The 70,141-nt window shown below is 47.7% G+C and overlaps 2 protein-coding genes and 1 long non-coding RNA gene across 10 annotated transcripts in view; 2 read left to right on the top strand and 1 right to left on the bottom strand.

Annotated features, from left to right (window-relative positions):
- The first annotated feature begins 32,163 nt into the window (after nt 1–32,163).
- On the top strand, nt 32,164–59,586 carry LOC139155903 (centrosomal protein of 164 kDa-like). 7 transcript variants are annotated; one of them, XR_011557132.1, is made up of 24 exons: nt 32,164–32,315; nt 32,399–32,510; nt 32,891–33,104; nt 33,617–35,083; nt 36,146–36,253; nt 40,642–40,736; nt 42,165–42,350; nt 45,967–46,183; nt 46,788–46,865; nt 47,573–47,704; nt 47,898–48,020; nt 49,063–49,206; nt 49,344–49,427; nt 49,899–49,967; nt 50,779–50,936; nt 51,166–51,295; nt 51,490–51,557; nt 51,771–51,975; nt 52,317–52,424; nt 53,062–53,204; nt 53,787–54,143; nt 55,125–55,191; nt 55,645–55,770; nt 59,413–59,586. XR_011557132.1 is itself a non-coding variant. In XM_070731267.1 (24 exons), exons 1-24 carry the CDS (start codon nt 32,234–32,236, stop codon nt 59,510–59,512), a joined length of 4,548 nt encoding a protein of 1,515 aa, XP_070587368.1. In that variant the 5' UTR covers nt 32,164–32,233; the 3' UTR covers nt 59,513–59,586. The 7 variants fall into 7 exon arrangements, 5 of the variants coding, with proteins under 5 accessions (XP_070587368.1, XP_070587370.1, XP_070587371.1 ...); XM_070731267.1 differs by having other exon boundaries at nt 53,087–53,204; XM_070731269.1 differs by lacking the exon at nt 59,413–59,586 and adding an exon at nt 58,226–59,024 and having other exon boundaries at nt 53,087–53,204.
- Nucleotides 59,587–61,750: 2,164 nt separating this feature from the next.
- Nucleotides 61,751–70,141, bottom strand: part of LOC139155905 (cell adhesion molecule DSCAML1-like) — a 22,475-nt gene continuing 14,084 nt past the window's right edge. For both annotated transcript variants that reach the window (XM_070731272.1, XM_070731274.1), the window contains exons 9-19: nt 70,053–70,141; nt 69,831–69,929; nt 68,916–69,104; nt 67,646–67,933; nt 67,384–67,539; nt 66,831–66,861; nt 66,588–66,706; nt 66,192–66,344; nt 65,302–65,496; nt 63,343–63,654; nt 61,751–62,634 (exon numbers count right to left, since the gene is read on the bottom strand). The exon at nt 70,053–70,141 is cut by the window's right edge and continues 75 nt beyond it. In XM_070731272.1, coding sequence (XP_070587373.1) covers nt 62,177–62,634; nt 63,343–63,654; nt 65,302–65,496; nt 66,192–66,344; nt 66,588–66,706; nt 66,831–66,861; nt 67,384–67,539; nt 67,646–67,933; nt 68,916–69,104; nt 69,831–69,929; nt 70,053–70,141 — 2,089 coding nt within the window. In that variant the 3' untranslated portion in view covers nt 61,751–62,176. The remainder of the gene's footprint in view (nt 62,635–63,342; nt 63,655–65,301; nt 65,497–66,191; nt 66,345–66,587; nt 66,707–66,830; nt 66,862–67,383; nt 67,540–67,645; nt 67,934–68,915; nt 69,105–69,830; nt 69,930–70,052) is intronic.
- Nucleotides 65,635–68,327, top strand: LOC139155906 (uncharacterized). The gene is made up of 3 exons (XR_011557133.1): nt 65,635–65,780; nt 66,013–66,100; nt 66,818–68,327. It is a non-coding gene; the product is annotated as an uncharacterized lncRNA (long non-coding RNA).

The following is a 70,141-nucleotide window of genomic DNA, read 5'->3' as shown; positions in this document are numbered from 1 at the left end:
TCACACGCTCTGCAGGGGTCCTTCAGCTCCCACGGCCGGTCAATTGCAGAGACATCGGCCAAGCTGCTCCGGCGCTGCTCTTAAACGTCATCAACAGCCTTCCTCACAGCTGAGAGGGAACGGGGAAGAGGGCGGGGTTTCCAAAGGGGGGGGGGCAGGAAACTGACAGGAGGTGAGCAAAGCTGCCAAAGGAAGTTGGTGAGGGATGCCAGGAGAAGAGCACACGTGAAGTCAGAGTTGGTAAGGGATGCCAGGAGAAGGGCACACAGGAAGTCGGCCATGCTTAGAAGGGCGATGCCAAAGGAAGTTGCTGGAGGATGCCAGAACAAGAGCACACACGAAGTCAGAGTTGGTCAGGGATGCCAGGAGAAGGGCACACAGGAAGTCGGCCATGCTTAGAAGGGCGATGCCAAAGGAAGTTGCTGGAGGATGCCAGAACAAGCGCACACACGAAGTCAGAGTTGGTCAGGGATGCCAGGAGAAGGGCACACAGGAAGTCGGCCATGCTTAGAAGGGCTATGCCAAAGGAAGTTGGTGAGGGAATGCCAGAAGGGCACAAAGGAACTGCGGGCTTCCCCCCCCACTCGCTATCCCTATTTGAGCCTTAATGATAGAAAACTGCCGTCCTGTGGTCAAATTCGGTATTGCAGCCACAGAAAGAAATACACTTTTTCAATTGGATTTTAACGTTATTATCCTGTATCTTTATTATCAATGCCATATTAATATTAACAGGCGATGATGCATTTTGATAAATCAAAGGAATTGGGAATAATCCTGTAAAAGCCTGAAACCCAGTTAAGAAAAGCTGTGATGGCCTAAATATGAATCATAAGTTTTTAAGAAAGAAGTTGGCAGCCATGCAGACAATTATTATTGTTATTTGTAGTAGTAGTAGTAGTAGTAGTAGTAGTAGTAGTAGTAGTAGTAGTAGTAGTAGTACTCTTATTATTATTATCAACATCATTATTTATTATTATTATTATTATTATTATTATTATTATTATTATTATATTTGTGTTCTGCCCTTCTACGAAGACTCAGAGAATTACTTAGTGAAAGGCACTGAACAAAGTGATTTTTTTATGGCATTCCCATGGTCACGTGTTCAAAATTGCGATGCTTGGCAACTAGCATGAGCAACTAACATGCTCACGTGTCCCCTTTTGGGTCTTGTCTATTGGGAAAAATGTGGAGCTCAATGGTCATAAGCCGAGGACTTAACAGTGGTGGGATTCAGCCGCTTCTCTCAGGATAGCACGAACGGCTGGGGGCTCTGCCCACCCATCCCGACGTCATGCGCACACTCGCTTTTGTGAACCGGTAGGGAAGGGAAGGGAATCCCACTTCTGGAGGACTAGCTGCGTATTGGACACGAAAACCGCCAGGGGTTTGTGAAGGTAGTACAAAAATGATAACTTTGTTATATAAAACAGGATGTTGGCTAAGTCCCCAGCTCTACCGTTTCCCTAATGAAGAAAGTCCGCACCCGCCTCTCTCCTAGCAGAATGAAATATTAAAAAGACAAAACTTTGATGGAAGGCGAATCTCCCCACGCAGATAGAAACAGAGAAACGTAGAAGCGTGAAGGCAGAAAAAGACCTCGTGGCCCATCTAGTGTGCCCTTATACTATTTTCTGTATTTTATCTTAGGATGGATATATGTTTATCCCAGGCGTGTTTAAATTCAGTTACTCTGGATTTATCTACCACGTCTGCTGGAAGTTTGTTCCAAGCATCTACTACTCTTTCGGTGAAATAATATTTTCTCACGTTGCTTTTGATCTTTCCCCCAACTAACTTCAGATGGTGTCCCCTTGTTCTTGGCTTCGCTTTCCTATTAAAAACATTTCCTCCTGAACCTTGTTTAACCCTTTAACGTATTTAAATGTTTCGATCATGTCCCCCCTTTTCCTTCTGTCCTCCAGACTATACAGATTGAGTTCGTGAAGTCTTTCCTGGTACGTTTTATGCTTATGACCTTCCACCGTTCTTTTAGCCCGTCTTTGCTCCCCCCCACCACATCTCGATAGTGGAAAGAAGCAAATTCTTCATCGGCTGGGTTGAAGCTCTTTCTCTGGCTCCTTCGTAGCGGCGTGGGCTCGCTCCGTTTGCGCTGAATCCCTGAAACACACTTCTAACGCCTTCTGAGGAAGACTCTGGACAAATGCCTTTTATCCTCATTTTAGAAAAAAAGAAACGGAAAACAAACGTTACTCTTCTACCTTTCCTACGTCAGGGGAACCACGGTGGCCTTCTCCTCTGCCTACCCCCGGGGACGGCCGATGGATGTGGGGTCAGCTGATGGATGTGGGGTCTTTCTCGTTTGCTATGACTTCAGAGGCCGCTATCTATGACGACGGACCGAGTGGCACCTGTTAAGAAATGTTATAGAAAACACCCGCTCCTTGCCTTTAAAGGCCCAGCTCTCCCCGTGCCCCGCAAAGGACGGGATGGTCATCTTGCCGGCGACACGCTAGGCGGGCTGATGTAACGTCGTCTCGGTAGGATTCCGCCTGCATCCCTCGAGTGGCCGGGTTCCAGAATTTGGGAGAAAAGAGTGTTATATGGTATTGGAACCGCCCTGTGCTTTAAAGTGGGTCTTGAATATTGGTAAGAATCAGTAGACGTGCGGCTATATAGAAACGACTTTATTCCGTTACAATTAGAAAATGCGCAACAAGAAAAAACCCAATGGCGCGGTGAAAATCCCTGGGAGGCTGTGCTCTCCTGGCTCTCGAATATCCGCTCTCCCCGGCTGTGACCGATCAAACGGTCCGGCTCTCTGCCTGGCGATTGACCGGTTCGTGCTAGGATGGGATGCCCCTCCCCGCCTGGCAGCTTTAACTCTTGAAGGATTCCTTCTCTCCCTGCTTTGCCACCCCCGGGCCTCCTGTTGCCCTAGGAATGTTATTAAGGAGTTTAATAATAAATATACAGAATAATAAACTTAAAATGCGTTAAGAGGGTTGATTCCTTTTTCTCTCCCATATTCCTTTTTTGACAATAGAATGGCAGTCTTCTGCCCCTTGGCCTCAATATTAAATCCTGAAAACGAAAACTCTGCCGTTCTGTGGTCAAAACAGATATTGCAGCCACACAAAGGAATCGACCTTTTTAATCGGATTTTAAAGTTATCCTGTATATTTTTAAAGTATTATCAATTTTAATAGGTTAATGGGAGGCGCAAGCCTTGAAACAAGTTAAAGCCTATGATGCCTATTAATACTAATGATGTTTTAATAATAAAGGATAATCGCTCTTCACACAAAAATAACACAAAACCTACACAACTGACTCTTACATAAGGTGACCAGATTTTAACATTGGTAAAGCGGGACACCATTGACTGCCGGGGGGGGGGGGGGGGTCTCTGTGTGTGTGTGAGTCTATGAAATAAAAAAATTAGTTACCGAAATGATCTGAGACGTGTATATGTCGTGGAAGAGAACCAGCCGGTACTTTTCTCTCCGCTGGGTCAATGAATTTTGATCTTACTACGTGATTTATGCAATTAATATCAATATTGGGTTTAGAACCTGTTTCTTTCTTTTATATATTATTATTATTATTATTATTATTATTATTATTATTATATTTTTATTCTGCCCTTCTCCGAAGACTTAGAGAATTATTTAGTGAAAGGCACTGAAGAAAGTGATAATTTTCTCTCGGTAGGGGTCAATGAATTTTGATGTTACTACGTGATTTATGCAATTAATATCAATATTTGGTTTGGGACCTGGTTTTTTTCTTTTATATATCATAAATAGGATGCAATAGAACAGGGGTAGGATTATTCAATCTATGATTAAGCAATTCGTAATTTAATATCTATAGAGACAGAAATAATTTAAGTGTGAGGTCTAAATAGAATATTTACCACTAGCTCTACTGATTTTAGGGAGGAAGACATCCAACAACAGACCTCACCAACAAAAAAATATTGACAAAATTGAACGGATCCAAAGACGGGCTACAAGAATGGTGGAAGGTCTTAAGTATAAAACGTATCAGGAAAGACTTAATGAACTCAATCTGTATAGTCTGGAAGACAGAAGGAAAAGGGGGGGACATGATCGAAACATTTAAATATGTTAAAGGGTTAAATAGGGTTCATGAGGGAAGTGTTTTTAACAGGAAAGTGAACACAAGAACAAGAGGACACAATCTGAAGTTAGTTGGGGGAAAGATTAAAGGGAACATGATAAAATATTATTTTACTGAAAGAGTAGTAGATCCTTGGAACAAACTTCCAGCAGACGTGGTTGGTAAATCCACAGTAACCGAATGTAAACATGCCTGGGATAAACATATATCCATTGTAAGATAAAATACAGGAAATGGCATAAGGGCAGACTAGATGGACCAGGAGGTCTTTTTCTGCCGTCAGTCTTCTATGTTTCTATGTTTCTATGTTTCTAACAGCACTAAAAATGAAAAGGCACAAGAAATAACCTTTTCCCACAGCTCTCCACCGGCGGTTCACACGCTCTGCAGGGGTCCTTCAGCTCCCACGGCCGGTCAATTGCAGAGACATCGGCCAAGCTGCTCCGGCGCTGCTCTTAAACGTCATCAACAGCCTTCCTCACAGCTGAGAGGGAATGGAGAAGAGGGCGGGGTTTCCAAAGGGGGGGGGGCAGGAAACTGACAGGAGGTGAGCAAAGCTGCCAAAGGAAGTTGGTGAGGGATGCCAGGAGAAGAGCACACGTGAAGTCAGAGTTGGTAAGGGATGCCAGGAGAAGGGCACACAGGAAGTCGGCCATGCTTAGAAGGGCGATGCCAAAGGAAGTTGCTGGAGGATGCCAGAACAAGAGCACACACGAAGTCAGAGTTGGTCAGGGATGCCAGGAGAAGGGCACACAGGAAGTCGGCCATGCTTAGAAGGGCGATGCCAAAGGAAGTTGCTGGAGGATGCCAGAACAAGCGCACACACGAAGTCAGAGTTGGTCAGGGATGCCAGGAGAAGGGCACACAGGAAGTCGGCCATGCTTAGAAGGGCTATGCCAAAGGAAGTTGGTGAGGGAATGCCAGAAGGGCACAAAGGAACTGCGGGCTTCCCCCCCCACTCGCTATCCCTATTTGAGCCTTAATGAAAACTGCCGTCCTGTGGTCAAATTCGGTATTGCAGCCACAGAAAGAAATACACTTTTTCAATTGGATTTTAACGTTATTATCCTGTATCTTTATTATCAATGCCATATTAATATTAACAGGCGATGATGCATTTTGATAAATCAAAGGAATTGGGAATAATCCTGTAAAAGCCTGAAACCCAGTTAAGAAAAGCTGTGATGGCCTAAATATGAATCATAAGTTTTTAAGAAAGAAGTTGGCAGCCATGCAGACAATTATTATTGTTATTTGTAGTAGTAGTAGTAGTAGTAGTAGTAGTAGTAGTAGTAGTAGTAGTACTCTTATTATTATTATCAACATCATTATTTATTATTATTATTATTATTATTATTATTATATTTGTGTTCTGCCCTTCTACGAAGACTCAGAGAATTACTTAGTGAAAGGCACTGAACAAAGTGATTTTTTTATGGCATTCCCATGGTCACGTGTTCAAAATTGCGATGCTTGGCAACTAGCATGAGCAACTAACATGCTCACGTGTCCCCTTTTGGGCCTTGTCTATTGGGAAAAATGTGGAGCTCAATGGTCATAAGCCGAGGACTTAACAGTGGTGGGATTCAGCCGCTTCTCTCAGGATAGCACGAACGGCTGGGGGCTCTGCCCACCCATCCCGACGTCATGCGCACACTCGCTTTTGTGAACCGGTAGGGAAGGGAAGGGAATCCCACTTCTGGAGGACTAGCTGCGTATTGGACACGAAAACCGCCAGGGGTTTGTGAAGGTAGTACAAAAATGATAACTTTGTTATATAAAACAGGATGTTGGCTAAGTCCCCAGCTCTACCGTTTCCCTAATGAAGAAAGTCCGCACCCGCCTCTCTCCTAGCAGAATGAAATATTAAAAAGACAAAACTTTGATGGAAGGCGAATCTCCCCACGCAGATAGAAACAGAGAAACGTAGAAGCGTGAAGGCAGAAAAAGACCTCGTGGCCCATCTAGTGTGCCCTTATACTATTTTCTGTATTTTATCTTAGGATGGATATATGTTTATCCCAGGCGTGTTTAAATTCAGTTACTCTGGATTTATCTACCACGTCTGCTGGAAGTTTGTTCCAAGCATCTACTACTCTTTCGGTGAAATAATATTTTCTCACGTTGCTTTTGATCTTTCCCCCAACTAACTTCAGATGGTGTCCCCTTGTTCTTGGCTTCGCTTTCCTATTAAAAACATTTCCTCCTGAACCTTGTTTAACCCTTTAACGTATTTAAATGTTTCGATCATGTCCCCCCTTTTCCTTCTGTCCTCCAGACTATACAGATTGAGTTCGTGAAGTCTTTCCTGGTACGTTTTATGCTTATGACCTTCCACCGTTCTTTTAGCCCGTCTTTGCTCCCCCCCACCACATCTCGATAGTGGAAAGAAGCAAATTCTTCATCGGCTGGGTTGAAGCTCTTTCTCTGGCTCCTTCGTAGCGGCGTGGGCTCGCTCCGTTTGCGCTGAATCCCTGAAACACACTTCTAACGCCTTCTGAGGAAGACTCTGGACAAATGCCTTTTATCCTCATTTTAGAAAAAAAGAAACGGAAAACAAACGTTACTCTTCTACCTTTCCTACGTCAGGGGAACCACGGTGGCCTTCTCCTCTGCCTACCCCCGGGGACGGCCGATGGATGTGGGGTCAGCTGATGGGTGTGGGGTCTTTCTCGTTTGCTATGACTTCAGAGGCCGCTATCTATGACGACGGACCGAGTGGCACCTGTTAAGAAATGTTATAGAAAACACCCGCTCCTTGCCTTTAAAGGCCCAGCTCTCCCCGTGCCCCGCAAAGGACGGGATGGTCATCTTGCCGGCGACACGCTAGGCGGGCTGATGTAACGTCGTCTCGGTAGGATTCCGCCTGCATCCCTCGAGTGGCCGGGTTCCAGAATTTGGGAGAAAAGAGTGTTATATGGTATTGGAACCGCCCTGTGCTTTAAAGTGGGTCTTGAATATTGGTAAGAATCAGTAGACGTGCGGCTATATAGAAACGACTTTATTCCGTTACAATTAGAAAATGCGCAACAAGAAAAAACCCAATGGCGCGGTGAAAATCCCTGGGAGGCTGTGCTCTCCTGGCTCTCGAATATCCGCTCTCCCCGGCTGTGACCGATCAAACGGTCCGGCTCTCTGCCTGGCGATTGACCGGTTCGTGCTAGGATGGGATGCCCCTCCCCGCCTGGCAGCTTTAACTCTTGAAGGATTCCTTCTCTCCCTGCTTTGCCACCCCCGGGCCTCCTGTTGCCCTAGGAATGTTATTAAGGAGTTTAATAATAAATATACAGAATAATAAACTTAAAATGCGTTAAGAGGGTTGATTCCTTTTTCTCTCCCATATTCCTTTTTTGACAATAGAATGGCAGAGTCTTCTGTCCCTTGGCGATATTCTGCCCCTTGGCCTCAATATTAAATCCTGAAAACGAAAACTCTGCCGTTCTGTGGTCAAAACAGATATTGCAGCCACACAAAGGAATCGACCTTTTTAATCGGATTTTAAAGTTATCCTGTATATTTTTAAAGTATTATCAATTTTAATAGGTTAATGGGAGGCGCAAGCCTTGAAACAAGTTAAAGCCTATGATGCCTATTAATACTAATGATGTTTTAATAATAAAGGATAATTGCTCTTCACACAAAAATAACACAAAACCTACACAAGTGACTCTTACATAAGGTGACCAGATTTTAACATTGGTAAAGCGGGACACCATTGACTGCCGGGGAGGGGGGGTCTCTGTGTGTGTGTGAGTCTATGAAATAAAAAAATTAGTTACCGAAATGATCTGAGACGTGTATATGTCGTGGAAGAGAACCAGCCGGTACTTTCCTCTCCGCTGGGTCAATGAATTTTGATCTTATTACGTGATTTATGCAATTAATATCAATATTGGGTTTAGAACCTGTTTCTTTCTTTTATATATTATTATTATTATTATTATTATTATTATTATTATTATTATTATATTTGTATTCTGCCCTTCTCCGAAGACTTAGAGAATTATTTAGTGAAAGGCACTGAAGAAAGTGATAATTTTCTCTCGGTAGGGGTCAATGAATTTTGATGTTACTACGTGATTTATGCAATTAATATCAATATTTGGTTTGGGACCTGGTTTTTTTCTTTTATATATCATAAATAGGATGCAATAGAACAGGGGTAGGATTATTCAATCTATGATTAAGCAATTCGTAATTTAATATCTATAGAGACAGAAATAATTTAAGTGTGAGGTCTAAATAGAATATTTACCACTAGCTCTACTGATTTTAGGGAGGAAGACATCCAACAACAGACCTCACCAACAAAAAAATATTGACAAAATTGAACGGATCCAAAGACGGGCTACAAGAATGGTGGAAGGTCTTAAGTATAAAACGTATCAGGAAAGACTTAATGAACTCAATCTGTATAGTCTGGAAGACAGAAGGAAAAGGGGGGACATGATCGAAACATTTAAATATGTTAAAGGGTTAAATAGGGTTCATGAGGGAAGTGTTTTTAACAGGAAAGTGAACACAAGAACAAGAGGACACAATCTGAAGTTAGTTGGGGGAAAGATTAAAGGGAACATGATAAAATATTATTTTACTGAAAGAGTAGTAGATCCTTGGAACAAACTTCCAGCAGACGTGGTTGGTAAATCCACAGTAACCGAATGTAAACATGCCTGGGATAAACATATATCCATTGTAAGATAAAATACAGGAAATGGCATAAGGGCAGACTAGATGGACCAGGAGGTCTTTTTCTGCCGTCAGTCTTCTATGTTTCTATGTTTCTAACAGCACTAAAAATGAAAAGGCACAAGAAATAACCTTTTCCCACAGCTCTCCAACGGCGGTTCACACGCTCTGCAGGGGTCCTTCAGCTCCCACGGCCGGTCAATTGCAGAGACATCGGCCAAGCTGCTCCGGCGCTGCTCTTAAACGTCATCAACAGCCTTCCTCACAGCTGAGAGGGAATGGAGAAGAGGGCGGGGTTTCCAAAGGGGGGGGGCAGGAAACTGACAGGAGGTGAGCAAAGCTGCCAAAGGAAGTTGGTGAGGGATGCCAGGAGAAGAGCACACATGAAGTCAGAGTTGGTAAGGGATGCCAGGAGAAGGGCACACAGGAAGTCGGCCATGCTTAGAAGGGCGATGCCAAAGGAAGTTGCTGCAGGATGCCAGAACAAGAGCACACACGAAGTCAGAGTTGGTCAGGGATGCCAGGAGAAGGGCACACAGGAAGTCGGCCATGCTTAGAAGGGCGATGCCAAAGGAAGTTGCTGGAGGATGCCAGAACAAGCGCACACACGAAGTCAGAGTTGGTCAGGGATGGCAGGAGAAGGGCACACAGGAAGTCGGCCATGCTTAGAAGGGCTATGCCAAAGGAAGTTGGTGAGGGAATGCCAGAAGGGCACAAAGGAACTGCGGGCTTCCCCCCCCACTCGCTATCCCTATTTGAGCCTTAATGATAGAAAACTGCCGTCCTGTGGTCATATTCGGTATTGCAGCCACAGAAAGAAATACACTTTTTCAATTGGATTTTAACGTTATTATCCTGTATCTTTATTATCAATGCCATATTAATATTAACAGGCGATGATGCATTTTGATAAATCAAAGGAATTGGGAATAATCCTGTAAAAGCCTGAAACCCAGTTAAGAAAAGCTGTGATGGCCTAAATATGAATCATAAGTTTTTAAGAAAGAAGTTGGCAGCCATGCAGACAATTATTATTGTTATTTGTAGTAGTAGTAGTAGTAGTAGTAGTAGTAGTACTCTTATTATTATTATCAACATCATTATTTATTATTATTATTATTATTATTATTATATTTGTGTTCTGCCCTTCTACGAAGACTCAGAGAATTACTTAGTGAAAGGCACTGAACAAAGTGATTTTTTTATGGCATTCCCATGGTCACGTGTTCAAAATTGCGATGCTTGGCAACTAGCATGAGCAAGTAACATGCTCACGTGTCCCCTTTTGGGTCTTGTCTATTGGGAAAAATGTGGAGCTCAATGGTCATAAGCCGAGGACTTAACAGTGGTGGGATTCAGCCGCTTCTCTCAGGATAGCACGAACGGCTGGGGGCTCTGCCCACCCATCCCGACGTCATGCGCACACTCGCTTTTGTGAACCGGTAGGGAAGGGAAGGGAATCCCACTTCTGGAGGACTAGCTGCGTATTGGACACGAAAACCGCCAGGGGTTTGTGAAGGTAGTACAAAAATGATAACTTTGTTATATAAAACAGGATGTTGGCTAAGTCCCCAGCTCTACCGTTTCCCTAATGAAGAAAGTCCGCACCCGCCTCTCTCCTAGCAGAATGAAATATTAAAAAGACAAAACTTTGATGGAAGGCGAATCTCCCCACGCAGATAGAAACAGAGAAACGTAGAAGCGTGAAGGCAGAAAAAGACCTCGTGGCCCATCTAGTGTGCCCTTATACTATTTTCTGTATTTTATCTTAGGATGGATATATGTTTATCCCAGGCGTGTTTAAATTCAGTTACTCTGGATTTATCTACCACGTCTGCTGGAAGTTTGTTCCAAGCATCTACTACTCTTTCGGTGAAATAATATTTTCTCACGTTGCTTTTGATCTTTCCCCCAACTAACTTCAGATGGTGTCCCCTTGTTCTTGGCTTCGCTTTCCTATTAAAAACACTTCCCTCCTGAACCTTGTTTAACCCTTTAACGTATTTAAATGTTTCGATCATGTCCCCCCTTTTCCTTCTGTCCTCCAGACTATACAGATTGAGTTCGTGAAGTCTTTCCTGGTACGTTTCATGCTTATGACCTTCCACCGTTCTTTTAGCCCGTCTTTGCTCCCCCCCACCACATCTCGATAGTGGAAAGAAGCAAATTCTTCATCGGCTGGGTTGAAGCTCTTTCTCTGGCTCCTTCGTAGCGGCGTGGGCTTGCTCCGTTTGCGCTGAATCCCTGAAACACACTTCTAACGCCTTCTGAGGAAGACTCTGGACAAATGCCTTTTATCCTCATTTTAGAAAAAAAGAAACGGAAAACAAACGTTATTCTTCTACTTTTCCTACGCCAGGGGAACCACGGTGGCCTTCTCCTCTGCCTACCCCCAGGGACGGCCGATGGATGTGGGGTCAGCTGATGGATGTGGGGTCTTTCTGGTTTGCTATGACTTCAGAGGCCGCTATCTATGACGACGGACCGAGTGGCACCTGTTAAGAAATGTTATAGAAAACACCCGCTCCTTGCCTTTAAAGGCCCAGCTCTCCCCGTGCCCCGCAAAGGACGGGATGGTCATCTTGCCGGCGACACGCGAGGCGGGCTGATGTAACGTCGCCTCGGTAGGATTCCGCCTGCATCTCTCGAGTGGCCGGGTTCCAGAATTTGGGAGAAAAGAGTGTTATATGGTATTGGAACCGCCCTGTGCTTTAAAGTGAGTCTTGAATATTGGTAAGAATCAGTAGACGAGCGGCTATATAGAAACGACTTTATTCCGTTACAATTAGAAAATGCGCAACAAGAAAAAACCCAATGGCGCGGTGAAAATCTCTGGGAGGCTGTGCTCTCCTGGCTCTCGAATATCCGCTCTCCCCGGCTGTGACCGATCAAACGGTCCGGCTCTCTGCCTGGCGATTGACCGGTTCGTGCTAGGACGGGATGCCCCTCCCCGCCTGGCAGCTTTAACTCTTGAAGGATTCCTTCTCTCCCTGCGTTGCCACCCCCGGACCTCCTGTTGCCCTAGGAATGTTATTAAGGAGTTTAATAATAAATATGCAGAATAATAAACTTAAAATGCGTTAAGAGGGTTGATTCCTTTTTCTCTCCCATATTCCTTTTTTGACAATAGAATGGCAGAGTCTTCTGTCCCTTGGCGATATTCTGCCCCTTGGCCTCAATATTAAATCCTGAAAACGAAAACTCTGCCGTTCTGTGGTCAAAACAGATATTGCAGCCACACAAAGGAATCGACCTTTTTAATCGGATTTTAAAGTTATCCTGTATATTTTTAAAGTATTATCAATTTTAATAGGTTAATGGGAGGCGCAAGCCTTGAAACAAGTTAAAGCCTATGATGCCTATTAATACTAATGATGTTTTAATAATAAAGGATAATCGCTCTTCACACAAAAATAACACAAAACCTACACAAGTGACTCTTACATAAGGTGACCAGATTTTAACATTGGTAAAGCGGGACACCATTGACTGCCGGGGAGGGGGGGTCTCTGTGTGTGTGTGAGTCTATGAAATAAAAAAATTAGTTACCGAAATGATCTGAGACGTGTAGATGTCGTGGAAGAGAACCAGCCGGTACTTTCCTCTCCGCTGGGTCAATGAATTTTGATCTTATTACGTGATTTATGCAATTAATATCAATATTGGGTTTAGAACCTGTTTCTTTCTTTTATATATTATTATTATTATTATTATTATTATTATTATTATTATTATTATTATTATATTTGTATTCTGCCCTTCTCCGAAGACTTAGAGAATTATTTAGTGAAAGGCACTGAAGAAAGTGATAATTTTCTCTCGGTAGGGGTCAATGAATTTTGATGTTACTACGTGATTTATGCAATTAATATCAATATTTGGTTTGGGACCTGGTTTTTTTCTTTTATATATCATAAATAGGATGCAATAGAACAGGGGTAGGATTATTCAATCTATGATTAAGCAATTCGTAATTTAATATCTATAGAGACAGAAATAATTTAAGTGTGAGGTCTAAATAGAATATTTACCACTAGCTCTACTGATTTTAGGGAGGAAGACATCCAACAACAGACCTCACCTACAAAAAAATATTGACAAAATTGAACGGATCCAAAGACGGGCTACAAGAATGGTGGAAGGTCTTAAGTATAAAACGTATCAGGAAAGACTTAATGAACTCAATCTGTATAGTCTGGAAGACAGAAGGAAAAGGGGGGACATGATCGAAACATTTAAATATGTTAAAGGGTTAAATAGGGTTCATGAGGGAAGTGTTTTTAACAGGAAAGTGAACACAAGAACAAGGGGACACAATCTGAAGTTAGTTGGGGGAAAGATTAAAGGGAACATGATAAAATATTATTTTACTGAAAGAGTAGTAGATCCTTGGAACAAACTTCCAGCAGACGTGGTTGGTAAATCCACAGTAACCGAATGTAAACATGCCTGGGATAAACATATATCCATTGTAAGATAAAATACAGGAAATAGAATAAGGGCAGACTAGATGGACCAGGAGGTCTTTTTCTGCCGTCAGTCTTCTATGTTTCTATGTTTCTATGTTTCTAACAGCACTAAAAATGAAAAGGCACAAGAAATAACCTTTTCCCACAGCTCTCCAACGGCGGTTCACACGCTCTGCAGGGGTCCTTCAGCTCCCACGGCCGGTCAATTGCAGAGACATCGGCCAAGCTGCTCCGGCGCTGCTCTTAAACGTCATCAACAGCCTTCCTCACAGCTGAGAGGGAATGGAGAAGAGGGCGGGGTTTCCAAAGGGGGGGGGCAGGAAACTGACAGGAGGTGAGCAAAGCTGCCAAAGGAAGTTGGTGAGGGATGCCAGGAGAAGAGCACACGTGAAGTCAGAGTTGGTCAAGGATGCCAAAAGAAGGGCACACAGGAAGTCGGCCATGCTTAGAAGGGCGATGCCAAAGGAAGTTGCTGGAGGATGCCAGAACAAGCGCACACACGAAGTCAGAGTTGGTCAGGGATGCCAGGAGAAGGGCACACAGGAAGTCGGCCATGCTTAGAAGGGCTATGCCAAAGGAAGTTGGTGAGGGAATGCCAGAAGGGCACAAAGGAACTGCGGGCTTCCCCCCCCACTCGCTATCCCTATTTGAGCCTTAATGATAGAAAACTGCCGTCCTGTGGTCATATTCGGTATTGCAGCCACAGAAAGAAATACACTTTTTCAATTGGATTTTAACGTTATTATCCTGTATCTTTATTATCAATGCCATATTAATATTAACAGGCGATGATGCATTTTGATAAATCAAAGGAATTGGGAATAATCCTGTAAAAGCCTGAAACCCAGTTAAGAAAAGCTGTGATGGCCTAAATATGAATCATAAGTTTTTAAGAAAGAAGTTGGCAGCCATGCAGACAATTATTATTGTTATTTGTAGTAGTAGTAGTAGTAGTAGTAGTAGTAATAGTAGTAGTAGTAGTAGTAGTACTCTTATTATTATTATCAACATCATTATTTATTATTATTATTATTATTATTATTATTATTATTATTATTATATTTGTGTTCTGCCCTTCTACGAAGACTCAGAGAATTACTTAGTGAAAGGCACTGAACAAAGTGATTATTTTATGGCATTCCCATGGTCACGTGTTCAAAATTGCGATGCTTGGCAACTAGCATGAGCAACTAACATGCTCACGTGTCCCCTTTTGGGCCTTGTCTATTGGGAAAAATGTGGAGCTCAATGGTCATAAGCCGAGGACTTAACAGTGGTGGGATTCAGCCGCTTCTCTCAGGATAGCACGAACGGCTGGGGGCTCTGCCCACCCATCCCGACGTCATGCGCACACTCGCTTTTGTGAACCGGTAGGGAAGGGAAGGGAATCCCACTTCTGGAGGACTAGCTGCGTATTGGACACGAAAACCGCCAGGGGTTTGTGAAGGTAGTACAAAAATGATAACTTTGTTATATAAAACAGGATGTTGGCTAAGTCCCCAGCTCTACCGTTTCCCTAATGAAGAAAGTCCGCACCCGCCTCTCTCCTAGCAGAATGAAATATTAAAAAGACAAAACTTTGATGGAAGGCGAATCTCCCCACGCAGATAGAAACAGAGAAACGTAGAAGCGTGAAGGCAGAAAAAGACCTCGTGGCCCATCTAGTGTGCCCTTATACTATTTTCTGTATTTTATCTTAGGATGGATATATGTTTATCCCAGGCGTGTTTAAATTCAGTTACTCTGGATTTATCTACCACGTCTGCTGGAAGTTTGTTCCAAGCATCTACTACTCTTTCGGTGAAATAATATTTTCTCACGTTGCTTTTGATCTTTCCCCCAACTAACTTCAGATGGTGTCCCCTTGTTCTTGGCTTCGCTTTCCTATTAAAAACATTTCCTCCTGAACCTTGTTTAACCCTTTAACGTATTTAAATGTTTCGATCATGTCCCCCCTTTTCCTTCTGTCCTCCAGACTATACAGATTGAGTTCGTGAAGTCTTTCCTGGTACGTTTTATGCTTATGACCTTCCACCGTTCTTTTAGCCCGTCTTTGCTCCCCCCCACCACATCTCGATAGTGGAAAGAAGCAAATTCTTCATCGGCTGGGTTGAAGCTCTTTCTCTGGCTCCTTCGTAGCGGCGTGGGCTCGCTCCGTTTGCGCTGAATCCCTGAAACACACTTCTAACGCCTTCTGAGGAAGACTCTGGACAAATGCCTTTTATCCTCATTTTAGAAAAAAAGAAACGGAAAACAAACGTTACTCTTCTACCTTTCCTACGTCAGGGGAACCACGGTGGCCTTCTCCTCTGCCTACCCCCGGGGACGGCCGATGGATGTGGGGTCAGCTGATGGGTGTGGGGTCTTTCTCGTTTGCTATGACTTCAGAGGCCGCTATCTATGACGACGGACCGAGTGGCACCTGTTAAGAAATGTTATAGAAAACACCCGCTCCTTGCCTTTAAAGGCCCAGCTCTCCCCGTGCCCCGCAAAGGACGGGATGGTCATCTTGCCGGCGACACGCTAGGCGGGCTGATGTAACGTCGTCTCGGTAGGATTCCGCCTGCATCCCTCGAGTGGCCGGGTTCCAGAATTTGGGAGAAAAGAGTGTTATATGGTATTGGAACCGCCCTGTGCTTTAAAGTGGGTCTTGAATATTGGTAAGAATCAGTAGACGTGCGGCTATATAGAAACGACTTTATTCCGTTACAATTAGAAAATGCGCAACAAGAAAAAACCCAATGGCGCGGTGAAAATCCCTGGGAGGCTGTGCTCTCCTGGCTCTCGAATATCCGCTCTCCCCGGCTGTGACCGATCAAACGGTCCGGCTCTCTGCCTGGCGATTGACCGGTTCGTGCTAGGATGGGATGCCCCTCCCCGCCTGGCAGCTTTAACTCTTGAAGGATTCCTTCTCTCCCTGCTTTGCCACCCCCGGGCCTCCTGTTGCCCTAGGAATGTTATTAAGGAGTTTAATAATAAATATACAGAATAATAAACTTAAAATGCGTTAAGAGGGTTGATTCCTTTTTCTCTCCCATATTCCTTTTTTGACAATAGAATGGCAGTCTTCTGCCCCTTGGCCTCAATATTAAATCCTGAAAACGAAAACTCTGCCGTTCTGTGGTCAAAACAGATATTGCAGCCACACAAAGGAATCGACCTTTTTAATCGGATTTTAAAGTTATCCTGTATATTTTTAAAGTATTATCAATTTTAATAGGTTAATGGGAGGCGCAAGCCTTGAAACAAGTTAAAGCCTATGATGCCTATTAATACTAATGATGTTTTAATAATAAAGGATAATCGCTCTTCACACAAAAATAACACAAAACCTACACAACTGACTCTTACATAAGGTGACCAGATTTTAACATTGGTAAAGCGGGACACCATTGACTGCCGGGGGGGGGGGGGTGTCTCTGTGTGTGTGTGAGTCTATGAAATAAAAAAATTAGTTACCGAAATGATCTGAGACGTGTATATGTCGTGGAAGAGAACCAGCCGGTACTTTTCTCTCCGCTGGGTCAATGAATTTTGATCTTACTACGTGATTTATGCAATTAATATCAATATTGGGTTTAGAACCTGTTTCTTTCTTTTATATATTATTATTATTATTATTATTATTATTATTATTATTATATTTTTATTCTGCCCTTCTCCGAAGACTTAGAGAATTATTTAGTGAAAGGCACTGAAGAAAGTGATAATTTTCTCTCGGTAGGGGTCAATGAATTTTGATGTTACTACGTGATTTATGCAATTAATATCAATATTTGGTTTGGGACCTGGTTTTTTTCTTTTATATATCATAAATAGGATGCAATAGAACAGGGGTAGGATTATTCAATCTATGATTAAGCAATTCGTAATTTAATATCTATAGAGACAGAAATAATTTAAGTGTGAGGTCTAAATAGAATATTTACCACTAGCTCTACTGATTTTAGGGAGGAAGACATCCAACAACAGACCTCACCAACAAAAAAATATTGACAAAATTGAACGGATCCAAAGACGGGCTACAAGAATGGTGGAAGGTCTTAAGTATAAAACGTATCAGGAAAGACTTAATGAACTCAATCTGTATAGTCTGGAAGACAGAAGGAAAAGGGGGGGACATGATCGAAACATTTAAATATGTTAAAGGGTTAAATAGGGTTCATGAGGGAAGTGTTTTTAACAGGAAAGTGAACACAAGAACAAGAGGACACAATCTGAAGTTAGTTGGGGGAAAGATTAAAGGGAACATGATAAAATATTATTTTACTGAAAGAGTAGTAGATCCTTGGAACAAACTTCCAGCAGACGTGGTTGGTAAATCCACAGTAACCGAATGTAAACATGCCTGGGATAAACATATATCCATTGTAAGATAAAATACAGGAAATGGCATAAGGGCAGACTAGATGGACCAGGAGGTCTTTTTCTGCCGTCAGTCTTCTATGTTTCTATGTTTCTAACAGCACTAAAAATGAAAAGGCACAAGAAATAACCTTTTCCCACAGCTCTCCACCGGCGGTTCACACGCTCTGCAGGGGTCCTTCAGCTCCCACGGCCGGTCAATTGCAGAGACATCGGCCAAGCTGCTCCGGCGCTGCTCTTAAACGTCATCAACAGCCTTCCTCACAGATGAGAGGGAATGGAGAAGAGGGCGGGGTTTCCAAAGGGGGGGGGGGCAGGAAACTGACAGGAGGTGAGCAAAGCTGCCAAAGGAAGTTGGTGAGGGATGCCAGGAGAAGAGCACACGTGAAGTCAGAGTTGGTAAGGGATGCCAGGAGAAGGGCACACAGGAAGTCGGCCATGCTTAGAAGGGCGATGCCAAAGGAAGTTGCTGGAGGATGCCAGAACAAGAGCACACACGAAGTCAGAGTTGGTCAGGGATGCCAGGAGAAGGGCACACAGGAAGTCGGCCATGCTTAGAAGGGCGATGCCAAAGGAAGTTGCTGGAGGATGCCAGAACAAGCGCACACACGAAGTCAGAGTTGGTCAGGGATGCCAGGAGAAGGGCACACAGGAAGTCGGCCATGCTTAGAAGGGCTATGCCAAAGGAAGTTGGTGAGGGAATGCCAGAAGGGCACAAAGGAACTGCGGGCTTCCCCCCCCACTCGCTATCCCTATTTGAGCCTTAATGATAGAAAACTGCCGTCCTGTGGTCAAATTCGGTATTGCAGCCACAGAAAGAAATACACTTTTTCAATTGGATTTTAACGTTATTATCCTGTATCTTTATTATCAATGCCATATTAATATTAACAGGCGATGATGCATTTTGATAAATCAAAGGAATTGGGAATAATCCTGTAAAAGCCTGAAACCCAGTTAAGAAAAGCTGTGATGGCCTAAATATGAATCATAAGTTTTTAAGAAAGAAGTTGGCAGCCATGCAGACAATTATTATTGTTATTTGTAGTAGTAGTAGTAGTAGTAGTAGTAGTAGTAGTAGTAGTACTCTTATTATTATTATCAACATCATTATTTATTATTATTATTATTATTATTATATTTGTGTTCTGCCCTTCTACGAAGACTCAGAGAATTACTTAGTGAAAGGCACTGAACAAAGTGATTTTTTTATGGCATTCCCATGGTCACGTGTTCAAAATTGCGATGCTTGGCAACTAGCATGAGCAAGTAACATGCTCACGTGTCCCCTTTTGGGTCTTGTCTATTGGGAAAAATGTGGAGCTCAATGGTCATAAGCCGAGGACTTAACAGTGGTGGGATTCAGCCGCTTCTCTCAGGATAGCACGAACGGCTGGGGGCTCTGCCCACCCATCCCGACGTCATGCGCACACTCGCTTTTGTGAACCGGTAGGGAAGGGAAGGGAATCCCACTTCTGGAGGACTAGCTGCGTATTGGACACGAAAACCGCCAGGGGTTTGTGAAGGTAGTACAAAAATGATAACTTTGTTATATAAAACAGGATGTTGGCTAAGTCCCCAGCTCTACCGTTTCCCTAATGAAGAAAGTCCGCACCCGCCTCTCTCCTAGCAGAATGAAATATTAAAAAGACAAAACTTTGATGGAAGGCGAATCTCCCCACGCAGATAGAAACAGAGAAAGGTAGAAGCGTGAAGGCAGAAAAAGACCTCGTGGCCCATCTAGTGTGCCCTTATACTATTTTCTGTATTTTATCTTAGGATGGATATATGTTTATCCCAGGCGTGTTTAAATTCAGTTACTCTGGATTTATCTACCACGTCTGCTGGAAGTTTGTTCCAAGCATCTACTACTCTTTCGGTGAAATAATATTTTCTCACGTTGCTTTTGATCTTTCCCCCAACTAACTTCAGATGGTGTCCCCTTGTTCTTGGCTTCGCTTTCCTATTAAAAACATTTCCTCCTGAACCTTGTTTAACCCTTTAACGTATTTAAATGTTTCGATCATGTCCCCCCTTTTCCTTCTGTCCTCCAGACTATACAGATTGAGTTCGTGAAGTCTTTCCTGGTACGTTTTATGCTTATGACCTTCCACCGTTCTTTTAGCCCGTCTTTGCTCCCCCCCACCACATCTCGATAGTGGAAAGAAGCAAATTCTTCATCGGCTGGGTTGAAGCTCTTTCTCTGGCTCCTTCGTAGCGGCGTGGGCTCGCTCCGTTTGCGCTGAATCCCTGAAACACACTTCTAACGCCTTCTGAGGAAGACTCTGGACAAATGCCTTTTATCCTCATTTTAGAAAAAAAGAAACGGAAAACAAACGTTATTCTTCTACTTTTCCTACGCCAGGGGAACCACGGTGGCCTTCTCCTCTGCCTACCCCCAGGGACGGCCGATGGATGTGGGGTCAGCTGATGGATGTGGGGTCTTTCTGGTTTGCTATGACTTCAGAGGCCGCTATCTATGACGACGGACCGAGTGGCACCTGTTAAGAAATGTTATAGAAAACACCCGCTCCTTGCCTTTAAAGGCCCAGCTCTCCCCGTGCCCCGCAAAGGACGGGATGGTCATCTTGCCGGCGACACGCTAGGCGGGCTGATGTAACGTCGTCTCGGTAGGATTCCGCCTGCATCCCTCGAGTGGCCGGGTTCCAGAATTTGGGAGAAAAGAGTGTTATATGGTATTGGAACCGCCCTGTGCTTTAAAGTGGGTCTTGAATATTGGTAAGAATCAGTAGACGTGCGGCTATATAGAAACGACTTTATTCCGTTACAATTAGAAAATGCGCAACAAGAAAAAACCCAATGGCGCGGTGAAAATCCCTGGGAGGCTGTGCTCTCCTGGCTCTCGAATATCCGCTCTCCCCGGCTGTGACCGATCAAACGGTCCGGCTCTCTGCCTGGCGATTGACCGGTTCGTGCTAGGATGGGATGCCCCTCCCCGCCTGGCAGCTTTAACTGTTGAAGGATTCCTTCTCTCCCTGCTTTGCCACCCCCGGGCCTCCTGTTGCCCTAGGAATGTTATTAAGGAGTTTAATAATAAATATACAGAATAATAAACTTAAAATGCGTTAAGAGGGTTGATTCCTTTTTCTCTCCCATATTCCTTTTTTGACAATAGAATGGCAGAGTCTTCTGCCCCTTGGCCTCAATATTAAATCCTGAAAACGAAAACTCTGCCGTTCTGTGGTCAAAACAGATATTGCAGCCACACAAAGGAATCGACCTTTTTAATCGGATTTTAAAGTTATCCTGTATATTTTTAAAGTATTATCAATTTTAATAGGTTAATGGGAGGCGCAAGCCTTGAAACAAGTTAAAGCCTATGATGCCTATTAATACTAATGATGTTTTAATAATAAAGGATAATCGCTCTTCACACAAAAATAACACAAAACCTACACAACTGACTCTTACATAAGGTGACCAGATTTTAACATTGGTAAAGCGGGACACCATTGACTGCCGGGGGGGGGGGGGGGGGGTGTCTCTGTGTGTGTGTGAGTCTATGAAATAAAAAAATTAGTTACCGAAATGATCTGAGACGTGTATATGTCGTGGAAGAGAACCAGCCGGTACTTTTCTCTCCGCTGGGTCAATGAATTTTGATCTTACTACGTGATTTATGCAATTAATATCAATATTGGGTTTAGAACCTGTTTCTTTCTTTTATATATTATTATTATTATTATTATTATTATTATTATTATTATTATTATTATATTTTTATTCTGCCCTTCTCCGAAGACTTAGAGAATTATTTAGTGAAAGGCACTGAAGAAAGTGATAATTTTCTCTCGGTAGGGGTCAATGAATTTTGATGTTACTACGTGATTTATGCAATTAATATCAATATTTGGTTTGAGACCTGGTTTTTTTCTTTTATATATCATAAATAGGATGCAATAGAACAGGGGTAGGATTATTCAATCTATGATTAAGCAATTCGTAATTTAATATCTATAGAGACAGAAATAATTTAAGTGTGAGGTCTAAATAGAATATTTACCACTAGCTCTACTGATTTTAGGGAGGAAGACATCCAACAACAGACCTCACCAACAAAAAAATATTGACAAAATTGAACGGATCCAAAGACGGGCTACAAGAATGGTGGAAGGTCTTAAGTATAAAACGTATCAGGAAAGACTTAATGAACTCAATCTGTATAGTCTGGAAGACAGAAGGAAAAGGGGGGGGACATGATCGAAACATTTAAATATGTTATAGGGTTAAATAGGGTTCATGAGGGAAGTGTTTTTAACAGGAAAGTGAACACAAGAACAAGAGGACACAATCTGAAGTTAGTTGGGGGAAAGATTAAAGGGAACATGATAAAATATTATTTTACTGAAAGAGTAGTAGATCCTTGGAACAAACTTCCAGCAGACGTGGTTGGTAAATCCACAGTAACCGAATGTAAACATGCCTGGGATAAACATATATCCATTGTAAGATAAAATACAGGAAATGGCATAAGGGCAGACTAGATGGACCAGGAGGTCTTTTTCTGCCGTCAGTCTTCTATGTTTCTATGTTTCTAACAGCACTAAAAATGAAAAGGCACAAGAAATAACCTTTTCCCACAGCTCTCCACCGGCGGTTCACACGCTCTGCAGGGGTCCTTCAGCTCCCACGGCCGGTCAATTGCACAGACATCGGCCAAGCTGCTCCGGCGCTGCTCTTAAACGTCATCAACAGCCTTCCTCACAGCTGAGAGGGAATGGAGAAGAGGGCGGGGTTTCCAAAGGGGGGGGCAGGAAACTGACAGGAGGTGAGCAAAGCTGCCAAAGGAAGTTGGTGAGGGATGCCAGGAGAAGAGCACACGTGAAGTCAGAGTTGGTAAGGGATGCCAGGAGAAGGGCACACAGGAAGTCGGCCATGCTTAGAAGGGCGATGCCAAAGGAAGTTGCTGCAGGATGCCAGAACAAGAGCACACACGAAGTCAGAGTTGGTCAGGGATGCCAGGAGAAGGGCACACAGGAAGTCGGCCATGCTTAGAAGGGCGATGCCAAAGGAAGTTGGTGGAGGATGCCAGAACAAGCGCACACACGAAGTCAGAGTTGGTCAGGGATGCCAGGAGAAGGGCACACAGGAAGTCGGCCATGCTTAGAAGGGCTATGCCAAAGGAAGTTGGTGAGGGAATGCCAGAAGGGCACAAAGGAACTGCGGGCTTCCCCCCCCACTCGCTATCCCTATTTGAGCCTTAATGATAGAAAACTGCCGTCCTGTGGTCATATTCGGTATTGCAGCCACAGAAAGAAATACACTTTTTCAATTGGATTTTAACGTTATTATCCTGTATCTTTATTATCAATGCCATATTAATATTAACAGGCGATGATGCATTTTGATAAATCAAAGGAATTGGGAATAATCCTGTAAAAGCCTGAAACCCAGTTAAGAAAAGCTGTGATGGCCTAAATATGAATCATAAGTTTTTAAGAAAGAAGTTGGCAGCCATGCAGACAATTATTATTGTTATTTGTAGTAGTAGTAGTAGTAGTAGTAGTAGTAGTAGTAGTAGTAGTAGTAGTACTCTTATTATTATTATCAACATCATTATTTATTATTATTATTATTATTATTATTATTATTATTATTATTATATTTGTGTTCTGCCCTTCTACGAAGACTCAGAGAATTACTTAGTGAAAGGCACTGAACAAAGTGATTTTTTTATGGCATTCCCATGGTCACGTGTTCAAAATTGCGATGCTTGGCAACTAGCATGAGCAACTAACATGCTCACGTGTCCCCTTTTGGGTCTTGTCTATTGGGAAAAATGTGGAGCTCAATGGTCATAAGCCGAGGACTTAACAGTGGTGGGATTCAGCCGCTTCTCTCAGGATAGCACGAACGGCTGGGGGCTCTGCCCACCCATCCCGACGTCATGCGCACACTCGCTTTTGTGAACCGGTAGGGAAGGGAAGGGAATCCCACTTCTGGAGGACTAGCTGCGTATTGGACACGAAAACCGCCAGGGGTTTGTGAAGGTAGTACAAAAATGATAACTTTGTTATATAAAACAGGATGTTGGCTAAGTCCCCAGCTCTACCGTTTCCCTGATGAAGAAAGTCCGCACCCGCCTCTCTCCTAGCAGAATGAAATATTAAAAAGACAAAACTTTGATGGAAGGCGAATCTCCCCACGCAGATAGAAACAGAGAAACGTAGAAGCGTGAAGGCAGAAAAAGACCTCGTGGCCCATCTAGTGTGCCCTTATACTATTTTCTGTATTTTATCTTAGGATGGATATATGTTTATCCCAGGCGTGTTTAAATTCAGTTACTCTGGATTTATCTACCACGTCTGCTGGAAGTTTGTTCCAAGCATCTACTACTCTTTCGGTGAAATAATATTTTCTCACGTTGCTTTTGATCTTTCCCCCAACTAACTTCAGATGGTGTCCCCTTGTTCTTGGCTTCGCTTTCCTATTAAAAACACTTCCCTCCTGAACCTTGTTTAACCCTTTAACGTATTTAAATGTTTCGATCATGTCCCCCCTTTTCCTTCTGTCCTCCAGACTATACAGATTGAGTTCGTGAAGTCTTTCCTGGTACGTTTTATGCTTATGACCTTCCACCGTTCTTTTAGCCCGTCTTTGCTCCCCCCCACCACATCTCGATAGTGGAAAGAAGCAAATTCTTCATCGGCTGGGTTGAAGCTCTTTCTCTGGCTCCTTCGTAGCGGCGTGGGCTCGCTCCGTTTGCGCTGAATCCCTGAAACACACTTCTAACGCCTTCTGAGGAAGACTCTGGACAAATGCCTTTTATCCTCATTTTAGAAAAAAAGAAACGGAAAACAAACGTTACTCTTCTACCTTTCCTACGTCAGGGGAACCACGGTGGCCTTCTCCTCTGCCTACCCCCAGGGACGGCCGATGGATGTGGGGTCAGCTGATGGATGTGGGGTCTTTCTCGTTTGCTATGACTTCAGAGGCCGCTATCTATGATGACGGACCGAGTGGCACCTGTTAAGAAATGTTATAGAAAACACCCGCTCCTTGCCTTTAAAGGCCCAGCTCTCCCCGTGCCCCGCAAAGGACGGGATGGTCATCTTGCCGGCGACACGCTAGGCGGGCTGATGTAACGTCGTCTCGGTAGGATTCCGCCTGCATCCCTCGAGTGGCCGGGTTCCAGAATTTGGGAGAAAAGAGTGTTATATGGTATTGGAACCGCCCTGTGCTTTAAAGTGGGTCTTGAATATTGGTAAGAATCAGTAGACGTACGGCTATATAGAAACGACTTTATTCCGTTACAATTAGAAAATGCGCAACAAGAAAAAACCCAATGGCGCGGTGAAAATCCCTGGGAGGCTGTGCTCTCCTGGCTCTCGAATATCCGCTCTCCCCGGCTGTGACCGATCAAACGGTCCGGCTCTCTGCCTGGCGATTGACCGGTTCGTGCTAGGATGGGATGCCCCTCCCCGCCTGGCAGCTTTAACTCTTGAAGGATTCCTTCTCTCCCTGCTTTGCCACCCCCGGGCCTCCTGTTGCCCTAGGAATGTTATTAAGGAGTTTAATAATAAATATACAGAATAATAAACTTAAAATGCGTTAAGAGGGTTGATTCCTTTTTCTCTCCCATATTCCTTTTTTGACAATAGAATGGCAGAGTCTTCTGCCCCTTGGCCTCAATATTAAATCCTGAAAACGAAAACTCTGCCATTCTGTGGTCAAAACAGATATTGCAGCCACACAAAGGAATCGACCTTTTTAATCGGATTTTAAAGTTATCCTGTATATTTTTAAAGTATTATCAATTTTAATAGGTTAATGGGAGGCGCAAGCCTTGAAACAAGTTAAAGCCTATGATGCCTATTAATACTAATGATGTTTTAATAATAAAGGATAATCGCTCTTCACACAAAAATAACACAAAACCTACACAGCTGACTCTTACATAAGGTGACCAGATTTTAACATTGGTAAAGCGGGACACCATTGACTGCCGGGGGGGGGGGGTGTCTCTGTGTGTGTGTGAGTCTATGAAATAAAAAAATTAGTTACCGAAATGATCTGAGACGTGTATATGTCGTGGAAGAGAACCAGCCGGTACTTTTCTCTCCGCTGGGTCAATGAATTTTGATCTTACTACGTGATTTATGCAATTAATATCAATATTGGGTTTAGAACCTGTTTCTTTCTTTTATATATTATTATTATTATTATTATTATTATTATTATTATTATTATTATTATATTTGTATTCTGCCCTTCTCCGAAGACTCAGAGAATTATTTAGTGAAAGGCACTGAAGAAAGTGATAATTTTCTCTCGGTAGGGGTCAATGAATTTTGATGTTACTACGTGATTTATGCAATTAATATCAATATTTGGTTTGGGACCTGGTTTTTTCTTTTATATATCATAAATAGGATGCAATAGAACAGGGGTAGGATTATTCAATCTATGATTAAGCAATTCGTAATTTAATATCTATAGAGACAGAAATAATTTAAGTGTGAGGTCTAAATAGAATATTTACCACTAGCTCTACTGATTTTAGGGAGGAAGACATCCAACAACAGACCTCACCTACAAAAAAATATTGACAAAATTGAACGGATGCAAAGACGGGCTACAAGAATGGTGGAAGGTCTTAAGTATAAAACGTATCAGGAAAGACTTAATGAACTCAATCTGTATAGTCTGGAAGACAGAAGGAAAAGGGGGGGACATGATCGAAACATTTAAATATGTTAAAGGGTTAAATAGGGTTCAGGAGGGAAGTGTTTTTTGTTTTTTTTTTAATAAAATATTTTTTATTATTTTCAAAGTAAAACAAACAAAGACATACAACATTAAACATTTAAGGAGCTACTATTGCTCCTCTTATCATAGAAGTCTAACTAATACAGAATAAAAAAAAACACTAACTATTACAAGATCTAAGCAGAAAAGCCACACTCGAAGATTACATTGTCATTACATTTAATTACAGTTTTTTTTAAATTAAGATTGTTGATTAAATTTCTTTGTATATATTTTTTTAAACAAAAAATAATAATAATATATTTATATGTATATGTATATATCAAAAAGCAATAAGCAAATTATTACTAATACAAAAAGAAAATAATATAAACACTTCTAGATTAGTTATACTATAAACTATATAAACTATATAATTCTATCTTATGATTTTTAAATAGTCATTTATTCTTATATATTTAATTTTTAATACTATTTTTGTCGTTCCACCAATCATATACTTTATCCCAAATTTTATAAAATTCTGTTTCAGTTTGATTGTTCAACCTTTTAGTCATCATATCTAGTTCTGCACACTCTATAATTTTTTTAAACACCTCAGTGTCTTTCGGTATCGTCTTTTCTTTCCATTTCTGCGCAAAGGTTATTCGTGCTGCTGTCAATATATGTATTATTAAATAGTAAATTTCTTTTTTATACTTTATATTTGAAATACCCAGTAGAAAAAATTCAGGAGATTTTTTAATCTTCTCCTTTGTTATTTCATTTATCCAATTCTCTACTTTATTCCAAAATATTTTGGTCTCCGGACAGGTCCACCATGCATGGTAGTATGTGCCGACTTCTTTTTTACATTTCCAACAAATGGGCGATACCGAAGGAAACATTTTGGAGATTCTGTATGGTGGAAGGTGCCATCTATAAAACATCTTAATTTGATTTTCTTTAAAAGAAATTGATTTTGTTATTTTCCAATTATACGTCCATATCTTTTCCCAAGTATCTATATCAATCTCTTTGCCCAAATTTTTGCACCAACTGATCATATTATCTTTCAATATCCAACCTATCGTCCTATGATTTAGTAAATATTTATAAACATTTCCAATTGTCTTTGTTTGATTTTGGAATAGTAATTTACCCAATACATTGTTTTCTTTTTTAAAGATATAAGTCTTTACATCTGTTTGGTATCTGGCACTAATCTGCATATAATGCCACCAATCTAAATCTATACCTAACTCATATAACTCTTGTTTTGTTCTTAATTTGAATTGATTGTTTAACAAGTCACTATATTTCCAAGTCTTTCCTTTTCCTTTAAGATTTGGGTGTACTATGGCTTCAAGGGGTGAAATCCATTCTGGCATTACTAAGAAATGGTTTTTCTTTATTTCATTCCACACTTCTATCAATGCCTTCCTAATAACATTATTTTTGAAATATGAGTGGGTTTTTAACTTGTCATACCATACAAATGCATGCCACCCAACCATCAAGTCATGGCCTTCTAAATTAAGCAATCTTTGATTTTCTAGTGTGAGCCATTCTTTTATCCATGTCAAAGCCGTGGCATGATAATATAGTTTCCAATTTGGAAGACCCAGGCCACCTCTCTCCTTACGGTCTTCTAATGAATTTTGTTTTATTCTTGACTTTTTTCCTTGCCAAATAAATTTTCTTATTATCTTATTCAGTTCGGCAAAGAATTTCGTTCCTGGATTTATTGGAATCACTTGAAAAAGGAATAATATTTTTGGAAGAATATTCATTTTAACTGTGGAGATTCTTCCAACAAATGATAATTGTAAGTTATTCCATATTTCTAAGTCTTTTTTAATCTGACTTAGTAGTTTTAAATAATTGTCATTTTTTAAGGATAGGGCTTTGGAGGTCATCCATATCCCTAAGTATTTCACTTTTTTCGTCATCTTCATGTTTGATAAGTCTCCTAGGTATTTTCTCTGTATTTCAGTCATATTTTTTGTTAATATCTGTGTCTTTTCCTTATTTATTTTCAATCCTGCAACTTTCCCATATTCTTCAATCACATTTGTTAAATTTATGATAGATTCTGTTGGGTCATCTAAAATAAAAACTACATCATCTGCAAATGCTTGTGTTTTATAAACTTCTTTTCTAATTTTCAATCCTTTTATTTTCTGGTCTGCTCTTATTTTTATCAGCAATACTTCTAGAGTTAAAATAAATAACAATGGTGATATTGGACAACCTTGTCTTACTCCTCTTTGTATAACTACTTTTTCTGTTTGTTCACTGTTTATTATAATTTTAGCAGTTTGTTCAGAATATATAGCATCTATTATATTAAAAAACTTTGTTCCTACTTCCATCTTATTTAATTGTATTTTCATAAAATTCCAATCCACGTTGTCAAATGCTTTTTGCGCATCTAGAAATACAAATGCCATTTGCTTTTCAGGGTGCTGTTCATAGTATTCCAAAGTATTAACTATTATTCTTAAATTATTTTTAATTTGTCTTCCTGGTAAAAATCCATTTTGATCACTATGTATCATGTTGTTTATAATACCTTTAAGTCTATTGGCGAATATTGATATAAAGATTTTATAATCTACGTTCAACAATGAAATAGGTCTGTAATTTTCAATTTTTTCTTTCTTAGTGTCAGCCTTATGTATTAAGGTTATTAAAGTTTCTGACCAGGTTTTTGGTAATTTACCTGTTGTCAATATTTGATTATATATCTCAAGCATGTTAGAGGAGAATATTTCTAGATCTAGTTTATAAAATTCAGCTGGTATTGCGTCTGGACCAGTCGCTTTGTTATTTTTTTGATTCTTTATAGATTGTTTTAATTCTATATCTGTAATAGGTCTATTTAGTCTTTGCTGTTGGGCTTCCGTTAGAACTGGAAGTTCTATTTGTTCCAAGTATTTGAAAATTAAATCCTCGCTTATCTCTTCTTTTTTGTATAATTGTTTATAAAATTCCGAAACTATTTCCTTTTTGTCTTCTATTCTATGTTTTATTGTACCTTTTGAATCCATCAGATTTTTTATAATTTTGTTTTCTCTCTCTTTTCTGAGTTTGTATGCCAACCATCTTCCAGGTTTATTTGCATATTCAAAATAATCTTGTTTTGCTCTCTTTATTTTTTCTGCGGTTGATTCTTGTTCTATTAATCTTAATTTATGTCTTATTAATTCTCTCTGGTTTTTCAATTTGTCCTCCTTATCCTCTTTTTGCATTAAAATTTCTAATTTTCTTAGTTCTTCTACTAATGTTTCTTGGTATTCTTTCTTTTCTTTATTCTTTTTTGCTATAAATGAAATTGTTAATCCACGTATATATGCTTTGGTTGTATCCCATAAATTTTGAAAAGTAGTATCTGCATTTTTATTTATTTTTAAGAAAATCTTTAATTCCTTCTCTATCCACTTCTTATATTCGCCCTTTCCCCCTCGGGCAGCCCGAGTCGCCCCCCCCGACACACACACACAAACACACACAGGTTCAGGAGGGAAGTGTTTTTAACAGGAAAGTGAACACAAGAACAAGGGGACACAATCTGAAGTTAGTTGGGGGAAAGATTAAAGGGAACATGATAAAATATTATTTTACTGAAAGAGTAGTAGATCCTTGGAACAAACTTCCAGCAGACGTGGTTGGTAAATCCACAGTAACCGAATGTAAACATGCCTGGGATAAACATATATCCATTGTAAGATAAAATACAGGAAATGGTATAAGGGCAGACTAGATGGACCAGGAGGTCTTTTTCTGCCGTCAGTCTTCTATGTTTCTAACAGCACTAAAAATGAAAAGGCACAAGAAATAACCTTTTCCCACAGCTCTCCACCGGCGGTTCACACGCTCTGCAGGGGTCCTTCAGCTCCCACGGCCGGTCAATTGCAGAGACATCGGCCAAGCTGCTCCGGCGCTGCTCTTAAACGTCATCAACAGCCTTCCTCACAGCTGAGAGGGAACGGGGAAGAGGGCGGGGTTTCCAAAGGGGGGGCAGGAAACTGACAGGAGGTGAGCAAAGCTGCCAAAGGAAGTTGGTGAGGGATGCCAGAAAACGCGCACACACGAAGTCAGAGTTGGTCAGGGATGCCAGGAGAAGGCCACACAGGAAGTCGGCCATGCTTAGAAGGGCGATGCCAAAGGAAGTTGGTGGAGGATGCCAGAACAAGCGCACACACGAAGTCAGACTTGGTCAGGGATGCCAGGAGAAGGGCACACAGGAAGTCGGCCATGCTTAGAAGGGCGATGCCAAAGGAAGTTGGTGGAGGATGCCAGAACAAGCGCACACACGAAGTCAGAGTTGGTCAGGGATGCCAGAAGAAGGGCACACAGGAAGTCGGCCATGTTTAGAAGAGCGATGCCAAAGGAAGTTGGTGAGGGAATGCCAGAAGGGCACAAAGGAACTGCGGGCTCCCCCCCCCCTCGCTATCCCTATTTGAGCCTTAATGATAGAAAACTGCCGTCCTGTGGTCAAATTCGGTATTGCAGCCACAGAAAGAAATACTGTAGTACACTTTTTCAATTGGATTTTAACGTTATTATCCTGTATCTTTATTATCAATGCCATATTAATATTAACAGGCGATGATGCATTTTGATAAATTAAAGGAATTGGGAATAATCCTGTAAAAGCCTGAAACCCAGTTAAGAAGGGCTGTGATGGCCTAAATATGAATCATAAGTTTTTAAGAAAGAAGTTGGCAGCCATGCAGACAATTATTATTGTTATTTGCAGTAGTAGTAGTAGTAGTAGTATTACTCTTATTATTATTATCAACATCATTATTATTTATTATTATTATTATTATTATATTTGTGTTCTGCCCTTCTACGAAGACTCAGAGAATTACTTAGTGAAAGGCACTGAACAAAGTGATTTTTTTATTGCATTCCCATGGTGACGTGTTCAAAATTGCGATGCTTGGCAACTAGCATGAGCAAGTAACATGCTCACGTGTCCCCTTTTGGGTCTTGTCTATTGGGAAAAATGTGGAGCTCAATGGTCATAAGCCGAGGACTTAACAGTGGTGGGATTCAGCCGCTTCTCTCAGGATAGCACGAACGGCTGGGGGCTCTGCCCACCCATCCCGACGTCATGCGCACACTCGCTTTTGTGAACCGGTAGGGAAGGGAAGGGAATCCCACTTCTGGAGGACTAGCTGCGTATTGGACACGAAAACCGCCAGGGGTTTGTGAAGGTAGTACAAAAATGATAACTTTGTTATATAAAACAGGATGTTGGCTAAGTCCCCAGCTCTACCGTTTCCCTAATGAAGAAAGTCCGCACCCGCCTCTCTCCTAGCAGAATGAAATATTAAAAAGACAAAACTTTGATGGAAGGCGAATCTCCCCACGCAGATAGAAACAGAGAAAGGTAGAAGCGTGAAGGCAGAAAAAGACCTCGTGGCCCATCTAGTGTGCCCTTATACTATTTTCTGTATTTTATCTTAGGATGGATATATGTTTATCCCAGGCGTGTTTAGATTCAGTTACTCTGGATTTATCTACCACGTCTGCTGGAAGTTTGTTCCAAGCATCTACTACTCTTTCGGTGAAATAATATTTTCTCACGTTGCTTTTGATCTTTCCCCCAACTAACTTCAGATGGTGTCCCCTTGTTCTTGGCTTCGCTTTCCTATTAAAAACACTTCCCTCCTGAACCTGTGTGTGTGTGTGTGTCGGGGGGGGCGACTCGGGCTGCCCGAGGGGGAAAGGGCGGCCCTGCCCTCCGCCTCCACCCGCGTCGCTAGGAGACGGCCCGGTGCCATGGCAACGGCCGCGTCGCTTTCCGGGGGCGGGCGTTTTCCGTTGGGGCGGCAGCGGGGCTCGCAGTCCCCCGCTCGGCGCCCGCCCCGCGCACCATGGCCGGCCCCGCCCTGCGCATCGGCGACCAGCTCATCCTGGAGGAGGACTACGACGACAGCTACATCCCCAGCGAGCGCGGTGGGCGCGGGGCGCGGGGCGGGGGGGGTCTGTGCGCCGGTGCCCCCCGCGCGGCCGCTTCAACGGGCTCGTCTCCCCCGCAGAGATCCAGGAGTTCGCCCGCGTGGTGGGCATCGACCCGGAGCACGAGCCGGAGCTGATGTGGCTGGCCCGGGAGGGCATCGTGGCCCCGCTGCCCGCCGAGTGGAAGCCGTGGTGAGTCGCCGCCGCTGCGCCGCCTCCTCTGCCCGGGCGGAGTCTGGCGGCGGGTCCCGGGGCCTGGACAACGGGGACGGCCCGCCCGTCGGGGGCGCAGCTGAGGCGGCGGCGGTTTCCCTCAAGTCCCGCTGGGGCCCAGCTGCTTTCTGGGAGGCGCAGAAAGTGCGTTGCGAGCCTAGTTGGGGTGTGTGTGTGTGTGTGTCCAGCGACGCCCTGGGGGTGGCCAGAAAGGACGGAGCAGAAGAGGAGCCTGAGCAGCCCCGACAGGCGCACCCCCGCACCGCAGGGAGAGCGAGAGTCCTGCCTAGCTCTCTCCTTGGGGAGGGGGGAGGGGGGTCTCCCCAGCGGTTGCTACTTGCACTCTCCCTTCTCCGCAGCCAAGACGTCACTGGCGACATCTACTACTTCAATTTTGCCAATGGCCAGTCGACCTGGGACCATCCGTGTGACGAGCGCTACCGCCAACTTGTGATCCAGGAAAGGGAAAAAATTCTGGAACATGGAGGCCTTAAAAAGAAAGAGAGAAAGAAGAAAAGGGCAGAAAAGAAAAAGGAGAGGAAAGAAAGAGACCCCTGGAAGCAGCATCCCGGGGTGAGCGCTTGAGTGAAAGGTTTCTGTGCTTTCTCCTTTGGCTCTTCACCCCCCCCCCCCCCCATGGCTCAAAGGAGCTGGGCTTTGAATGCACCTTTTCCACTTTCAGTTGGGTTTAGCCCTTTCCTGACATGGCTGGGAAAGCTTTCCTTTTCAAAAATGAAGAATTAAGTGATCACGGAAGAGAACAATAGTCCGTCCCATCCTTGGCACTTGCTCTTCTTTCGTGGGTATTTCTTTCAGTCTCCGGTGCTGAAGATTTGGAAGGGTTTAAACAAATTAGCTGCCTTAAATCCCCCCCTCCCCAAACCGTGTATATCGCAGATATTTGCATTGTTCAAATAGCCGATTGCCATATCTAAGCTGGTATCAAAATTCTGCCTAGCGTCATGGTGGGCTCCGCTGGTAAGGAAGAGCAAGAAATGCCGGCTTGTTTTTCCTTGCGTGGCTCACACAAAAGGAAAGTTAGCTTGTTTACAGAATCGGTCGCCTGATGGTTTTTACCTCCTTAGGAGATGCAGCCAGAGCCAGGGATTCTCCCGTCCACATCCTTTTATCGAGTATCGTCCCCTGTCCTGTATTCGGAGCATGGCAGTCCCGACTTAGAGCAACAGGGCAGCCCGGTCACACAGAACGACTCCTTCCTGAGAAACCCCAAGGGAAAGATTTCGGATGCCGGTGATCTGTCCAGGCTGCTGTCAAGCCCTGCCCCAGGGAAGCTACAACCTCTTCTGCCAGAAAAATCAAACCGGACTCAACAGATCCTTGCAGATGTGGAGAAAATTCTTGGAAGAAACGCATGTTCCAACAGGTCAGACGTTAACCATCAAGCACAACCAGATGCGAATACGGAAATCAGAGGTGCAGCTGCTAGTGGTGTTTTATCAGACTTGGAAGCCGAGGATGTAGATAGCATTCACCTCCTCAAGCCCTTTTTCCAAACCCTGAAGAACCCCTCCCAAACTATAGCAGGTGCGATGACCGTGTTAGCCCTGGGAGGGGTCAAGGAGAAAAGGCTGTTCGTGGAGGGAGAGAAACAAGGACAGGACCTGGCGAAAGGCCACGCAGAGGGAGATGGGCTGGTCAGGAAGGAAGACTTCCTGCTAACGGTTGGGAAGGAAGTGCAGCTTTCTCCCTCTGCTGCTGCTTTTGCGTTGGTCTCATCCAGGACTCTGGAGGGACAAGGTGACATCCGTTATTTTCAAAACGAAGTATCAAGGCCTGTGGAGAGAACAAAGGAGAGCAGGAGGGGGAAAAAGAACAGCCCTTCTGAACAATGCCAGGCCCCAGAGTCCAGCCCGTGGCAGATCGAGGCTCTTGTTCCTCATTCTCAGCTGCAGGGTTCGGTTGAGCTTGGAGCCAAGACGGCAATGACGGAGAGTGAAGTGTCATCTCCTACGCAACTCACAGGGGAGAAAAAAGACGATTCAAAGATAGAATCTGACAGCGGTAATAGCATCAGTGCTGCTAGCAGCTTGTCTGACCACCTTGCTTCTCAAGTCTTGGGGGAAGTAGACAATTTATCCTGGGACTTACAGAGCTCTTGTGAATCTGAGCATCCAACAAAGCCCCTGCCTTCTCCCCAAAGGCCATTTTTGGAAGCCGTAAATAGCCAAGCACAAAGCTCCCCAGACAATCTGTCGGTTAGCGAGTGCTATTCAGAGGATCAGAAGTTCTATCAACATGTCCTCCATATGGTGCAGAAGTCCAGGAGAACAGAATTGGGCGTACTCAAATCTCTGGCGGGTCAGAAGAGCTGCAGCGAAGGGCCTGATTCTGACCAGGCTGCTCAGCCTGATGTTGCTGGAGAGGGAACTACACAAACGGCAGCAGTAGAAGAGAGATTGAAGCCCTGGGAAGAAGGTCAGGCCCTCCTTCTCCAAGACAACCAGGCAGGAGAACAGCTGGTGCCAGAGACGGTTTTGATGGAAGGAGTCTGTCGGGCTGGGCTTTCAAACAACAGAGATGGAATTGAAGAGGTAGGTGGCTGAGCAGACACTTTTCCCCACTGTAAACTATTGCATTAACCAGTTAGGCCAAGAAAGGTGTAACATTCGGTAAGAATCATTCCCTGGATTTGAACCCAGCTTCCTTCCTTGTGCTTATCTTTTTGACTGGCTCCTGAACTGGGGGGAGGAAATAGGAATATCCCCCACTGGATAAGAAAGGAGATGTTTGCATTGTTAAAGTGTTTCAATAATTAAAAAAGGACCCGCTTAAGGTTGGGGAACAGCTGTTAAAACAGTAAAAAAAAAATTAACGTGCACAAGTACAAAGTGATGGCTGCTGGGAAGAAGTCCTGTCCTGATTGCAGACACAGTAAATAGCGAGCAACCAGAGAAAGGATCTCGGGATCCTTGTGGGAAAGACTGGTACATTACGACAGCTGGAAAAAGATTTCATATAAACTGATTGAAATCACTACATTGTTTGTCCTTTAAATTTCAGTGTGCTTTTATATTTGGCAAAGGTGTAGATTACAATTAAAACAGTGGACAAGATTGGAGGGATGGTCAAGATAAAAGCTATATACAGTGTGAATAAAGGTGAGAGAAGACTTGTTTCCTCTCTCGTAATATATATAATGCTACAATCGTCCTGCTGCATTGGGTCAAAGGCAGCAATGTTCCAACGCTTTCCCTGAAAATAAGACCCTCTCTTGTTTTTATTCGGAACCCCGAAATAAGCGCTTGGCCTTATTTGGGGGGGGGGGTGTCTTATTATTTTGGGGCATGTGGAGCAGGACGGGGCTCCTCTTTCCATGTCACCTGGTCTGCAGCTCTGCCCCCCTAAGAGGAAATGGGATTTTGGGGGGAAGACGGTGGTTCCTCCCCATGCTCCTCCTTGAGTCCAGGCTTTCCAAGGGAGTCTCGGGTCCTCCTGGTTATGGGATGTGGCTGTGGCTCTTTCAGCCTAAGAACCAATGGGAGAAGCTTCGTAGCACTAGCCATCTTGAACAATGTGACTGCAAGTGGGACTGGCTTTCTGACTCCTTTTCGCACCTTAACGCACTGATATTTTGATTGGTTTTCCTTTGATAGCCCTGCAGCTGTGGGAAAAATACTTTGGAATCAAATAATGAGAGGGAAAAAGAAACTTGTTTGCCTCACTTGATATCCGATGTGACAGAGAAGGAAGAAGTCGATGAGGTAGTATCTTTTTTTCATCAAACACAATTGATATACAGGTAAAACTCAAAAAATTAGAATGTCGTGCAAAAATTCATTTATTTCAGTAATGCAACTTAAAAGGTGAAACGTAATATATGAGAGAAACTCATTATATGTGAGCCAAGATAGTTCAAGCCGCAATTTGTCATAATTGTGATGATTATGGGGTACGGCTCATGAAAACCCCAAATCCCCCATTTGGGGGAATATTACATGTGATCAATAAAGCAAGGATTGTACATAGAACAATATTGGACCTCTGAAAAGTATAAGCATGTGTAGACTTGGTTTGGGCCCCTTTTGCAGCAAATTCCTGCCTCACTAATTAGGGTTTGCCATGGCACCTCTCAGCCTGTGGCCCTGCTGCTGGGGTGCTATGGAAGACCAGGATGCTTCAATAGCAGCCTTCCGCTCTCCTGCATTGCGCAGTCGCACGTCTCTCACCTTCCTCTTGGCAATGCCCCGTAGACTCTCTAATGGGGTTCAGGTCAGGCGACTTTGCTGGCCAATCAAGGTCAGTAATCCCACGGTCATTGAACCAGGTTTTGGTGCTTTTGGCAGTGTGGGCAGTGGCCAAGTCCTGTTGGAAAATGAAGTCTAATAATCTAATAAATTATCATCATTATTATTATTACTATTGCTATTAAGTCAGCATCCCCATAAAGCTCGTCTGTGGAAGGAAGCATGAAGCGCTCCAAAACCTTCTCTGCTTGTTGCTGGACATGAGGCCGAAGAAGGCCTGAAGGCCGCTATTGAAGCACCCAGGTCTTCCATAACAGGTCCCTAGTGCTAATGCCAAAACTAAGTACTGACCACATATGCATGCTTAAACATTTCAGAGGTCCAATATTGTTCTATGTACGAATCTTGTTTTATTGATTGCATGTAATATTCTAATTTTCTGAGAAGGTGGATGTGGGGTTTTCATGAGCTGTACCCCATAATCATCACATTTATGACAAAACACGGCTTGAACTATCTTGCCTTGCATGTAATGAGTCTCATATATTACGTTTCACCTGTTAAGTTGCATTGCTGAAATAAATGAACTTTTGAACAATATTATAAATTTTACAAGTTTCACCTGTATCTCTGAAAGGGACATATTTTTGTTCATAATGTATCCCAGAAAAATATTTGAAAAATCAGCTCCCAGGTGCAGGGGAGTGAAGTGATATGTCCCTTTAAAAGAAACAGGGCGAGAGTGTGTGTAGTGCGACGGGGGACAATTTCTAGTCCGTCCTAAATGTGTTTTATGTGGTTCAACAACTACAGTTATTGTGGAATGCGGCCACTGCCTGGTGTCATGATGGGCCCTTTGTAGACTTGGTGACAGAATTCCAAAGTCACTGTGCTGCTTACCAGGAGATTTCCAAACCCAATTCAAACTGCTCCTCGTTGTTTTTATAAACTTAAACGGTGTAGCACCAGGAGGCCCCAAGCAGCACCTTCGTGGATCGGCCCACCCAGACCCCCTGGTCCGTAGGTGGACACGGGTGAGGGATAAAGTGAGGAGGAACTGTAAGGAGCAACTGACCTGCTTGAAAGGCATTATTTCCACCTTTCAAATTGCAGCTTCAGGACAACTCAGCGCCTGTGATTCTGTGCTCAAAGCTCCTGCCCGGCACCCTCCCACCGCTGCTGCTGCTGCTTTTTTGGGGGGTGGAGCTGCGCGGGTCTGCGCACCCGTGGTCTCGTCCACTTCCTCAGGGGCAGGAGGAGGAACGCTGGGAATGCCGACTCAGGCCCACAGGGCAGCAGCGGCCGGCTCCACAGATGATGCCGCCTGTGCCGTCGGCCCACCCTCCCAGGTCTCGGAACCCCTTCCTTTCCCACCCGCCTGCGTTTCCTCTCTTCTCTGGCCTTTGGTTTCCAGAATCTTATTCTAGAAAAAGTCCTGGGTGTGCCTGAAATACTTCCAGCCCTAAACAGTCCAAAATTTGGGGTGAACAGAGCCACCATTGAAAGCACTTCGACAGAGGAAGTAAATTGCTGCATTTTAAAAAATCAGTTAGCAACCCATCCCAAAAAAACCCAACAGCTTTTCACATCCGTGACAAAAATTTACACAGGACCCTTTGATAAGAAACTTCTCCAAAGTCTTTTTCAAAGTCCTTGTATATGAAACCACGGAGCTAGGCCTCTTCTTATGTTTGTGGACAGCTCCGCACGCCTGGCTATTGGCTAAACAGGGGACTTTGCAGGGGACGAGAGAGAGAGAGAGCCTCGAAGAAGGGCCCCAGCCACGGGACAGAAATGTCAGGAGGGGGTGAGGAAGGAATTCCCAGACTGCCCCACCTTGGCTCGAGGGTCAAGTGTCGAGGGAGGGGAAAAGGAACTTGGCAGACTTTCAGATTCTGATATTATATCCTCTAACAATGAAATAGAGTGCCAGGAATGCTGTAGTGCAAGTTTTCAGACATGGCCTACCTCAAAGGGCTGTCAGGACTAATCTTTGTGGAATCCATATAGATTTTATTTCCACCAGACTTCTTCATTAAGCTTTTTTCTCAAGAGCAGACATTAAAATAATTTTCTGCATCTTCTTAGTTCCTTTCTTAAAAATCAATGCCGCACGGGCTGCTTCAAGGACTCTCCCTAATTTAAGGGTTACATGTTTTTTCTAAGATGTCAGCAAGTCTGATGGGCAGATGCCACGAGGAGTTAATGATTTGTTATTTTTAATATCTTCAAATAATCTAGAGCAGTGATGGCGCCCCTGTGGCACGTTGCCATAGCTCAGCTCCAGCGTGCCTGCCTGCCTGTGCCTGCCATCGGATTTTTGGCTCGGACAGAGGCTCTGGGAGAGCGTTTTTTGGCTTCCGGAGAACCTGGGGTGGGGGGTGGGGGCTTTCTATCTTCTCCTGGCTCCAGGGAAGCCTTTGGAGGTCTGGTGCACCAGTTGCGACCCTATCTGGACCGGGAGTCACTGCTCACAGTCACTCATGCCCTCATCACCTCGAGGCTCGACTACTGTAACGCTCTCTACATGGGGCTACCTTTGAAAAGTGTTCGGAAACTTCAGATCGTGCAGAATGCAGCTGCGAGAGCAGTCATGGCCTTCCTTAGATATGCCCATGTCACACCAACACTCCGCAGTCTGCATTGGTTGCCGATCAGTCTCCGGTCACAATTCAAAGTGTTGGTTATGACCTATAAAGCCCTTCATGGCACTGGACCAGATTACCTCAGGGACCGCCTTCTGCCGCACGAATCCCAGCGACCAGTTAGGTCCCACAGAGTGGGTCTTCTCCGGGTCCCGTCAACCAAACAATGCCGCTTGGCGGGACCCAGGGGAAGAGCCTTCTCTGTGGTGGCCCCGGCCCTCTGGAACCAACTCCCCCCAGAGATTAGAATTGCCCCCACCCTCCTTGCCTTTCGTAAGCTGCTTAAAACCCACCTCTGTCGCCAGGCATGGGGGAACTGAGATGCTCTTTCCCCCTAGGTCTTTACAATTTATGTATGGTATGTCTGTACGTATGTTTGGTTTTTATATATTAAGGGGTTTTAATTTGCTTTTAGTATTGGATTTTATTGTATATTGTTCATGATTGTTGTTAGCCGCCCCGAGTTTTCGGAGAGGGGCGGCATATAAATCCAATAAAACTTGAAACTTGAAACTTGGAGCCTGGGGAGGGTGAAACACGAGCCCCCTGGGAAAGGGCCTCCGTGGGTGGGGGAAGCTGTTTCTGCCCTCCCCATGGAGATGAATTGTGGGCGTGGGCACTCTTACTCACTCGATAACGCCTGCGCACGCTCTTTCGCCCCCCAAGGCAAAAAGGTTTGCCATCACTGATCTAGAGCATCTTGTCATCTAAATTTGCTCAACCATTCTGGTTCTTCCCTGTGAAAGTCAATCCAAGGTCCATCTACTCAATTCAAACGAGGGATGGAAAACCTAACTGGGTTTCTTAATAATCTCTATATTGTCCTTTTACTCCTTCGTTGTCCAAGTTTAAGGTGTAACATTTCTTCCCAGGTGCATTCCGTACACTTTCCACGCCCTCTCTGTTCTCGTCCTGAGGGGAGCCACATGCTCAGAGGGGCAGTTTTAAAGCTTCCTGCCCACCACTAAAGAGTGGTGCTGCCTCTTCTGGGTCCAGCATTCTTTCCGAGCCTCGGTCATTGTCCTTTTAAATATCCTCCAGACCTTATTGACTTTTTCTTTTAAACCTTTCCACCAGTTCCTTTATTTTTCATTCACTTTTGTTGCACAATGTAAAGTATTGCACACTCCTTTCAATTTTTCACACGCGTCTGTGTTAAGATGACTGTTTCGCGTTGGTTCCACGGTCCATAAAACCTTGCGTCTGATCATGCTGTCGGAGTTAAACCTAGAAAGCCCCCGCCTTTCTTTCCCCTTGCAGGACAAAAGCGGGTTGGTGCAGGAGAAAAAGGAAGGCTTCGGAGGCAGCTTGCAGGAGGAGCAGGACGGAGGCTCTGCTGAGGCAGAAGAGAGGAGGTACCAAAGCCCAGATCCTTTGCAAAAAGCACGGCTGCTGCACCTCCGCTTCCCACGACCCGACTTTCTGCAGGGCTGGCTCCTTTTAATCCCACCAAAGAGGACTGCCACGTGGAGCACGTGGTTGGTGGATTTAAAGGCAAACAGCATCATCTTGGGTTGCTGGGAGCCCCAAATCTGACCAGATCCCTAAGAGAGCACCGTCTCACCAAGGCATTAAACGGAGAACAGGGGCTGTGCATTTCATTTATTTAATGATTTGTTCATCATTATGCTACTGATGTTTACAGTGGGAGAAAGGAAGCTTAAGGCCAAATATGTATAAGTAAAATTTAATTAATTATTAAAAGTTTGCTCAAAAACAAGCATTTTAAACATTTTTTTTAGAAACTGTAGTAAAACAGGTGGGTTTGTTCATCCTAACAAGGCGATTGTATCAGGGACCAGGAGGAGCTGCTGAAAAGGCTCAATTCTTGAATCCCTGCATAACAAGCTGCAGTATCTGTAGGAGTAGATTTTTAAAATGAACTCAATGACTACGATAAAGTGTGAAATACTGTAGAAAAAAGTGGTGTCTTGAGTGCCTTTTAGTGACTTAAGGGTGATAACCAATGCCTGGAGTTTCTCCCAGAGTAATATTTTAGTATAAATGAAATACGTCTTCTTTTGATTCTTTCCAGAGACCAGTTGGCTACGGAATTCTGCAGTAAATAAATACTCTAGACTAGTTTCAAAGGCATCCCCACAAATAATGATTCAGATTCTCCTAAGGTACACCTGTAAATTTTAAACAAGCCAGGAAAACAAAATAAACATATTCACCAAAAGGCGTTTGTGTTGCCCCCTATTAGCCCTTTCCCCACAATAATGTTGGCATCCAGAATCCAGATGAATAAGAAAAATTAAAGCTATGCAAGATACTCTGCATTTAAAGGTGGTCAGAGTATTCATGGAATATGATACTGTTATCTGACCCTGATATTAAGCGGTAAATCTGCTTATTTTCTTCCTTTTCTGAAAGTAGGTATTAAACTAAGCATCTAGGGAAATTCCCTCCCGCAACTGTGCCCCAGGGATTTAGGGGGGGAAAGCCATTTTACACCGCTGCTGCTACCTTAATGGGGAAGGCTACAGCCAGGTGTGCAGTTAGCAGGTGATATTAAAGCCCTTTGCATAGGTTGGAGACGCTCACTGGCTGCAGATTTGCTGCAAGTGACAAGAATACAAGGTGAAAGCAGGTCAGTTGGAAACGATTGTTCAGGCACATTGTTGTGAGCTGGAGAGTATATCAGAATTGAATTGAACTGGTATTTACCTTGCTAAGCGATGAAGAATTGGCCTTAGTAGGCTTCCGTTTGCTAGTGGGTCTTTTCAGGCTTCCGTGGCCCTTTCCAGCAATAACAGGTGCAAACGTGCTTCTCTCAATAGCAGGGGTTTCGAGACTGAGAAGGTTCGTGCTGGGGGGTCAGTGGAGGAAACAACCACAGTGGAGGAAACGAACATGTGTTTGCTGGAAGAAAAACAGATACACGTTCAGAATTTGCAGGAAGAACCGCAACAGCCAGAGGAAGAAGAGACCCAGATGTTACATCAGCAGCAAGAGTCTGCCCTCCGGTGAGTCTCTTTGCACCTCTGCTATGGACACTTGGCTTTTCTCCCCCTGCCCCCCCCCCCCGCCCGCCCCCCAGTGAATGCCAGTAGTGCACATCTTATGTCAGATAGACTTTGCAGTTCCAAAGTTTTAGTGTTTTAACATTCTTTCCTAGAAGGAGGCAAGGACTATTTGTTATAAGATCAAAGAAGCTACTTAATTAGAAACTTTTAGGAAAAGCTGATCCGGTAAAATAATAATTGACTGCCTTTATGCAAATTTATCTGTTCGGTACAGACCACAGCTGTTTGACCCTTGCCTAGGCTACTCATGACTTGTGGATTGGATCGGTACTGATTTGTGTTCTGTGTAGGACTCTGATGCACATCAGCTCCCAACTCCTGCATCGTCTGACCCTCTGGGGGTCATTCTCCTAAATCCTGCTGTGAGCCTCTTTTCTCTCTGAGCCAGAATAACTTACAGAGTCATTTGCTTCTGTGAGTCATGGCTGTTGTCTTTGCATTATAACTGAATGGGCCGTTCGTAGTAGGGGGTTTTCTTCATTTTATTCCCATGAAAGCAGCCCTGCGGTGATCTCTGCAAAGCCTGAATCTCCTTCCACTGAGCGTCCGGTTCCATGCTCCGTGGACTCTCAGTCAGCAGGGATTAAAAGAGAGAGTGCCGGGAAAGGGTTGGAACTCGGACCCAGCCCTCTGCATAGCTCAGGAACTCCTTCCTTCCTTCGGCATCCGGCACAGGTGGCCACGTGGCCTCCTTCTGGGGCAGATTCCCAAGACAAAATCTGTTTGCTCCATTTTACCTCCCGTTTTTCTGATGTCCCGCTAAACCTTGTTCCCACTGTTTTTTGTTCCATCTTTTGGAACGTTGAGTAATTCTGCCTGTCTTCTACACCAGCTCTTCACAGTTTCCTCCATGGTCAACATCCAGTATCTCTTTTCCTCAAAAGTTTATTCTTTCCCAGGTTTTTATCACCTTGGTGGCGTTCCTCTCAATTGATTCCAGTAGATCAATATCCCAGAGCTCTGCTTAAAACATGCTGGCTGAAACTAGACTCATAGGTGCAGACTGATCAATGCCCTGTCTCTGCCCTGCGGTCAGTCAATGACCACTCAGGCTAGGCATAAATCCTCTGAAGGAAACAGCCTCTATGGCATCTATGGAGCCATATCCGAGGTCACGCCCTGCCAGCTCCAGTGGCCAGTCGATTTCGGCCTTCTGGAGAGGAGAGGCCATTTTCACCCTCCCCAGGCCTCCTTCAGGAAAGCCGCCCCCTCCTCCAAACGCTGTGCGCAGCTGCCGAGGCGCGGAGTGCCAGAGCTGGGCTGCCCCGTCAGAGGGAGGAAGCTGGGCGAGGTCAGCCGTTTCCTGGCGTGAGAGCCGAAAGGGCCCAGTGGGGCTGCTAGGAAGGCACCCCACAGGTTGGGGGCTGGGACGCCAACAGGGCTGGAGTCGGTCTGCGAGGGAGGGACAGGCAAACTCCGTTTTGGCTGAAACGACAGATGGTCATTGGGGTCCAGGGGAGGGGGAGCTCGATAAACATGGTGGAGTGCAAAGTCAAGAGCAGGCGGCACAGCGCGCCCCCACCCAGCCCCTGCAACCCCTGCCGCTCTCCCGCCACCGGAGCCGGGGAAGGAGCGGTGGGTGGGGCAGGTGCCGCTGCTGCCCTGGGTGCCTGAGTGGGCTCCCACCCCAAAGGAAGCAGCAGCTGTGGCGGGAAGGGCAAGCGCTACCGTTGGAATCAGTTGGCGTGCCTTTCGTGGAGAGTGGACGTGGCTTCTGTATGGAAAAGCCCCCCGAAGAGCCTGTGCCCCTCAGAGGAAGGTTGGGATGGGCTGCAGGAGCAGCTGCCTCTTAAAACGACGGCGGCCTCTGTTTTTCCTTGTGCTGTTTTTATTGCTTCTTGATATGGTCGACTGACTAATCAATAAACAAATGGAATCAGGAGGGAAAGGACCGGTGACACTGGAAGGCTCCTCAGAGACTTCAGGTTGCACAGTTTAGAATGTCGTGTGTAGAAATGTCACAATTTACTTTGTGCAGTTGACTCTTCGTACTGTTTTCAAGGAATGTTGTCAGGGCCGATCCCAAAACACCTGCAAGACGGACTTTTAAGAATCTTTCTCTAGGGAGCCCTGTTGCCTTTATTCCCTCCTGCCTCTTCCTGACATGGAAGCCATACGCAGCCGGCTTTTGCTGTGGAGGTTCCTACAGACTTTAGCGGTGGTGTCTCTTTTGTTTTTAGGAGCTGGTTTCACAGTCCAACCCACTATCTGTTAGGTCACTGAAAACTGAGTTGGAGACACCTAGGCAGGAAGCGGAGATACGCTTGGGGGCAGAGATCCTAGCAGACCTTCAAAGACTCCCCACAACTCCTGCATTCGGAGATGGGGGCAGGGAAGGAGAAGTCGGCTGATTGAAGTCTGCTTATTGTCCTCTTCAGGGGTGGGGAGATGCGATGGCGGTTATAGGGCTGGGGTCAGCCTTGGGTCTAGGTGAGCCCTGCTGAAGTGGGCATTCTCCATAGTTTGGAACATTTGTGCAGGAGGGGAGAGTCTCGTGGAGGAGATTGCCTTATTCATTCACTCATTCAACTTTTATGCCGCCCTCCTCCTTAGACTCAGGGCGGCTTACAAGATAGAGCCGGGGTGGCGCACCAGGTAGAGTGCTGTACTGCAGGCCACAGAAGCTGACTTGTAGATCTGAAGGTCAGCGGTTCAAATCTCACCACCGGCTCAAGGTTGACTCAGCCTTCCATCCTTCCTAGATGGGTCAAACGGGGACCCGGACTGTGGGGGCAATAGCCTGGCTCTGTGAAAAAGTGCTACTGCTATAACATGTTGTAAGCCGCCCTGAGTCTAAGGAGAAGGGCGGCATAAAAATTGAATAAATAAATAAATAAATGAACATGTTATAGCAATAGCCCTTTTTAACAGAGAATCAGCCTCTTGCCCCCACAGTCCGGGTCCCCATTTGACCCATCTAGGAAGGATGGAAGGCTGAGTCAACCTTGAGCCGGTGGTGAGATTTGAACCGCTGACCTTCAGATCTACAGTCAGCTTCAGTGGCCTGCAGTACAGCACTCTACCTGCTGCGCCACCCCGGCTCTATTTTGCCTTTTGTGTCAAACAAAAGCATTTGGATCTATGGGCAAGACAGGATTCCTTTTGCGGTTTCACCTCACTCAAAAGAGCAAAATCCGGCATTTCTTTAAATTGCACCCAGGGCTTCACGGCCTTCATTCCCCGAGCCCTCTGTGGAGGCTGCCGGTTCGTGAAAGCAGCGCCCTCTGCTGGATCTGGCAGGGAAGCAGGAGCATCATCCCGGCAGAGAAAGAGCTGCAGCAAAGGAGGCTGGAGTCTCTGGGCTTGGGCTCTGTGCACACCTCCCTCCACTAGAGGGTGCTGGAGGTTTCTTGTGAAACTCGGGGGAGAAATCGGGAGGCTCATAGCTGTACCTGGCTTGGTCACCAAGAAGGAGAGAAATAACTGGGTCCTCTGCCCTCGGATTCCAGCTTGGGGTCTTCTTGGCCAAATGCTGCTGGTGCAAGGGGGGCTCCTGGGAGGGGGCTCTGGCGAAAGCCCAGAGGAGCCTCCTTGCCGTCTCTCTCGGTCCTTGCAGGCCGGCACAAGGAGCTGCACTGACCCAGCCGGAAGAGGGGCCGGAGCCCTTTCGGCCACGGGAGGGAGAAGAGCTCAGGGGCCAGAAGCAGCTCCCTCTGGGACAGGTCGGAAAAGAGGCCGGAATGGCCGCGCAGGCTGAAGAGGTGGCGCTGCGGCAGGAGAACCAGAGGGCCCTGGACGAACTGAGGGAGAAGCTGTGCGGAGAAAAGGAGCTGGTGAGCAGCCCCCCCCCACTCCCCCCCAGGGGCTGGGGAATCAGAGGTGCCCCCCCCCCCCCCTCTTACCACCCCCACCCCCACCCCGGGGCACGGCTGGAGCTGCCTGGAAACCGTCTCAAAAGGGGGGAATCGGTCCGTGAAGACACGGGTCAATGAACGGATGGGCCAAAGCCCTTCAGAAAGTTGAGTGCTGGTCTCTTACAGTGTTAGAAGGTTGGGTCCTGATGGGCAGATCCACGTTCAGGTGTTGAATCCTGTCTGGTTCTGGTCTATTATTGCAAAAAGAATTTGGCCGTCAGTGCGAAACCAGTTCCGCTTTGAAATTCTTGCCTGCCAATGAAAATTGAGGGCAGTGTTTCCCAACCGTGGCCACTTGAAGATATTTGGACCTCAACTCCCAGAATTCCTCATCCATCACATGCTGGCCGGGGATTCTGGGAGTTGGAGTCCAGATATCTTCAGGTTGCCAAGGTTGGGAAACACTGGATTAGGGCACAAGTCAGGGAGGAATTGGGGGACCAATGTTTATGGGTCTAGATCAGGGGTATCTGGAAGCTATACGCGGGCCTCTTTACCAGCGGCCCCCTTCGTCCGTTGGCAGGCTCTGCAGGAACTGCAGGCGCGGATGGCAGCAGATCTCCAGCTACAAAAAGCTTCGGCAGCAGAAGAGCACCAGAAGGTGAGGCCCCCAGGCCGGAGGGGTGGGGCAGCCCTGTCCTTGCAGCTGCATTGGGGTCTCCAATGGTCATCCCGGTTTCACAAGCTCTAGAGGGAGATCTCCTTCCTGTGGCCTGCCGCCTGGAGACTCATCTGTGAATTTTTAAGACCCATAGAAGAGTTTTGAGGCCCCTCAGATTTTCTCATTTGATCGCTGTTGGGGTTTTTGTTGGTTGGTTGATGGGTTCGCGTCTGCCTATCGTCTCGCCCCCCACGCCTCACCCCACCCTTGTACGCATTTGTACATGTACGCTGTGTCTCTTGGGTCTGCCTAGTACCAGGGCTGCCTGGTCAGGTGGACTCTGGGATGCTTAGGCTTGGACAGGCGACCTGCAGGGTGCTAAGACGTTCTTGCCAAGCAGATCAATTCTTTTAATCTTAATATCTCACGGTAGAAGAATGTGGGGTTCCCTGGGCATGGCCTTTATTTTGCAAGGAATTGCAAGGGAATAGGCAGAGAGAGCCTCCGTGCAAACCCCTAGGGAGCTCTGTAAGTTCCTCACGCAGGCACAGAAGCTTATTTAAATGGCTTAAATGCTTAATGAAGTACAGCTAGCTTAAGAAAAGCAACTAGTCTCTTCCACCGGCTAGAAAAAAAACTCTAGCGGGCTGCACACCCTACATGTAGGCTGGAGAACTCTGAAGGCTCCTGCTTTGTCTCCTGGCCAGGTTATTCAGACCCTCCGGATGGAAATAACGCAGGCTCAGAGAAGAGAGAAGGCCGAACTCCAGACGGAGCTCGAGTGCATGGAGCGAAACGTCCGGCAAAAGAGACATCAGATGGCAGAGTATGAGCAGGAGGTAACGAGGAAAGGGACACGCTTCTTATGTGTGTGCCTCGCCCAGTGGCTCCGTATGTAAACTTTAAATAGTAGCGGGAAGAGGACAGAGCTCTGGGGCACGCCACAAAGCAGGGGCCCTTTTGTGTCATCAGTGCGTGAGGATGGCGCGGGAATAACAGCCCTGTAACCTGGAGGCCTTTCCCCAACTGCAGCTCAGCGACCTCCTGAAAGAGAAGCGTCGCGAGGTCGAGCGAGAACACGCCAGAGAGCTGGGGGAAATGCAGAAGACCCACCAGGAGAATCTGGCCAGGATTCAGGGGCAGCACGAGGAGAAGGTAAGGCCCAGCCAAGGGTCCAGGAGGTGGACGGAGGAAGAGGTGGGGCTCTTTTATATATTTATCTGACTGTCGTCGGACTTTCATGACACTGAATTCTATATAAGACTCTGAGCTGTTGACAACAGAGCATCCAAAATAACATCTGGTGGAGTAATAATAAAATTCGGCATAAAACATTTGTTAATATCCACTGTGCGCAAAATAATAGATATCGGCCTAGTGGTTAAGGCACCAAGTTAGGCAGTGGGAGAGGTGAGTCCAGGTGGGAGGCGTGGGGCCAGTCCCCTTCTCTCAGCCCAGCCCACCTGGCTGAGCTCAGGGTTGGGGGAAACAGGAGGAGGAAGCTGCGTTGGGGGCGTCTTGAGTTGTTTATAAAAACAAGAACGGCAGAATACAAATACATAACAGTTTTTCATATCTTTATCCTACCTGACCTGCAAGACCTGGGGAGCATAAAATTAAGAAACCCATGAAATAATACTATTAATAATGTGCCAGAATCCTTAAAAACATTTTTTTAAAATTATTATTATTATTATTATTATTATTATTATTATTATTATTATTATTATTATTAAAAGGGTATCTGTACGTATGTAGCCACTTCACTAAATCACCCTTTCCCTGAGACTCTCTAAACCCGTGGACACAGCCACGTTTTAAGGGAATTTGGAAGGACGGGGAGAAAGTTTCAGGAAAGACACCTCTGCACCTGGCAATTCCCGCCGTGCTTGGGGCTCAGCCCTCGGCCTCTCAGCTCATCTTAGGAAGGGAAGTCCCAGGCGGTTTTTCTCAGGTCAGCGCCAGGCTGGCTTCTGGGCCTGTGGACGCGGCCCCAAGGAAAGAAGGGGCGGCCCAGAAAGGGGCTCCCGCATCCTGCAGCCCCCGTCCCTCCTGGGGTTCTCCAGAGGTGGCCCCATGCAGACCCCGCCGATTGCCGCCATCCACAGGGGAGGGGGTGGGGTGGGGTGATGAAGTCTGGGGGCGGGGGGGTTGCTTCCCTCCCTCGCCTCGGGTCAATTTCTTGTGCCCCCGGCAGGAGAAGACGCAGACGGCCGAGCTGGCGGCAGGGCTGCAAGACGAGCTGAAGCGCCTGGCGCTGCTCCACCAGGCCCAGCAGGAGGCCCTGCGCAAGACCCACGCGGCGGAGGCGAAGGAGCTGCGGCAGAAACGGCAGAAGCAGGTGGGGAGGGGCTGGCTCCGGCAGACCCCCGGAAGGGCTCCCTCGAAAGCCGGGTGCTGCCCCCTCCGGCGCCTTCCTCCCCGTAAACCGGGCCTGGCGGAGAGGCCAAAGCGCCCCTCTCGGCTTCCTTCCCGCAGGAGAAGGCGGCTCAGGACGCGGAGCTGGAGCTGGAGCTGCGAGCGAAAGACGCCCAGACAAAGGCAGCTCAGCTGTGCGCCCAGGTGAGCGCACGGACGCGCAACGGTGCAGCTCATCAGGCCAGTGGGGGAGGCGCCACCCGGGCCCCTCGGACTCTCAGTCAGCGCATGACACAGATCCCCACGCGCATCTTTTGGGAGGAGGGGGAGGGGGAGGAGACCTTCCTGGAAAAAACCTGCATGACCCGAATGCCGTCTCCACTGTTTTTTGTTGGCTGGTCGGTTTCCCCTCTAGAAGAAGGACCTGGTTGGCCCAGCTCTGGCGTAGAACCGCCTGCGCAGAGCCTGAGCCGGAACCGAAGCAGCTCTGGGCCTTTCTCAGCCTCTGGTGTCCTTCTGAATGGTCCACGGGCCACTTCTGGCCTCTCGGTGCCCTGGCACATACGCGGAGGGCTGCCAGCGAGCCCAGTTTCGTGGCCCTCTTAAATCTTGGCCCCGCGGGAGGAATTTTGTGGCCTTCCCAGCTGGCTCCGATCTCTCCTCCTTCACGTGCAGGAGGCGGCCTGGGAGAAGAGGAGGCAGAGGATCCTGGCGGAGGAGGAGCAGCTGGCAGGAGAAAGACACGTAGGCACTGGCAGACTCCCCTCGTTCATTCAGCTTCCATGCCAGCCAAAGCCCTGGGACTCGCGGTGGCCTCACACAATACATAAGGCAACTCCATGGATTAAAAAAAAAGACATTTGTTAGATCCTAAAAAACAGTCAAACCTCATTATAAAACCCAACCTTCTACAATCCCAATTCGGCTGTGAGCAGATGTTTCCGTTCGTGGCCCCCAGGCCTGCCGGCAGGGTGACAGCAGTGCAGACATCGGAGGGGTCCCTAGAGCCGGGGCAGCCACAGAGAAGGCCCTCACCCACCATCCCGCAAGCCTACGCTGCTTAGCCAGCACAGGACCTGGAGGAGCCCTGTTGGTTTCCAGGAGGCAGGTGGCAGGGGATGGCCCCATAGGTAGCCTGGCCCTAAGCCGTGTAGGGCTTTATGGGTGATAGCCAACACCTTGGATTGTGACTGGAGACTCTGTGGCTGCCAGTGCAGCGCGCGGAGTGTTGGTGTTATACGGGTGCACCTAGGTAACACCCATGACAGCTCGCGCGTTCTGCAGTCTCCAAACATTCTTCAAGGGTGGCCCCATGAAGAGGCCTGCTGGAAGTCGGGGGGCTGCAGAGAGGCCTGTGTGCATGCGCGTGGGGAGGGGGGTGATGGTGGCAGCATGGGGGTGGGGGCTGTCTGCGTGCACAGGGCATTGCACTATGGGGGTGGACGTGTGTGCCTGCTTTTGGCAACTAAGATTTTCACCATCCCTCTCTCTCTCTCTCACACACACACACACACCTTGTTTTTGTTTGATTTTGTGTCACCCCCCCCTCCTCCAGGAAGCTGCTCTGGCCGCCCACTCCCGCCTGGAGGAGGCCCGGACAGCGCGGGAGCACCTGGAAGAGGCTGTGGCCGAGCTCCAGGACCAGAAGCGGCACTGGGAGTCCCAGGTGGGGCTGCTGCGCATGCAGAGCCAGCAGCTGGAGGCGCATGCCAGGTGAGGGCCCTGGGCGGTGTGGCAGGAAGCCAGGTGACCCACGCGTGCAGAGCTATGCCGGCGACGGGTGGAGAATGTTCTCAGGATCTGGGGAAAACGGGGAGCTGCCTGGCGCACTGGCCGCATTTCCCAACTTTCCAAATGCCCCACAAGGATTGGGCCCCTTCCTGAAGGAGCGGGTCTGGGGCGGCCTCTGACTTCTCCCTTGCCCCCCCCTGTCCCATGCCAGCGAGCTGGAAGAGGCCATCCGCACCAAGCAGGAGCTGCTGAAGGGGCTGGAGAAGGAAGGGGGCGAAGCGAAGGGGGAGGAGGAGGAGGCGGCGCTCCGAGTGGAAGAGCTGCGAGGCGATGGCCCAGAGGTCAGTGGGGATGCAGTGGGGAAGGAAATGGACATGACAGGGAGCATATAGCTCGAGAAAAGCAATACACTGCATATCGCAGCATGTCATTCAAATAGTTTTTTGGCAGCATTCTTATTAAATGCCTTCAATGTGCCTTCAAATCAGTGTCTGGTTTGGTTCTCACTTAACGTTAAAATGGTTTAATCCTAAAGCCTTCGTCCAGAGAAACGACACCCGAAAGGCCAAAACACAGTGAAGAAAGCAGCCTCTTCCTGAACCAGTAAGTGGAAAAAAAAGTCCCTGGCACGTGTGGGCTGAACTCGGTGGGCTTTGGCAGCTGGTAGGAGGGATAGGACAGAGGGGTCCAGAGGCGGCTTGGCCTGTTTACAAGCTCAGATTCTCTTTCTTTCTTTCTTTCTTTCTTTCTTTCTTTCTTTCTTTCTTTCTTTCTTTCTTTCTTTCTTCCTCTTTCTTTCCCTCCCTGTTCTTGCAGAGTGTGGCACTACATTTCCTCGGAGGGAGCTTCCCTGAAAAGAGCAAAGGAATTCTTGGTGTGCCAGACTCGTTCCCTGAGGAAACGGCGGACCGCCTTGAGAGCAGCAAAGCAGCATTGGTATAGTGGTCTGCAGGGAATGGCCACCGCGCCAGACTCCGGCCACTCCCAGGTGCTGGAGGGAGTGCAGAGGAACCTGGCAGAGGTGAGCTAGTCAAAGCAAGGCAGCGCTTGGAGCCCTCAGCCTGGGCTGAACTTTACGGCAACTCGCCCAGCTGGTCCTGCCTTGGTTTCGTGCTTGGAGAAGGAGGGGGGAGGGGGAGAGAGCAGCTAGAAGCTTCCGTTGGGGTTGAGAGTGCCAGCCCGGCTGCGGTTTGGCAGCTGGGCAAGAGGCCGTGCAGCGAGGGAGGGAGGGCGGCCCCTTCGTCCCCCTGCCAGCCGCTTCCCACCCCTCTCCCTGCAACCCCGGCGGCAGCTCAGATGAATCGGCCCACGCTCCTTGTTTAGTGGCCCGTGTGACCACAGCACGGCTCTCTTTCCCGCTAGGAAGGGAGGCAGCTGGACGAGATGAAGTCCGCCATGCGGAAAGGGCAGGAGCTGCTGCAGAAGAAGGAAGAGCGGCTCGGCCAGCTGGAGTCCTCTGTCCTGGAAGAGGTAGCTGCCCTCTCGGAGCCAGCCAGGAGCGCCAGGACGGCTTCGGCCGCTCTTATTGGCCTGCACACCAGGGTGCTGGGAGCTGTCGCTGTCATGTCATCGGGCGGTCATTCTGCCTATTCAAAACCGATTGAGATCTGACCATGAAGGGGGGTTTTTAGAAGACGGTGCTGCGCAAGGTGACTCTGGCCAAATGGGCATCATGCTAATTGTGGACACTTGGCTCAACTGCTGGTTTTGGCCAAGCCAAAGAAACTGAGCAAGCTGGCCGCTTATATTTATTTTCTCTGAGACGCAGCCGCCAGGAAAGCCCCTTGGTCAACACTTGCTATGATTCTGCATTTCGACCACACTTGGTTGCCACGAAAAACAGGGGGAGGGGTTTGGTCATTGGGGAGGGGGGGGGAGAGTGCAGTGGGATACGTTTTGTTTTCCTAGAAACCAGGAGCAGACCGTTAGAAGTTGCGTTCCATAAATGTGATGTGGGTCTGAAGATGCGTCCACCTGGCGGTTATGGACACTAGGGCCATCTTCCTTTGCTTTTCCTTTGATGGCTTTCAGTTCTGATTTTTGATAAATTCACTTTTGGAACCTAAAATGGACCCTGAGTTTTATTTTTCTTAAATTCTGACCGTAGCCGTTGACCCCTTCTTCTCTGCCAGTTTTCTGATGAAGATACAATCAAAGGAGCAGGTGGCAAGAAAATGGTGACCTTTGACCTCAGTGACTCTGAAGACACAAGCAGCAGCCTGACGAGTGCCGATCGGTCCCTTCCCAAAAGTGAGTGTTTGGGTGGATGCGAAGACGCCCACTTTTGGTGGAAACACTTTCATCCCCATTGAAGCACCGCTAGTCGGCAGCTGCGGCTGAGAATTCTGGCCGCGCATTTGGAAAGTTTGGAGAAAGGCGGCCTGGGTGGGACCACTGTTCCCAGCGCTCCACTTTTCCTCCTTGGCCGAAAGGCGACGTGGGTCTCCTGACACAGGCCACATGTGCTGTTATAGAATAAATGTCTAAACTGTCCCACCTCCCTTGACACAGTCATCTTAATACACATTCTTCCAAATAAACAATGAAAACAATACCGTCGGACTCTGATCTTGGCAACTTTATGACTTGTGGACTTCAACTCCCAGAATTCCTCAGCATGTGATGGCTGAGGAATTCTGGGAGTTAAGTCCACAGGTTGGAGACCTCTGTTCTAGAAGGCCATTGCCCCCTCTCCGCCCCCCAATATAGGCTGCTTTTAATTCTGAATTGTGGCTGGATTTCAGTTTTCTAGGTTCAGGGCTCTACGACCTCTCTATTTTTTGCCCAGTAAATAATCAACAGTTCTTTCCCGCCATGCCCTCCCTTTCGCAGCGGCTGACTTGAAACCAGATGTCCAGTTTCCTCCCTTTGACAAGATCCAGTATTTGACTCAGTCACTGCAACGCATCACCAGTGACCTGAACTGTGTCCTTCACCTCCTGAGCACCTTCAGCAGCCAGCAGACTCTCTTCGCCTCCGCCCCAGGCCGGCCACTGGCTCCGCTGGTCAGGGAGGGAGTTCCTCTGACCGCTTATACTTCCCTGGCACGTGCCTATTCGGCCACCTCGTTTGGACCTTCCGCCGGACTTCAGTCACTCTGGTGCAATTCCAGTCCCGGTTCTGCTGCTGCTGCGAGCAGGCAGTCTGTGGACAATATGTTGATGGAGAAATGGCGCAAGTATTTCCCAGGTGAGGGTGGATGCTTGAGCTGCTCCTTTGTTTGTCCCCGAGCCCCATAACTGAGCTTACCTGCTTGTTTTGATGGAGCCAGTGGCTAGAGCTTGTTTTTTTCTCCCGCCTTTCCTTCACCAAAGATGAGGCCTGATTGGTAGACTCCAGAAATAGGATTTGGCTCATCCCGAGTCAGTGTGACACCATATTTTGCAGCTGTGCAAATTTGCCATGTTTGAGACTTCCTTTCCAAGTGGGGGTGTGTGTGTGAGGTTTCCTCCTTTGGGGTTTTTTGTTTTCTGTCCCAAGAGCCTCCTGAGCATTTTATAAAAACCGTGTTCCCAGAAGTAGCTTTTATCGCCCAGGGGATTTTCATCCAATGAGAAATAAAATAACCTCCCAGAACTGACCCAAGCTCTGCAAGTGGGAGGCATTTAAGACTGAATTGCCTGATGGTGTAGAATCGCCTCCGTCAAGGGGTGCGCACAGCAGTCGTTGCTCACAGCCATTGACGCTCGCGCTCTGGTGTAGAGATCTTTTGTATGGATGGGTTGGTTGGCTGAACTTGTTGCAATGATTCTTCCTCTGAGAAGAAGCTGAGGATTTATTTAAATGTCAAGCGTGTTCTATTTATTCACTAGTCAGCGATCCATTTCCTTCCCTGATCGATGACTGATCTAAATTTAAGGACATGAACTATATGATGTAACAATAGTAAAGAAAACATTTTAGCTATTGAAAAGATTTTCCTAAAAGGACTCTTTGAAGAACGTTCAATTAATTTGTTTTTTGTTCACGTGGAGTTTGGGGGACGGAAGCATTAAAAAAAATCCACCCAGTTCCTGGAGACTAGTTTGGAATAAGTAATACGATTTATTAGAAATGTTTAGAAAAATCCAAAGCTCTTGGACTGGATTGATGTCTGAATGAAAAATAGGATTTGCCTTTGGCCTCTGTATGGTTCTAATAATGGAAACCTCTCTGTTGTTTTCTCTTCAGGGACGTTTCCATGGCCCTGTGGGGGCCTCGGTGCTCAGGATGACAAGCTGGACTCCTTAATAACCAGGTAAGGAACCTTCTCACGCCCGGGCTGATCGGTCAGGTGAGATCGTCGGGTCTTGCCTTGCAGCATTAGCTAGGTCAGCTGGCACAGAGCAAAATATCTCCCGGGGAGCGTTTCAGAGGAGAGAGGAGAAGGGCTCTTGTCCTCAGATCTGAGGAAGCCAGCAGGGCATTCTCGAGGGCAGGGGTGCATCATGTGCAGGCCCACGCCTACCCCGGCCCCACTAAGGCAGGAAGCGCCACAATACACCACGTGATGCAATTGGGTTTGACACCATTGCTCTCTCTCTCTCGTGACATCAATGGTGCTCTCTGTAGGGCAACACAGGGCTCCTGGGGTCTCCTTGGCCTTCGCCTGGCCCGGTCCAGGTTGTGGCCTGAAGGCAACCAATTTGCCTGCTGCATGCATGATCTCTTTTTCTCTGGGTGAGTCTCCCCACCTCCTGCTTCCCAACAGCGAGCAAGTCTGCCTGTTCCAGCACCCTCATTTTCAGGGCTCCAGGGCTGAGGAGAAGGCCAACGTCCAGCATATGGTCAATGCCAATAAGAAGTGGCTGGAGAGCTTCAAGTATGATTGCAAAAGGTATCCTTTGGTCCCGTCTAAGCCTCGTAGCGGTCAACTGGCCTCTCCCCCCGCAGCCAACTCTCAAAAAGGCGCCGAGATTGAGAGGCACTGAAAACAATAAGCTGCATCTATAGTGGACAAGAGCCGTAGAACTCATCTGCGTTACAGGCAGGACAGGGGTGTAGAACCCAGCGGTGGGCCTTGCCTGGCAGGGAGACGGTGTCTGGCCCTTGTTTTCAATCAGATTTCAGGTTTCTCATTAAACTGTACGTAACACAGCTGCGCATCCTTCCCTCCTCTCACAGCCCTGTAGTTATGTGAAAAAATAAGCAAACCCCACCAAATGTTTTAACTTTTTCAACATAGTTCAACCTGTAGATATTTGATCAGCAGTAATGATAATAGAGGATCTAATATACATGCATCAGTTGCATTTTAACCTCCTTTGTGTAATTTAAATAAACATAATTGCAAATTTTCCATGTGCAAAATTAAACATACCCTTTTTTAAAAAAATGTGGATTTTATCAATACATTATCTTGACTACAACAACATGTAAAGATAAAGGTGATGTAGTTGAACAAAGAAACAATGAAAATTTGACTTTGCAGGCAATTATTTATCCAAAAATTAAAAGAGTTCCTTCAGTGGAAATGGCAAGAGCCTCCTTGGTTCCATAGTGGATGTTCTTCCTCTTGGCAAAAAGAACCTCAAGCCTCTGTCCGTTGGGCCTGGTCTTTGACTTGGCCATTCCAGAAGGCTCAATTTCTAGGTTCGTTTGGGGTTTCTGACCATGCTGATTTCCCAATAGGGCAGATAGGATGGGTGGGAGGACCCTAGTCGGTTTGCGTCAGGTAAATCCTGATGTTTTTGGGAGAGTCACATTAATTCAGATTCTCTGAATCTTCCTAATTAAATGTACAGTGGGGGGGGGGGAGTATTTAGCCCGACACCAGTTGTGTAAGTTCTCCCACTTAAAAAGATGAGAGAGGCCTATAATTGACATCATAAGTAGACCTCAACCATGAGAGACAACATGGGAAAACACATCCAGAAAATCACATTGTCTGATTTTTAACAAATATATTTGCAAATTATGGTGGGAAATAAGTATTTGGCCACCTACAAAGCAGCAAGATTTCTGGCTCTCACAGACCTGTGACTTCTTCTTTAAGAGGCTCCTCTGCCCTCCACTCATTACCTGTAGTAAGGGCACCTGTTTGAACGTGTTATCAGTATAAAAGTCACCTGTCCACAACCTCAAACAGTGCACTCCAAACTCCACTGTGGTGAAGACCGAAGAGCTTTTGAAGGACACCAGAAACAGAATTGTAGCCCTGCACCAGACTGGGAAGACTGAATCTGCAATAGGCAGCAGCTTGGTGTAAAGAAATCAACTCTGGAAGCAATAATTAATAATAACAATAACAACAACAACTACCATAATAATTCATTTATTTATTTATTAGATTTGTATGACACCCCTCTCCGTAGACTCGGGGCGGCTAACAACAGTAAAAAACAATATAAACAAATATAATATTAAAAAGTAGTTTAAAAACCCCAATTTAAGAAACCAATCATACATACAAACATACCATGCATAAATTTTGTAAGCCTAGGGGGAAGGGAATATCTCAATTCCCCCATGCCTGACCACAGAGGTGGGTTTTAAGGAGCTTACGAAAAGCAAGGAGGGTGGGGGCAACTCTGATATCTGGGGGGAGTTGGTTCCAGAGGGTCGGGGCCGCCACAGAGAAGGCTGCTCCCCTTGGTCCCGCCAGACGACATTGTTTAGTCGACAGGACCCGGAGAAGGCCAACTCTGTGGGACCTAACTGGTTGCTGGGATTCGTGCGGCAGAAGATGGTCCCGGAGATATTCTGGTCCGATGCCATGAAGGGCTTTGTAGGTCATAACCAACACTTTGAATTGTGACCGGAAACCGATCGGCAACCAGTGCAGACTGCGGAGTGTTTGTGTAACATGGGCATATTTGGGAAAGCCCATGATTGCTCTTGCAGCTGCATTCTGCACGATCTGAAGTTTCCGAACACTCTTCAAAGGTCGCCCCATGTAGAGAGCATTACAGTAGTCGAGGTGATGAGGGCATGAGTGACTGTGAGCAGTGAGTCCCGGTCCAAATAGGGCCGCAAATGGTGCACCAGGTGAACCTGGGCAAACGCCCCCCTCACCACAGCTGAAAGATGATTCTCTAATGTGAGCTGTGGATCGAGGAGGACGCCCAAGTTGCGGACCCTCTCTGAGGGGGTCAATGATTCTCCCCCCCAGGGTGATGCATGGACAGATGGGTTTGTCCTTGGGAGGCAAAACGCACAGCCACTGCGTCTTATCCGGGTTGAGTTTGAGTCTGTTGACACCATCCAGACCCCAACAACTCCAGACACCGGCACATCACTTCCACTGCTTCACTGACCGGATTTGTATGCCGCCCCCCTCTCTCTTTTATTAGAAAATAAAAGACATACAAGACCACTGATAATCTCCCTTGATCTGGGACTACACGCAAGATCACAAGAACGGTGAGCAAACACCCCAGACCCACACGGGGGAACCTAGTGAATGACCTGCAGAGAGGTGGGACCAGTCTTAACAAAGGCTACCATCAGTGACACACCAGGGACTCAGATCCTGCAGTGCCAGACGTGTCCCCCTGCTTAAGCCAGTACATGTCGGGGCCGTCTGAAGTTTGCTAGAAGGCATTTGGATGACCCAGAAGAGTATTGGGCGAATGTCACGTGGTCAGATGAAACCCAAGTAGAACTGTTTGGTGGAAACACAACTCCTCGTGTTTGGAGGAGGAAGAATGCGGAGCTGCATCCAAAGGACACCACACCCCCTGTGAGGCATGGGGGTGGCAACATCATGCTTTGGGGCTGTTTCTCTGCAGAGGGACCAGGACGACTGACCCGTGTGCATGAAAGAATGAATGGGGCCACGTATCGTGAGATTTTGAGTGCAAACCTCCTTCCATCAGCAAGGGCCCTGAAGATGGAACCTGGCTGGGCCTTTCAGCATGGCAATGACCCCAAGCACACCGCCAGGGCAACGGAGGAGTGGCTTCGTAAGAAGCACGTCCTGGGGCTGGAGTGGCCTAGCCGGTCTCCAGACCTCAACCCTATAGAAAACCTTTGGGAGGGAGTTGAAAGCCCGTGTTGCGCAGCGACTGCCCCAAAACCTGACTGCTCTAGAGGAGGTCTGCATGGAGGAACGGGCCAACATACCAGCAACAGTGTGTGCCAACGTTGTGAAGACTCACAGACAATGTTTGACCTCTTTCATTGCCCACAAAGGACAATATAACAAAGTATTGAGATGAACTTTTGTTATTGACCAAATACTTATTTCCCACCATAATTTGCAAATAAATTTGTTAACAATCAGACAATGTGATTTTCTGGATGTGTTTTCTCATGTTGTCTCTCATGGTTGAGGTCTACCTATGATGTCAATTACAGGCCTCTCATCTTTTTAAGTGGGAGAACTTGCACAACTGGTGTCGGGCTAAATACCCCCCCTTACTATCTCTATGGTCAGCTGCATGGCCATAGGAAACTCTTCCAGGTCTGGCTGTGGCTCGTGGGTCTTTCCAGTTTGTGTTGCCATGTTCTCCTCCTTTTCCTTCACTCCCGTGGCCAGCTCTTTCGTGGCGAGTCCTCCGCATCCCTCCAGCGGTGGCTCCAGTCTGCTGCAGCTTGGCTTGGATGACAACAATGAGATCAAGATCTACCACTTCTAGATGGACAAAATTTCTGCTTATCTGCAAAAAGCTTATCAACCTGTCCAACAGCAATATATATTATTATCTCTGTACTCGACGGCCTCCACTTGTTTCCTTGGATCGCAGCCATCAGAGAAGATTCTTAGCTAGATTTCTCTTGGGGAGTGAATTCAAGCCTTCCTGTAGATTCTCCGCCCCAGAGAAAGAAGCGTGTGCTGAATGGAGAAAGGTGGCTGGTGGGTTACCTGTCCATACTTGGGGAACCAGAGGGGGGAAAGGGCCAGCTGAAGCCCCTGGGCCTTCCCCTGTCTCCTGCTCACCTTCCAGAGGCTCCAGCTCAATGGCTGCAGCAACTGGGAGCATGAGCTGCAAGCTCGGCCTGGGCCGAGGCTGGAGCAGGTCAGGAGCTTCTGGACCCTGGGAGTTCTCTTCAGCCCCCGATGGTTTCGGTCCTTTCCCTAAGGACAGACGTGCGGATGGGTTGTCAGGAGCACAGGCGGCCCATTCGTGGCACTCACTGGGCGAAGGCACTCGAGAGAGAGATGTGGGAGAAACCAGAGCCGGCATTGGCCCAATGTGCCCTTCCTTGAAAACGGTTGGTCTCTCCTTTGATGATGATGATGATGTTGCCAGGAGGAAGCTCCGTTTCGCAACAGCCTCCTCTCCCCCACTTCTGTCTTCAACTGGATCTCTGGGGCTGCTCACAACGGAAGCCACCCTCTCCAACGGCTGGATCCACAGGTGGCCCGGGGCAGGTAGAGCACTTTTCTCCTGTCCTTGGTTGCACGGGACTGGGAAGACTGGTTTCGTGGCCCTTCCAATAGATGAAATGCACAGCTGTGTCATAGCAGAGGGTTGGTGGTGAGCATCCTTCAGCCTTTAACGGTATTTTAAACGTACTCTTTTCTACGCTTTTTCTGTATCCCCCTCCTTGGCCAGCGCATATTCCAGGCAACGTCCAAGGAAAAGGGATTGAGCCAGGAGAAGAACCGTCTCAACCCCTAGAGCTGTAAGATCTGCTGGCAAGTGTGAAGCCAGAATTGTCGGCCACGGCATCCACGCATGGGAAGATAAAAGCCACTGAAGAGCCTTATGGCTATGAAGCATTAATCCCAAGCGCAGCACATGCCACATACATGTCTCTTGGCCCATATTGCCAGTTTCCAAGTCTAATTAAAAACTTTTAGTTAGGACTTGTGGCCAAGCTTCATTCTGAGTTAATTCCACATGTCCATCCCTAATCCATGATGAGGGCCAAAGCTGTTAAGGCCGAAATCTCTGTCAATGGATTAATTGAACTCGCACGGGAGGAACATGCAGAGGGCTTGGCAAAACACCCTGGAGATCCTTGCCCTTCCCTTTTGGGAATCGCCCCCCTCCCCAAATCCATGTGAGCTTTCTAATCGCTCTCCCAGACCCTCCCCCCTTCCCGGCCTTTCCTGCTGCCAGCCCCCCTTTTGGCCAATGCTACCGCAGGAACCGCATCCCCTCCCCCTCCCCAAAACTGCTCCCTCTGCTTACCTGGGTCCCCCCCTGCCCCAGCATGGCAGGAAGTACTCTGGGGCCATTCCAAGGCCGAGCCAAGCCTCCTTTGCTGCGGCTCTTCTGGGTTCCTTACCACAGCCAGCTCCGACATGAACCGCGAGAGGCTTCGGCCACACCTGCCCCTCTGGCGCGGCTGTGAGGTGGTCCTTGCCCTCCTCTGAGGCTTCCTTCCTGAGCTCTGCAGCGATCCAGCGGAGCCAGCTGCTAAGTCTACCTTGACTCCTGGCACCTGCAGTGAACAGTTCACGCACTCAGACAAAGGACCCCCGGAAGGGAAAACCAGCCCCTGGCTCCTCTGTTAGGCCAGGTGGAGAGTGTGGCCAGGGCCGAGACTCTCCTTGCCAACCAGCGGAGCAACGGCCCGACTAAAAGCCCCTGGAGGGCCCCGGTCAACTGGAAGCCTGCTGGTCTGCTATTTCTCCCTGTCTGACCATTCGTATTTTATCCCCTGTGGCGAGGAAAGGGAAGTGGCCCTTTGAAAGGTCACATGAGGCATTGCAGCATTTAAGTAGCTCGGATGCCTAACGGATGTATATATAAAATAACGATCCGCCCTAGGTCTGACCTCTCCTAGAACAGCTTGTCATTCATGTGAAAACAGGATGTGAATTGCAGGCCTCTGCAACAGGGCTCCAGAATTGATTCTGAGGAAGCCACCAGCTCCCTGTTGGTTCTTGGAGATGAGCCTACACCAAACAAGGGACTCTTGTCTTATAGAAACATAACTTTTATTGCACACTGCGCTGGCTTTTTTTTTTTTAAATAGAAAAAGGTATTAACACAGGCAGATGCAAGTGGAAGCAAATCCCGTGGTTGACCAAACATTAAAACAACATGCAGTGTCCCAAAGGTTTGGTTTTTTTTAAAAAACCCCTCAGGCTGCCTGATGAGGGCAATGAGAGGGTGGGGAAGAGCAGCTGCCCATCAGAATCCGGCCCCCTCTTCCGCCCCCCCCCAAAAGGAGGGCAGGGCTGCTGCTTCGTAAAAGAAATTCCTGCAAATGCCTGGAGCCCTCCTGACGTCCCCCCCGATTCTGGAGAAGAGAAAAATAGTTCCATTTATACAAAAACAAAAAGTCCACTCTGTACAAGAGCTCCACTTAATCCCAGTATAAATGACTTGGAGAAAGAGCCGCGGCTACACCAGCGTGTAGGATTTGGAGTAGGCGGCCGTTCCCGGCTTCTGTGGCCTCCCAGCGCCGGAGGTGCTCATTTCTAGCAGGGAGTCCTTGGACCCCCCAACCTTGCTATGCATAGGCAAGCGCGGCTCAGCGGCGGGAGGGCCGGGGCTGGGCTCGAGGGCCGGGGCGGGGGCAGCGGTGGAAGCAGCAGCAGCAGCAGCAGGAGGGGCGCCGCTGGCAGAGCCGGGCACGGCCAGAGTCCTCTGAGGTAAGGTGGTGGCTGCCGTGGGGTGTGGCGCAGCCGAGGCCTTGCTGCCAGCCTCTAGAGTCAAGTGCCTGGCCTGCGTGTGGTAAGCCCGGGCCAGGTTCCGGACGGAGGCTTCCCGGGGTGGCACCGCAGGGCAAGGGTCTTGAAGGTCGGGCTTGCGGAAGAACGGGTCGGGCTTCATGTACAAGGGCAGGTTGCAGTAGTCACCTGTGGGAGGCAGAAAGAGGGTGAGCAGGGAGGCTGGGCCGGCGGCAGCCCCACGGTTGGGTACTCAAGGGCCACCGCGTGAGAAGCAACCCCTTCAGGGAGAAGGGCAAAGCGGGTGGAAGAGCCAGCCCACCCTCCCCGTCGATGGAGCTCTCAGGCCGGCTCTGGCCACCTGACCGGGGGTGGGGGGGAAGCCGCTTTTCCCGTCCCACTCTCCCCGCTCACTCCAATACTTCCTGGGGAAGTGGCCCTGAACTGCCTCTGGAAGAGCTGCACTCTTGTGGGCAGCACGGCTAACGTGCGGCATTGAAGGCAGACTGCCCACAGCCTGGAGTTTGATCCTGGCCGACTCGAGGTTGGCTCGGCCTTCCCTCCTCCCGAGGTCAGCAAAACGAGGAGGGGCCTGGATTGCTGGGACAGGATCAGGGGTGGGCTACTGCCCAGACGGGGTGTGTGTGGACGCAGTGGGGTAGCAAAAATGGAGCTCCACCCCAGAGCCCCCAATTTGCACTGAGAGATGTGGAAAGAGAATGCACAAGCCACGGCCACAGGATGGTAGTAAAGATTTTGGTAGCCCTTCACTGGGCAGGAATCCTGACCCTGTGAGCCACCCCCCAGAGGGTGGTGCCTGGGGCAGTCTATGGGCACGGAGGAGCAGGCGGAATTGCTATTGTCCTTTCGGGCGCCCAAAGCTGCATCGTGGCTCACTTTTATTTGCTCGGTGAGGGATAGGCACAGCCACGCCCTTGCCACGGTCGCTGTCTTGTGGCTTGGGAGGAGAGGCGGTGAAGCGGCAGATGCCTGGCTCAGAAGGAGTGCTCATGGAAGTCATGCTGTCAGCATTCTCATTGGTGCCAGTGGTCATCTGGTCAGAGGAGCTGTCGGAAATGAAGCACTCTGTGATTTCAAACTTGGCGTGTTGCAACTGCTCCTCTAACTTGGCATGCTCATACGCCCGAGCCAGCTCTTCGTAGGTGGACGAGGCACTCTCGGTGGACACCATGCTGTTCCGGCCTTTGTCTGTGGGAACAAGAGGGAGACAATGCGAACCCTGCCAGCAGAACCAGCCGGAGAGAGTCGGTGGCACTCCAGCTGCCCTTGACTGAGCTGAAACAGCCGGGGCTACAGGGAGCCGGTGCCTAGCCAAAGTGGGGAGGGGGCGGGAGGGCTGTTGCCTCTGAAGATCTCGGCAGGAGCCCACTGGCTCAATCCTGGCAAGACCGAGAGTGGGAGGGGCGCTGGAAGCCAACGGTATATCCCATCTCCTCTTCTTGGATGGGGCCGTGCTCCCTAAGCCCAGAATGCTTGGGAAATAAGGTGGTCCTCCTGGACGTGCAACAACTGCTCAAGCACCAGAAGGCTGCTGTGGCTAGGAGAGATTTTGTGCAGCTCCATCTTGCGTGCGTTACATAAATGACAATCCTGCCACCCTACAAAAAGACTATTCAAACAATTGGCAGCTCCAAATCTCAACCAACAAATGCTCTGCCTTACACATCAAATCAAACGATCATCTCTAAGCAGCCACGTGCCAGAGCTCACTGTAACAGCATTGCCCAAAAAGCATTAAAAGCTGCTAACCTAATCTTGCATAGCTTCTTCTTCTTCTGGTATAATTGAACTGCAAACTAGGGCACACAAAATGTTTCCTAGGCCAGTTCTTGAATACAGATCATCTGTCTGCAATACAATACAAGGAGTCCAGAGAAATTTCAGGAGAAAAGTCCTCCCTCCTCTGCTCGTAACAGAATAGGCCACCAGACGTGAAGTTTTGGGGCTTAGAGCTTTGTCGTCTTCGGTCTGACCTAAGCATAGTACATAAAATTATCTGCTACAATGTCCTTCCTGACAATGAATACTTCAGCTTGAACCACAACAATACACAAGCACGTAATAGATACAAACTTATGGTAAACCGCACCAAACTTGATTGCAGAAAATACGACTTCAGTTAATGCCTGGACTGCACCGCCTGACTCACAGCTCTTGGCTTCTTCCCCAAACCCCCAAACGTTAACCTTAGATTGCCTACAGTCGACCTCACCCAATTCCTACGAGGTCTTTAAGGGGCCTGCATAAGTCCACCAGCAAGGCCCCTGTCCCTGTCCTAATATTCTCTTTTATCCATATCCATTTCATGTATTCATAGTTATGTTTATACCTATAGATGTTATCTAATACATGGTTGATGAAATAATAAAATAAATAAAAATAAAATGCTGGTTACAACACTTTCTGAACTAAAGGTATCTGTTCACAGCTCCTTATTTCTTTACCACCTTTAATTCCTGCAAACGACTCTCCCGGAAGTGGCTATCTGTTCACTGAGCTCACCGTAACAGGCTGCTGGTGTCCAGAAGAGAACTTAGATCTGGACATTGTGAAGCATGACAGACCCTGAGTAACATTCCTTGTTGTGATGATGCATGGAAGGGGGCGGTAGCGATTGGTGGAATAAACCTGGTTTGTGTTAGAATTGTTGCTTTTCATGGAATATTCTGTAGAACCACTTAAGAATCTGGGTTCTCTTTACGCATATAAGTTATAATGCGCAAATAACAGCTCGGCAACCCATGAGGAAAGAAGAGCGAGCCTCTTGCCAGTTCTGGGCTGGCAGGACAGGGCGAGCTGCGGCCAGGCCATTTCAAAGGCTGTGGCTGGACCCACCTGTGTCCTGCGACAAGCTGGCACTGAAACTGTCACTCTCGGTCACGGTGATGCCATGCTGGGAGCCCACCGCTCTCCAGTCGGAGGCCAGCGTCCGTGCCGGCGTGGAGGCCTGGCACTTAGTGAGAGTCCACTGGCTGGAGTATCTGTTCCGGGCACTGTGTGTCGATTTCACACTTTTCCTCGAAACAGGATCTGCAAGGGGAGAGAGGAGGCGGCGGGTGGAGGTTGTGCCTCGCAAGGCTCTCACTCACGCAGTAGCTCCACGTCTACCTTGGGGGTGCCTTGTGTCTGAAATTATGTTTTTTTCCCTGCCCCCCCCTTTGCCCATAGTCTCAGTGGGAGGTTACTGAGTATGCCACACGCAGCAGGGAAGGCGGTGGAGCAGGACACGCACCAAGACCTGTGGCCAGCAGCAGCACGCACAACACAAAACCTTGGTTGCACACAGGCAGGAACCCCAAGAGGACGAGGGACAGGTAAGCGCTGAGCAGGGAGGGGAGGGGCAGCCATGGGGCCGGGTGGGGGGCTGCCTGTGAGTTTGAGCAAAGCACATGGCCAGCAGGCCACATAGCATCATCGGAGGGCATAGAAGGGCCAAGCGGACTCAGGTTCATTCAGTCCCTCTAATTCTGGACGGCAAGACCTGACATCGCTAAAATCAGCCTGTAGTCTGGTCACTTGCCCAGCCACAGTGCATTTATGTTGCAGATGAAGGCTTCAACGGTCAAGTTCCCACAGCCACCGTCTTCCAGCACTGTCAGTAGGGATGAACGTGGCCGCACGATTCAAAGCTGCGGTGAGAATTTGGCGCCCCCGAGGCCTCGTCCCTCCCTCTGCTTGGTCTCTCCCCTGCGGGGCCCAAGGGGAGGGTCGCCTGCAGAGCTTACTGGTGCCAGGGCGGATGTCAGACATGTCAATCAAAGGCCCCGTGTTCTGGATCAGTGCTGGGTGGTGCAGCGACACCCCTGTGCAGAAGGTCTGCGGATTGACCGTCTGGTTGAATTCCGGGTCGGAGACGGGGACTGTGGCTTTGTCGTCTCCTGTGGGAAACAGGTTTGGACAATGACCTCCCGTCCTGGGACTGCCCTCGCAGCCTCGCTGGGGGTGGGGAGGAAGGCCGGCCAGGAGTCCCATTCAGCCCAGTGGGTGCTGGGAAGGGGAGAGCCGCGGTGCCCCTAGGACGGAGGAGCGACCCCCATGCCCAGACCCGGGGGAAGGCAAAGGAGGCAGCTCTGAAGATAAGCTCCGGTCCGGGACGGTCTGGGGAAGCTGAAGCCGCTCACCGATCTGCTTGATCCCCTCCTTGTCCTCAATGAGCAGCTGGACGCGGGGGATGTCGATGTGCAGCCGGGGGCCTTGCGGGGGGCCCTTCACGGGCGTGTCAAAGCTGCGGTTGTTCTTACTGGGAAACGGAAGCAGGAGGAGAGCAGGTGGGGCTGGAGGCCGGCTGCACCCCCCCCCATGGGTCCCGAACCCCAAGGTCCCAACGCGGTTCATTTATTCTATTTCCTAGATACGTGACCCACCTGATGAGCATTTCGGCCAAACTCTTTGCATCTGCAAGGGAAGAGCAGAGGGGCCTGAACGGAGGCAGCGGGAGCAGCTCCTATCAGGCCGAGAGGTCACCGGGGGGGGGGGTGTTCCCTCTCTATGGGGAGGTCAGGCTAAAGGAACCGGCTCCTCCTGCAGGGGGAAACAGGTGGTCCCAAGGGGGCAAGGTTCCTTCAGGCAACAGTGACTTTATGGCCAGTGCTCGGCTGCCATTTGGGGGCTTGGCCTCCCGTCCCACCACTGGCCCCCGTCCTGACCACGCGACGCTTGCTGACCGGCTGCATCAAAAGCGGCTCCAAAACCCGGTGTTGTCCTGCGAGGCCTCCCTCCGTGGGGGCAAGGCGTGAATCTCCCTGTGCAGCCCCAACTGTGGCCGCAGGACAAGGACCGTCCGTGCGGGCAGCTCTAACGAGGGCCCTGCGCTGCAGCCTCGGCCTTCCGTCCCCCAACCCACCTAGGTGGGCAGCTGCAGGGACCGAACCCTCTGCTGGGCCCGGAGGTCGTAATTCCCAGCAATCAAACCTTCACCTCGCAAACGCTTCAGCCTCTTCTCCTTCCGCTTCTTTCGAACCACAACGAGCAGCGCCACCCCCAGCGTGGCCAGGATGACCGGGCAAGCGATGGTGAAAAGCTTCTGGACGTCGTCCCCTTCCCCTTGCGCAGACTTAATAGGCGGGATGGTGCCTGCACGGAAGACCCAGCACAAGCCGTGGACCCCCAGAGAAAGCCCGGCCCACAGGCGGTGGGGGCCTCTCACCCCCCCACCCCCCGCCGGCCAGTCCCTACTCACTGCCATCGTAGTCCAGGGTGGCGAACTGCAGGGTCTCATTGCCGCATCCGGCACTGTTGCATGCTCTCATGCGCAGCTCGTACCACGTGGCTTCGTGCAGGTCGGTCAGAAAGAGTTCGCTGGAATAATTCGCCCGCAGACTCTGCCACGCCCAGGTGCTTTTGGGCCGGAACTCCAGGACAATGGCCGCAATCGGGCAGCCGCCATTGTTCCAGCCTTGCAGACTCAGCCTGGCGTGGGTGGAGTTGATGTGGGTGAAGAGATGTTGGTCCTTATTGAAAGACGGTTCTACAAAAAGGAGAAAGGGGATCGAGCTCTTTGCCAGGTTCTCACGGGGGACCGACCTTCCCTTCAGGTGGACCGCCCGACCAAACGGAGAGCGGCCATTAATTTCCTTCTTCGTTACCATCACCGTCCACTTAGGCATTATGAAAGCCGGCACCCCTGCCTGCCAGGCTGGGCGGGGGCTCCCTTCGGCCAGGCCGCCCTGTCCCAGCTGTGCAACACCTGATGGAGCCCCAGCGGCCCTGCCTCACCCAAGGACCACCTCCCTCCCCCCCCATTCTAAAATGGGGTTCGTTAATTTCTCTCCTCCTGCCAAGAAAGATTGAATGACTGACTGTTCAGTTGCAGAACATCCATGTTGGTTGCTATCTATATAAAAATTAATTTTAAACCATTAATAACTGACGTTCGGAAATGTTCAAAATATCTCCAGAAAACCAGGAAAATACTCAAAACAGTTTAACATACGTACTGCTATTCCCTGTATTGGCAACAACCTCCTATGCCATATTGTGGTACACAAATTTGAACTGGGTTTGGGAAAAGCAACACAATTCTTTTCCCTACACACAACCACCCCGAGTCTTGATGATGATGATGATGATGATGATAATAATAATAATAATTTTATAATAATAATTTTTTTTACTATTATTATTACAAAAATTAATGGGAAAAGTGTTCCTGCTTCTTCATTGGGTGATCCAAGAAGATTGACAAGGGGGCTTTGATTCTAGCCAAGGGGGCAGTGCTTCAATTAATCTTCATCTGATGCCCTGGCCGTCTCTGGCGTGCCTGAAATTGGCCAATCTCGGGGTGAAGTGCCGCCTCTCCTCTTCCGGCTGAGCTCCAGCCAGGGGGCCATGGGCACGGACGTCACTGTCCTGCCCCCCCCTTCCCTCCCTGCACGAACCCCTCGGTCTTTCTCTGGGCAGAGCCCAACCGCCGCGCTGCAGGGCTCCCTCCCTCCGGGCCCCAGAGTCACCTCTGCCGTGGGTCTTGGCCTCAATGATCTCGCTGATACGGCCGGCCCCCACGCTGTTCTTAGCGGCCAGCTTCACCTTGTACCAGGTCCCGCATTTCAGGCTGCCCAGCTTGAAGGAGCGCTCAGCGGAGGCGATCAGGACGTCCTTCCACTCCTCACTGTGGTCCACCGAGTACTGGAGCACAAAGCCTGCGAGGGGGCAGCCAAGGCAGCCGGTCGGAGAAGGGGGCCCACGCGGCCGGGGTCCTGCCGTCCCTTCCACCCACGCTCAGGCAAAGCTAATCGGAGCCACAAAACGCCCCCTCACACCAGAGGGTGCCAGCTGCCCCAAGGAGGGGGGTGGGGGGGCGGGTCCTGCGGCCGTGCGCTTGTGCCACAGAGAGAGGGAGGGATCCCTTCAGCCAGTGGTGGACCGGCTCCCCCCTCTCTCTGCCTCTCTCTCTCTCTCAGGCACATTTTCTCTCCCTCTCTCTGTCTCTGTCTCTCACTTTCTCTCTCTTAAACACCCTCTCTCCCTCTCTCCGTCTCTCTCTCTGTCTCTATCTCACTTTCTCTCACACACACACACACTTTCTCCCTCTCTGTCTCTCTCTCTGTCTCTGTCTCTCTCTCACACACGCTTTCTCTCTCCCTCTCTGTCTCTGTCTCACGCACTTTCTAACCCCCCCCCACACCCCCTCGAATGGAGCTCTGAGGAATCGTTCACAGAGCCAAGGAGCCCTTGAGAGCTCCTCCACCGAGCATCGGCCTCCCTTGGGAAATCTTTGGCCCCAGCAACACGGGGCAGCTGCGCCCAGGAGGCCGAGAGCACGGCCCCCAATGGAGCCCAGGCCCAGAGAAGGAAGGCGGGACAGAGTGGGGGAAACCCGTCCGGGAACCATCAGGCTTCCCCCGTCGACCCCCCCCCCAACTTGCCTCGGATGGAGCTGCCGCCATTGTCACCGGGGATCCAGGCCAAAGTGATCGAGGAAGCCGAAGTCTTGGACACCATCAGCCGGGGCTGGTCTGGGGGCACTGGAAGGGAAGGCCGTGGGGGTCAGCCTCCTCCTCACCCACCAGGCCAGGCACTCTGGGGCAGGGAAGGGAGGGGGCATCTGGGGCCAAATGAAGGGGGGGGCTTCCTTCTGATGGGCTCACCTTGCACCAGCAGGTTGACAATGATGGTGTCGAACCCCCAGGTGTTGGTGGCGGTGCAGGTGTAATAGCCCGAGTCCTCTGCTTTCACC

The sequence above is a fragment of the Erythrolamprus reginae genome, unplaced genomic scaffold (assembly GCF_031021105.1).
Source record: "Erythrolamprus reginae isolate rEryReg1 unplaced genomic scaffold, rEryReg1.hap1 scaffold_128, whole genome shotgun sequence".
NCBI classification, from domain to species: Eukaryota; Metazoa; Chordata; class Lepidosauria; order Squamata; family Dipsadidae; genus Erythrolamprus; species Erythrolamprus reginae.
The sequence above is the reverse complement of the archived record's forward strand: the minus strand, read 5'-3'. Positions and strand labels throughout refer to the sequence as shown.

What these genes read in the sequence shown, in the direction of transcription:
- LOC139155903 (XM_070731267.1), top strand. Translation starts at nt 32,234, where the DNA reads ATGGCCGGCCCCGCCCTGCGCATCGGCGACCAGCTCATCCTGGAGGAG. An exon ending in AGTCCTCTGTCCTGGAAGAG is followed by an intron (nt 52,425 to 53,086) that starts GTAGCTGCCCTC and finishes CTTCTCTGCCAG; the next exon opens with TTTTCTGATGAAGATACAAT. An exon ending in TTCAAGTATGATTGCAAAAG is followed by an intron (nt 55,771 to 59,412) that starts GTATCCTTTGGT and finishes TCCCGTGGCCAG; the next exon opens with CTCTTTCGTGGCGAGTCCTC.